The sequence below is a fragment of the Microtus pennsylvanicus genome, chromosome 13 (genome assembly GCF_037038515.1).
Source record: "Microtus pennsylvanicus isolate mMicPen1 chromosome 13, mMicPen1.hap1, whole genome shotgun sequence".
Classification (NCBI taxonomy): Eukaryota; Metazoa; Chordata; class Mammalia; order Rodentia; family Cricetidae; genus Microtus; species Microtus pennsylvanicus.
This window is the reverse complement of record NC_134591.1, coordinates 72,804,355-72,860,471: the sequence shown is the minus strand read 5'-3', so window position 1 is coordinate 72,860,471 and position 56,117 is coordinate 72,804,355. Positions and strand designations below refer to the sequence as shown.

Genomic DNA, 56,117 nt, shown 5'->3' with positions numbered 1-56,117 from the left:
GTGCTCCTTCCTGTCACACCCCATTGATAATCTCCCCTTTAAAGGACAAGGATTAATAGCTAGGCTTAATTCCTATTGGCTCCTAACTCTCCCTATCCTTTGGCTAGTGCCCAGCCCATGTTTATGGACCCTCAATCCCACCACTGTGGATGGCAAGTGAGCTATATTTCCCATCAGACTAGCCCAAATAGCAGCAAATTGTCACCCGCTGCCTGGATCTTGTCTCTAAGCCCTTTTCCTTCTGCCCTGCAACCTCAGCTGTCATGTCCTAGTAGAAGATTGTGTCCCCTTGCCTGCTGGAACTTCTGAGGAGGGAAGAGAGCTGAGCCTGGCAGGGAGGGGGGAGGGGAGCAGAGCCTATGAGCTGGCAGGCAGAGGGCGTGTGTTCCTTGGCCAGCATACTTCCTGGGTTTTCATTGCAGGAAGTTTGGCACCTGCCTATCGGTGCCACTGATACCCAGGCTGGTGCAGGCGACTTTTAGCCAGGACAACCCCCCGACTGGGGAGCAGCAGCAGGAGGTGGAACAGAGGCCAGGGGTGCAGGACAGCCGGTGAGTGGCAGCAGTTTAACGGGGCCCCATACTACAATCAGGCCCCAAGTTAGTGCCTCATTGTCCCACTGGATGGAACAGTGGGGTAGCCGGGTAGACTGGGGAATAGGGTGGAAGTACAGAGAACAGGCTGGATCCATTCTGACTTTCAAGAGTTCTGAGGTTCTGCAGCTAGAAGTGCCTGAACCCCCTGCATGGCACCATGGCTGTGTCTGACTCCTTTTCCAGCAGAGGCTGTAAGAGCCTTCACACCTGTCGCAGAGGCCCCGTTGCCAGGTTGGGAACATACCCAAGGGGCCCTTGGGCACAGATAGCCTTAGTGTAGTACCAGGCTCCATCCTTGGCTCTTATCTGGGGACGGTGGCAGCAATCCAGCCTCTGGGACTAGCAGATTCATGCGCCTGAGGGGCACCCTCTTGTCTGGCTTGAATCCAGCCTTGCCCCTTGCCCCTTGCCTGTTGCACAACCCTTGATCCTCTCCAGCTTCAGGGTCTGGTCTGCAGGGTGGGATCTTTCAGTCCTGGAGAAGAATCTGGAAGGGTTAAAATAAAAAAGGTTTGAAAGGGCCACAAGGGACACCTCTAGAAACGGCAGCTACTGTAGTGACTGTCTTTGTTACTCCACACTGGCTGCAAGAGCCAAATGGAAAACACTGGTGACAACGTGGGGGGGAGTTGTTAAAGGGGAACGTGGGGGGGGGGCTTAGTGGGGAAGAGGAGGAGGATGGAGCTGAGCACCCAGTACCTCACTCTGACCTCTTGGTGTCATGGTCCCTTCAGCATCAATCCCAGGACCACTTTGAGGAGTGGTTGGCTGTGGGCTGCGGAAGGGGACCCAATCCTGCCTGGCTACCCCCAGGTGACTCTGGGTCCAGCTCTTCCCTGCTCCCTTCCCCATTGTGGCTTTAATCAAAAGAACAATCTGCTTGCCTGGGAATCAGACCCAGATTCCTGTCCCCAGCAATGTCCCGAGGTCTCCTGGGACCTGCACAGCCCAGCCCCAACCCAGGCCCCAGGCCTCAGGGCTCTGCTTCTTCAGGGGCCTGTAACAGGGCCAGGAAGCCAACAGGTGACTTGATTGTCTCCCCCTGGTCTCCTCCTGGGGCCTCCTCCCGCTGTAGGACCCACTTGTAGACGGATTAACAGGTCCAGGCAGGCAGTGACAGCCCAGGATAGCAGACCCAGGTGACTTGCCTCACTGGGGTCTCTGGGGACCCCTATCCCAGGCATTCCTTGAAAAAGCCCCATGACCCCAGCCTGTGTTAGCCCCTGATTCTCTTAGCATGGTCGCTTTAACTCCTGGCCAAGTAGCAGAGGTAGGCAATGGGAACCCTCTTTCAGGGATTAAAGAACCTGAGGTTTAGGGAGATAGAGTAACGGCCCCAGGTCCTGCGTCTAGCCTCACTCAGGACCCTGAAGGACCTCAGAGCCAATCTGGGTGTAAGTACCCCTCCTCACCAGATGGGGCAGGTGGGGCCCGCTCATCCAGGTGACCTAGGGGGAAGGTGGCTAAGGAACCCCCGGGTGCACGGTGGGGGTGGGCAACGGAGGAGGAGGAGCCACAGGAAGTGGGGAGAGGAGTGGCGGGAACAAAAGGAGGGGGCGCGGCCGCAGGTAGGGCGAGCCCGCGCCCCCTCCCCGAGCGTCACCTTTTATGGTAAGGCGCGCGGGGCGGCGGGGCGGAGGGAGGCCGGGGCGGGAGCGAGGGGCGGAGGCGCATCGCCGGCGGAGGCCGGGGCGTGGGGCGCGCAGCAGGTAAGCGGGCGCGGCGTGGGGGGTCCCAGCCGTGCGCCCCGGGTAGGGTCACCCGCAGGTGGCCGCACGGGCAAATCTCGGCCACCGCGGTGGACCCCGCCTGGCGCTGCTGGGGGGCTCGAAGCGGGTACTATCCCTGTGTTCTCTTGTTCCCGTGTGTCCCAGGATCTGAACCTTTGGGAACCCCGGGAGGTTGAGTGCTGCGGGCGGGGACGGTGCGGTTGTGTCTTGTCCCTGCTCTGAAGTGGGACGGGGCGAGCAGGGCGGAAGCTCCTGCACAAAGAGGACAGCGTTCCGCACATGGATTGAATTATAATTGCCGCAGTGACCCGGCCAGCTGCTCCGCTCCGCTGCTGTTCCAGGGCGCGGGAGGTTCCCAAGCTCCCATGGCCCTGGAGCCCTGTTGTCAGCTCTAGTCAGGAGAGGGGAAGAAGGGTCTGGGGTCTCCTCGCCCGGCCTGGCAAGGTGTGGGAATGGGTGATCCTCAAGGTGTGTGCAGCTACTCCCCCCTCTCTAGCCCAAACCTGAGGTCCCAGAGGAGAGGCTGGGCAGCGCCCAGATTCCTGCTCTCAACAATGGAGACCACTGTCCTCCAGCCCCAGGGCTCCGCCTGTCCTCTGGGACTGAATGACCAGCTGGTGTCCTCGCCGTCACCCTCCAGGGCAAATGTCTGTTCACTGGATGACTAAAAAACCAGGCCCAGAGAGGTTGGGTGACTGTATCAAGGTCACCCAGTGCGAGCCACGGTGGGGGAGAACCCAGCTCTGTGCCTCTTCCTTCTCTGGAGTGGGAAAGAGGATGAGAGAGCCCCCAACCGTTTTGAGACTGCAAGGTGTCTTGTGGAAGTGAGCGGGAACGTACACTTTTTCCCTCATCCAGCAAAGTTTAATTCTGGCCCCAAACTCAGATTGCTTTGTGGAGCTGTGTGAAAGAGCGATGCTAAGTGACTCCGTGGTGGCTTTAGAACGAGGGGACTGTTCCAAGCAGCCAGCACATCCCCACGCAGGGATTGTAGCCTACCTAAAGCCGACCCTGGCTGGCTGGCTGACTGGCCGGCTCTCAACCTCCTTCCTTCCTCTTGACAGGAAATGACTTTCCTTCCCTTTGTTCCCACTTTCTCCGCTTACCCAACTGGATCTGAGTGTCTGATTTGCCCTCCGGGGGAGGAAGGATGGGGGTGGAGGGTCGGCTGGGAAGTTGTCATACAGCGCCTTCCCCCACTCCAGGGTGAACTCAGGGCCAGTGGGACCAGAGGGAAGCGCCAGCAGGCTCTCCTGACAGGGCTTTGAAAAATCCCCAGTCCGAGATCCCCAGGGCTGCTTGACAACGATAGGGGCGGGTATGGCTGCCCAGCTGTGAACATCTGGCCTCCATGCTGGATGCTTCAGAAAAAGCGGGCGGAATGGAGTGTGTGTGTGTGGGGGGGGGGTCAGAGAGGGAGAGGTAGGGGGGTTCCTGAAGAGTCACACAGCCTGCCCCAGGGGACCCGCCTAGAATGTGTTGACCGCAAGAAGCTGGTCTGGATTGGGTCATTTGGGGGAAGGGGAGTGGCTTGGGGTGTGGGAGGAGGCTTGTATGGTCCAGGGAAGAAAAAGTCCAGGGATGCCCATGGACTTCCAGGTTGCGCCGTTCTCCGATAGGCTTGAGGGCCAGGGAAACGCACTTAAATTCTGGGTGGGACCCTGTGATAGAGCCTCCCTACCACCGAGGTTTGAGGTCTGAGCTCTTGGATTTATAAATGCCACTGTTAGGGTTTCTCTTCCGATTCTGAAGACCGCTAAAAAGGAAATTCTATTCATGGGGCCAGGGTTGAGACAGGGTCTCAATATGAACTCATGGAAATCCTCCTGCCTCAGCCTCCTGAGTGCTGAGATTACAGGTTTGTATTATATCATTACAGGCTTCAAAGTATTTTCAAAGGATCTTTCTATGTAGCCCTGGCTATCTTGGAACTCACTATGTAGACCAGGCTGGCCTCATATTCACAGAGATCCACCTGTCTCTACCTCTTGAGTGCTGGGATTAAAAGTGTGTGCTATCCTACCTGGTGCCCCCAGAAATATTTTAGGGGCATTTTTCTCAGTCTCCCGTGAGAGAGTCCATGGGTACTGATGTACCTTGAGAATCATAGGGAGGCCGGGCGGTGGTGGCGCATGCCTTTAATCCCAGCACTTGGGAGGCAGAGGCAGGTGGATCTCTGTGAGTATGAGGCCAGCCTGGCCTACAAGAGCTAGTTCCAGGACAGGTAGGACTGTTACACAGAGAAACTCTGTTTGGAAAACAAAATGGGAGAAAAAAGAAAGGAAGGAAGGAAGAAAGGAAGGAAGGAAGAAAGAAAAGAGAATCAGGGAAACCTGTGAGGGACTGTGTGGGATCCACGTCTGCCCTCAGGGTCTCTTGGGGCTGTCACCCCTCCCGCACACTGTCCAGCTCCATTGCTTGAGACTAACTACATTCCTCTCCAAGCGCCTGTGACCGGGCTTCGGTCCTATCATGGTGGCCCACACAGAAAGAAGAAGGGAGATAAAGGACACGTTTTTAGCCATGGAAACTATGGTTGGGTGCCAGGGAGGACTTCTGTGGCCAGTTCACCCGCAGTGACCCACCTAGACCTCGGCCCCAGAGTCTGCTGTCTTCAGGGACTGCCTGGCTCTCACAAGATGAAGGGGCCTCACCTGCCGGGGTCTCTGCTTCCACACCCGCTCTGTGAACTTCTTTCCGGCTCTTGATACAGACAGCTGAAGGCAGGCGAGGTTACCTGAGGGGATCAGACACTTGGATAATGAGACAGCTGTCCTCCTCACCCCAGGGAAGCCACCAATCACCCCAGGGTGGGAGTCAGGGAGGCTTTCATGGAAGAGGAGGTGAAGTTTGACCTGGGTCTCAAAGAGCTGAAATTAACTCTGTGGAAACTGGAAAGGGAAAAGCTGATTGGGTCCTCCAACAGAGAAAGATAGTCTTGGGGGAGAAAAGACTAAGGTGCTTAAAAATAACTTGAGAGGCCAGGTGCAGCGGTACATGCCTTTAATCTCAGGGAGGCAGAGGTAGGTAGATCTCTGAGTTTGAGGCCAGCCTGGTCTACAAAGAGAGTTCCAGGACAGCCAGGCCTACACAGAGAAACCCTATCTTGAAAAAACAAAAATAGCCAGGCATGGTGGTGCACACCTTTAATCCCAGCACTTGGGAGTCAGAGGCAGAAGAATCTGTGAGTTCAAGACCAGCCTGGTCTACAGAGCGAGTTCCGGGACAGCCAGGGCTACACAGAGAAACCCTGCCTTGAACAACTTTTAAAGAGAAGAGAGCCAGGCGGTGGTGGTGCACACCTTTAATCCCAGCACTCGGGAGGCAGAGGTGGGGGATCTCTGTGAGTTTGAGGCCAGCTTGGTCTACAAGAGCTAGTTCCAGGACAGGTTCCAAAAGCTACAGAGAAACCCTGTCTCGAATCCCCCCCCCCCCCACACACACACACAAAAAAAAAGAGAGAGAAGAGAGAGAATCAGATTTATGCTTAGGGAAGATTAGGGACAAGAGAGAGGGGGGGGGGAGAGGAGAGAGAGAGAACGAGAACGTGCTGGTTTGGGTCTGGGTGGAGAGGGCAGAAGAGACCCGAGTGATCAAGTGTGTGGCTCTGGACTGAAATGCCAGCTCTGGTGCTGTGTGACCCTGGACAAGGGACTTGACGTCTCTGAGTCTTTGTTTTCTCACCCATTGGTGAGATTGGGTGATAACAGGGTTGCTGGGGGCTCAAGGCAGCATGGGAACAGAGTGGGGCCTGTCTTTTGTTCACCGGTCGCTCTTCTGTTTCTGTTTCCTTCCAGTGGAGCTGGCCTGAACCTTGGACCTTGTCTTCAACAGAATCGGTATCTCAGGTGAGGGAGAGGCTGGCTGTTGGCAGGTATCAGAGCCTGTGTCTGTCAGCTGCCTGGGTTGGGCTCTGGAGAAGGTGGCCAGGGAAGGTGATCTCTGAGTTGCTGCTGGGCTGTCCATAGGCCACTGGGAGGGGCCTTCAGGGTTTGTAGGCCCCGTGATCTGGCCTCCTGGTGGCCACCTGGCATCTCTGAAGGTTGTCCCCTGCCCCTCCCACCTTCCTCCCTTCCTCCCTTCTCACTGCACGACCCAGACTGGCCTAGAACTCACCATTCTCCTGCCTCAGCCCTGTCTCCAGTGGAGTTGGGTGTGCTGGTGGGTACAGTACATAGAGAAAGGAGCCTCTGGGCCTGTGGGATACCCTGTCAACCTCAACCCCTGTGCCTCCAGCCCCGGCAGGAGGTGCTCGCTGATCATGGCCTCCAAACCCGAGAAGAGAGTGGCTTCTTCTGTTTTTATCACCCTGGCACCCCCACGCCGTGACGTGGCTGTGACTGAGGAAGTGGGCCAGGCAGCTTGTGAAGCCCGACATGCCCGGCCCTGGGAGACCCTCGCTCCCACGAAGACCCCTGGGACTGGCTTGAGCAGGAACCCCAACACCTGGACACCCTCTGGCAGGACCACTGCCTCGCTCCCCGCAGCCCCACCCCAGCTCTCCAATGGAGGTAAGAGTGGCCCGAAGGGGACCAGGACAGAGACAGGACCAAGGCAGGGAGGAAAGAACAGGCTCGGTTTACTCATTCATTCAGGTGTCTACTGTGTACCGGGCCTACTATGGAACCCACCTGCCTACACATGAGTCCTGGCTCCTCTCAGCTCTGTGATGTTGCAGGTCACTTAACCTCTCTGTGCCTCAATGTCAAAAACTTGGAAGTATAGTTGTGAGGATTAAGAGCATTAATGCAGGATCAGCAAAACGGCTCAACAGGTAAACATGCTCACTGGACAAACCTAAGGACCCGAGTTCAATCCCCAGAACCTATGCAAAGGTGGAAACATAGATCAATTCCTGCAGGTTGTCCTCTGACCTCCACATGTACACACACACACAAACATGATACACACAAGCACACTAAGTAAAGTAACAATTGAAAAATACATATTGAGCCAGGCGGTGGTGGCACAAGTCTTTAATCCCAGCATTTGGAAGGCAGAGGCAGAAGGATCTCTGAGTTTGAGGCCAGCCTGGTCTACAAAGCGAGTTCCAGGACAGCTGGGGCTACACAGAGAAACCCTGTCTAGAAAAACCGGAAAGAAAGAAAGGAAGGAAAGAAGAGAGAACAAAGCGTATCAAATGTCAAAAGAGCAAGCCTTACAACGGAGCCCGGTGCCACCCAGAAGGGCTAGCTCTTTCTGTGGCTGCTCTGAGGAGGGTTCTCTGAGGCCGCTGCCAGACGGGGGAAGTGGAAATAGTTATGGAGGCCCTGTGACAAATGAGCTTGGAGGGTTTGAAAGATGTTCCCATTCTGTTCTTGGACATCACGGCTTACCTGCTGTGTGATTTCTTTCTTTCTGTGTGGTGGAGCACATGCGTGTGAGTGTGCGTGCGTGCGTGCGTGCGTGTGTGTGTGTGTGTGTGTGTGTAGACATCAGTGGACAGCTTGTGGGTGGTGGTCTCTCCTTTCAGTCCCAGCATGGGTCCTGGACATTGAACTCAGATCATCAGGCTTGGTAGTAAGTGTCTTTCCCCACTGGGTCATTTCACTAGCCCTATGATTCACTTTTAATTGTGTGTGTGTGTGTCTGTGTGTCTGCGAGTGTCTATGTGTGATATATGGAGGAGAGAGGACAACCAAGCAAGTTGAAGAGAAGAAGAAAGAGAGCTTCCACCCCATGGGTCCTTGGGATTGAACTCAAGCTATCAGCCTTGGCGTTAAGTACCTTTCTCGGCTGAACTACTCACGCCTCTCCCCACCATGTACTGCTCTTATAGAGGATCCGAGTTCTTGCTGATCTCCCTCAGCTCATCGTCCCAGAAGTGAGACATAGATAGGTAGGAGAGAAGCCAGCCTTCGATGCCTCTGAGAGAGCTGGATTCTGACTTGCAAGCTTGCATAGAATTTGGTTCCCAAACTCCCATAGCTGGTCAGTCACACCAGTGTCTCCTCTGGGCTTTTTCCAACACAGTTGGGCCTCACCTCAGAGGTGGAATTGAGGTTTTAATTTGCCTTTTTCTTCTTTTCTGGGTACTTAGTACACTTTGTAGTGAATCTTTTTATTCGTTCATTCATTCATTCATTTACTTTGGTTTTTTGGGACGGGGTTTCTCTGTGTAACAGCCCTGGCTCTCCTGGAACTCACTCTGTAGACCCACCAGCCCCAGATTTATCTCATTTATATGTTTGTGTGCATCTGCATGTGGGTTGTATCTGTGTGTGGGTTTGTGCACGTGCAAGTGCAGTACTTTCAGAGGCCCGAAGAGGGCGCAGGATCCCCTGGAGCTACAGGTTGCTGTGAGCAGCCTGATATAGTGCTGGGTCTTGAACTGGGATCCTTTATGAGAGCAGTACATGGTGCCGGGTGGTGGTGGTGTATGCCTTTAATCCCAGCACTCGGGAGGCAGAGGTAGGCAGAGCTTTGTGAGTTCAAGGCCAGCCTGGTCTGCAAGAGCTAGTTCCAGGACAGGCTCCAAAGCTACATAGAAACCCTGTCTCAAAAAAAAAAAAAAAGAGCAGTACATGGCTTAATTGCTGAGCTACCTCTCTAGCCCCCCTTTTTAAAATCAATTTTAAATTACATTTTTTTATTGTATGTGTGCCATGGCATTTGTATGTGAGCTCGGAGAACAACTGTACGAGTGTGTTCTCTTTTTCTGCCTTGTAGGCCCTGAGAATGGAACTCGGGTCCTCAGACTGGGCAGCAGGCACCTTTGCCCCCTGAGCAGTGGCCGTGTCCCACAAAACACACTCCCATTGTCCCATGGTAATGGTTCGTGTTTGTGGGATGCTTAGCGTGTGTTACAGCCTGAAGGCAGCATGTCATCGTCAGGTTAGAGTAACCAGCATGTCCACTGCCTCGAATGCTTATTTCTTGGTGGTGGGAACGCTCAGAATCCTGTTAGCTATTTTGAAATCCATGACTGTCGCCAAGTGCAGCGGGAGCTCTTCTCCTTCTGGGTATGGTGGCATAGGCCTGAAATCCCAGCTCTCAGGTGGCTGAGGAAGGATTGGGAGCTAGAAGCTGGGTGCCCTAATGAGAACTAGTCAGAAAAGGGGGAGAAGAGAGGAGAGCCGAGCTTTCCTTCCACGCAGCTGCACCCGAACCTGCTAATGCTCTTGTGTCTGTTTGATGAATGCCTACAGGACACTTGTTCTGGTCCGGGAGGTGAGACTCCCGGCCCACGACAGTGATCCAATCTGGCCTTCACGCTTCCGCCATTCTGCTGCTTCCTCGGGGCCCATCTAGAACACACATCTATTCGTAAGGTCCTTTCAGCCCTAGAGAGAGTGGGCTGGGCTGGGAAATCTGACCCCAGGGAAGTGACTGTGAGAATTAGCTGAGGATGGGCCTGGTGCTAGAACCCGGGTCTTCAGGCTCTGAGAAGTCTAGAGCTTTCGGTACTTGTCCTTCTGTGGTCAGCGTCTTTTCCCTGCCTTTACTTATATGTGTGTGCCTCAGGTCAGAGGGCAACCTGGAGGAGTCTCTTCTCGCCCATCCTTTGGGTCCTAAGGATCAAATTAAGGTCAGGTTGTCAGGGGTAGCAAGTTCCTTTACCCACTAAGTCCCCACGATGGTGCATCCTCCCCCCCCCCCCCTTTAAAGATTTTATTTATTATGTACACAGTGTTCTGCTTGCATGTTTGCCTGCAGGCCAGAAGAGGGCACCAGATCTCATTACAGATGGTTGTGAGCCACCATGTGGTTTCTGGGAATTGAACTCAGGACCTCTGGAAAAACAGCCAGTGCTCTTAAAACCTCTGAGTCATCTCTCCAGCCCCCTCCTTTTGTTTTTGTTTAAAGCATGTTCTTTTGTTCTGTTTTGCTTTATTTTGTATTTATTTAGCCCCTCCTCTCCAGATCCAGTTTTAATCGGTCATCAAGGTTTAATCTAGTCCTTCCTTTCCTGATCTTTCTGCCTCCTCCACCCAAATACTGGGGTTATAGGCAAGAGCCATGTAGCCCAAACTGATTTCTCCTGCCTCAGCTTCCAAGAGTAGTATCGGCATGCTTAGCTTTCTTCTTTTTTTCTTTACCCCCACCCCTCACCGTCACCCAACAACAAGGTTTCTCTGTGCAGTCCTGGCTGTCCTGTAACGCATTCTGTAGACCAGGCTGGCCTCAAACTCATGGAGATCCTCCTGCCTCTGCCTCCCAAGTGCTAGGATTAAAGGTATGTATGCATCACCACCTGGCATTGCTCACTTTCCAGAGGAACAATTTAAGACTCAAAGAGTTGACGCTCATGCCGAAAGCCCCATAGCAAGACAGAGACTGTAGTCCAGGGAGGAGCGAGGCCTGGAGCCAGAACCCAGCCTCTTCACACTGCCCCTTGGCCTTCTGGGTGAGGAGCCCTGTGCCCTGCGGGAATCAGGGCAACCCTTCTCTTCTTCCACTGTAGGGTGCCCTCCCCCGCCTCCTCCCCTGAATGATGAGGACTTAGACCTCTTCCCGCCTCCCCCACCGCCCCCTTCGGCCTACCTGCCTCTCCCAGAAGAGGAGCCTCCTGCCCTGGCCGGAACATCGCTCATTTCTGACTTGGAGCAACTACACCTGCCCCCGCCCCCACCTCCGCCTCTAACACAGGTACTGCAAGTGTCCCCAAGCCTTGGCTCCTGGCCGTGGGAGGGGACCTGGCCTTTCCAGCATTATCAAGGTGGGCATGATTTGGTCCCTTCTGTTTGAAGGCAGTTGGTTCACCCCAAAGCTGGTAGAAACTGGGATTTCCAAGGTCCCTGGACGTGTCCCTTGCCCCCTTAGTTCTTTACTTACCCACTCTGCCCCAAGACTACGGGTTCCAACCCAAATTTCCACACCACACACACAGCCGATTAATCCTCTGCCCTTCGTAGAGAGGGTTGTCAACAGGATGGTGTCCGGGGCCAAGGACTCTGTCACCTCCAGCTCAGCGTTGGTGGGTGGGACGCGTCATTCCCAGGAAGTTTTCAGAAACAGGAGTCAAACTGGGCCTGATGGTTGTGGGACCATGATCCCAGACACTAAGGAGGTTAATCACAAGGCCTAGCCTGGACTACAAAGTGAGTTCAAGGCCAGCCTGGGCAACTTTTGAGACCCTATCTCAAACTAAAAGGTTAAAAAAATAAAATGTTGGGGATATAGTTAGAAGTGAGGGAGTGTTTACCTAGCTAGCAGGAGAGAGTCACTTTGGAAGAGGGAGCCCCAGGTAGGGAGCAGGGAAGTCCTAGCTCTTGCTGCCATAGCAACCTTCCTGCTAAGCTATAGAGGCAGGACACTTGCATCTCCAGCCTCAGTTTCCTCATCTATACAATGTAACCAATTGTTCTTGGAGTCACCCAGACAAAAAGCCAAGCTGGGAGGTTCTGGTGGGGTCCCTACCAGCTGACCTCTCTTCTGTCTCCTCATTCTGTGTCCCCACAGCCTCTTCCAAAGGAATCTTCTGTCCGGCCTCGGCCCAGTGACCTCAGACCCTCGAAAGAGGAGCTACCCCCTCCTCCAGAAGAGCCTGTCACCTTTCCAGAGAGAGAGGCCTCCACAGGTACAGCCATAGGCTCTAGGTCTCCTGGGGGCCAGAATGGGCTTCTCATGGGAAATGGGGGAGCAGGCTTCCTGCTTGCATGACAGAGACTGTCCATGAAGCGTGGAACCACTGAGTGTCTGGGGCTGCCATGTGCTTGCTTCTGGTTTGTCGTTGGTTTTGAGATAGGAGCTCATGTAGTCCAGGCTAGCCTTGAATTTGATAAGTAGCCGAGGATGCCCTTCTCATGTTCCACCTGCCTTACCTCTTGAGGGGCTAGGGTTACAGTGTGCCACTGTGCAGGTAGAAGCCAATGCTTCACCCCTAAAGATCACAGTCTGTACTGCCCCAGATACATCCCTAACCTTTGCTTGTGTTGAGGCAAGGTCTCTTTCCAGCCAAATCTGGCCTTGGGTTTGAGATCCTCCTGTCTCACTTGGCCCTTTAAAAATTCTTTTTCTCGCCGGGCTATGGTGGCGCACGCCTTTAATCCCAGCACTCGGGAGGCAGAGGCAGGCGGATCTCTGTGAGTTCGAGACCAGCCTGGTCTACAGAGCTAGTTCCAGGACAGGCTCCAAAGCCACAGAGAAACCCTGTCTCGAAAAACCAAAAAAAAAAAAATTCTTTTTCTCGTGCTCGCTTCGGCAGCACATATACTAAAATTGGAACAATACAGAGAAGATTAGCATGGCCCCTGTGCAAGGATGACACGCAAATTCGTGAAGTGTTCCATATTTTAAAAAAAATTCTTTTTCTCTCTGTGTTTTTGAGATGAGACTTCACTCTATAGCTGGTCCTAGTTGGCTTGGAACTCACTGTGAAGTCAGGTTGGCTTCAAAGTGGTGGCAGTCCTCCTGCCTCAGCCTCAGTGCTAGGATTACAGAGCTACTGTGCTCAGCTTTCTTTTTTTTTTTAAATTCTTTTTTCATTGTGGGGAATGGGTAGCACAGCTTGTCTCCAAGACTGATGACTTCACCTCGATCCCTGGGGCTCACGTGGTGAAACAGACTCTCAGAGGCTGTTCCCTGTGATCTCCACACAAGACATACACACAACCAATCAATGAAAATTAAGGGGTTTTTTTTAGTCATTTTTTTTCATTTGTTTATTTCATGCCTATGTGTATGATGCAGGAGGATTAGAAGTTTAAGATTGGGCCTGGAGAGATGGCTCAGCAGTTAAGAGCACTGGCTGCTCTTCTAAATTACTGAGGTTCAATTCCCAGCACCCACATGGCAACTCATGACTGTTATTCCAGTTCTAGGGGATCCGATTCCCTCTTCTGACACCAGATATGCATGTCATACACAGATATACACGCAGGCAAATACATATACATATAAAGTAATAAAACATTTTAGAAATAAAAAGAAGGTTAAGGTCATCCTCAGCTACATAGTAAGTTGGGGGCTACCCTGAGCTACGGGAGACATTGTCTGAAAAAACAAAAACAAAAAAATTCCCACAAAGTCAACCAGGCATGGTGGTATACACCTTTAATCCCAGCACTTATGAAGCCAAGATGGGAGGATGTCTGAGGTTGAGGCCAGCTGTGTCTACATAGCAAGTTCCACGCCAGGTGGGGGTGCACAGTGAGACTTTGTTCCTCCATTACCTCCCACCCCCCAAACACACGCGTGTGCGCACACACACACACCTACACCCACAAGTCTCTAATTTTGCCTGTTGAGCTTTGGGCCTGGGGATCCCGTCTGCTGCAGCTCTCATTGCTGGGTTTCCCGGTGTGTCTCTGAGCAGGTTTCCCATCAGGCTGTGTAGCAGCTCCTCGCCCTTTTTTTTTAAGGGCTGAACCTAGGTGTGGTGGGTTACACAGCTGCCTCCTGATGGATTTGTAGGTGGTTTCTTGCCCTAACTGCGCCAAGCTGACTCACCTAACTGGCTCACCTCACTATGTGCAGGGTTTTCTGGGGTAAATTCCTAGAAGAGGAAGTACCCTATAAAAAAGTACTTTTTTTCCCTGAGTCTTGCGTTTTGTTTTTTTTTTTTTTTTTTTTTTGTCAAATCACCTGCCTTAGTCATCCAGCCTACGTGCGCCCCCAGCAGGGCTGAGTTGTTTTCTAGCCGCCTCTCCCGCACTGTGCGCTGTGTTTGAGCTGTGACTGGCTTTCTCAGATCGTGCCCCAGGCACTGAAGACACAGCTTCATCTAAGGCCGCCGCGTCCTCTTTCCTGGGTCACACAGCGAGACACAGGGGCAAATGTTTTTCTCAGTTTGTCAATTATCTTGTGACTTATGGTAGATTTTGTCACAAATTAAATTTTTTTTTAAGGTATAGCCCAGGCTAGCCGGGAATTCTGTCCACTTTTGTCAGCCTTCAGAGTGCTGGATTACAGGTGCAAACCCAACACCCAACATAAGAATCTCTTAGTACTTTATTTCCTTAAGATTTATTTTAGCCAGGCCAGCACTCAAGAGGCAGAGGTAGGATCTTTGAGTTTGAGAGCACCCTCAATTTGTTATTTGTTGTTGTTTTTTTATTATTATTTATTTATTATGTATACAATATTCTGTCTGTGTGTATGCCTGCAGACCAGAAGAGGGCACCAGACCTCATTACAGATGGTTCTGAGCCACCATGTGGTTGCTGGGAATTGAACTCAGGACCTTTGGAAGAGCAGGCAATGCTCTTAACTGCTGAGCCATCTCTCCAGCCCTATTTGTTGTTGTTGTTGGCTTTACAAGACAGGTTTTCTCTGTGTAGCCCTGGCTTTTTGTTATTATTGTTTTGGGCTTTACAAGACAGGCTTTCTCTGAGTAGCCCTGTCTTTCCTTGAACTTGCTCTGTTGACCAGGCTGGTCTCGAACACATAGATTTCCCTGCCCCTGCCTCCCAAGTGCTGGAATGTGCACCATGAAGCCCAGCGATTTTTATTATTTCTAATTACATGTATGAGTGTGTTTCTGGGAGTGGGTTTGTGCTCATGAGTGCATTACCCTCGGAGTCCAGGAGGGGGCAGTGGATCCCTGGAGTTACAGGCAGTTGTGAGCTGACTGATGGGGGTGAGAGGTCTGAACGCAGGTCCTATGTAAGGTAGTGTGTGTTCTTAATCGACGAGACATCTCATCTCCTCCCTCAGAATTCTTGTGACTTCCGTTTTTACATATAGACCTTGGATCGGGATCATCTGGGTGTTGGTGTCGTCACCAAGACCCCCTCCACTCTCTAGGAGATGAGAAGCTATATGCCACGGAGGCTTTGTCTGTTTTTTGTCTTGCCGTGTAGCCCAGGCTGGGCTGGTATTAAAGTTGTGCAGATCTCTGTAAGTTTGAGGCCAGCCTAGTCTACATAGTTCCAGGACAACCAGGGCTACATAGTGAGACCCTGTCCTGAAGACGGCAACGACAAAAATGTGTGCGTCATGGGGCCCAACATAATACTGTGTCAAGCGCTGTTCACCGTCCTTCCTGGTGCTCATCGTGACTTTCCATATGTATCAGTTGAGGAGGACTTCGAGGCTGGGCCCTGGGCACACTGGGCATCGTATTCTGGGCGGTGATTAGGTACTGCCCTAGCTGGTGACTGCCTGTGTTTCCCCTCCCTCAGATGTCTGCGGCTTCTGTCACAAGCCTGTGTCCCCTCGAGAACTGGCCGTCGAGGCCATGAAGAGGCAGTACCATGCCCAGTGCTTCACCTGCCGCACCTGCCGCCGCCAGCTCGCTGGGCAGAAATTCTATCAGAAGGACGGGCGCCCTCTGTGCGAGCCCTGCTACGAGGTACGCCCCTGCATGCAGCCCCCAGGTCAGGTTCCACACGCGGACCTCGGCCGCCGATATTTCTTTCCTTTCGGAATTCCTAAGAGAATGGGCGCTGTGGACCCAGCTGAGAGTCAGAATGGAGAAAACGGACGGGAGCGGGACTCGGTTCCTGCGGCTGCTATGATCCTTGTGTCCGCTTCCCAGCAACGAAAAAAAGGTTTATTTGGTTGAGAGATTCCAGCTCGTAGCAAGATGACCTTGCCAATTTGAGCCTGTGGTGAGGCAGTGCACCCTGGCAGGAGACTCTAGCAGTGTGAGCGGACTCCCCGCATGGCCAGCGAACTAAGAGGAATGGACTCAGCCACATCCCCAGGAACACAGACTTCTTTAGGCCCCGCCTCCTAAGACCCCAACAGCTCCCAACAGCGCCCCCTGGAGCTCAGGCCTGGTAGATTGATGCAGCGCTTTTAATATGCAAGTGAACACACTTCTTATAGTTATCAGGGTCATTAGATCCAAATGAGGATGCCTCCTGTCTCGCTCTGTAGGCTCTGGGGGAGGAGGCATTTCCTTGCCTTTTCCGGGTTCTTTTCGGCGTTTTGTCTGTTTGTTTTTTCAAGACAGGGTGTCTCTGTGTAATAGCCCAACTGTCCTGGAACTCTCAAGTCCCAGACCAGGCTGGACTCAAACTCACAGAGATCCACCTGCCTCTGCCTCCCAAAAGCTGGGATTAAAGGCTTGCACCACCATACCTGGCCTCTTTTGGGGGGTTTTGAGACTACAACATAGGGTGATCTTGCACTCCTGACCCTCCTTCCTCCACTTCTGAATAATAAGCCAGCTATGGTGGTGTTCACATGTTCCCAACATTCAGGAACCTGAGGCAGGAGGATGAAGAGTTCAAAGAGCCTGAGCTACAAAGCGAGACCATGTCTCAAAATAATAATAATAATAAGCAAAGAATTTAGATATCAATAATCAATAGTTGTGTTGATCACTTAAGAATTTGTTAACTCATTCCTCCCCCACACCCCGAAAAAAAAGAGAGAGCTGGGCATGGTGTTGCACGCCTTTAATCCCAGTACTTGGGAGGCAGAGGTCGGTGGGTTTCTGTGAGTTTAAGGCCAGCCTGGTGTACAAAGAGAGTTCCGGGACAGCCAGAGCTACAGAGTGAAACCCTGTCTCAGAAAAAACAAACAAACAAACAAAAAAAATTTGTTAAGAAGGCCTGAGTATGAAGCAAACACCTGAGATCTAAATACTTGGGTGGAGGCAGGAGGTTCAAGAGTTCCAGGTTGCCGAGCGGTGGTGGCACATGCCTGTAATCCCAGCACTTGGGAGGCAGAGGCAGGCGGATCTCTGTGAGTTCGAGGCCAGCCTGGTCTACCAAGGGAGTTCCAGGACAGGCTCCAAAGCTACAGAGAAACCCTATCTCGAAAAACCAAAAAAAAAAAAAAAAAAAAAAAGAGTTCCAGATCATCCTTAGCTATATAGTGATTTTTTAGTTCAACCTGGTGACATGACATCCTGTCTCAAAAGTAACCAAGAAAAGGGGGTGAGAGCCTTTTGAAAAATTGTTAAGGGAGTTCTCAGACTGAGCGTGTGGTTCGGTGGCAGTGTGCTTACCCGGTACTCACAAGGCCCCAGATTCAATCCCTGGTACTGAAAGAAGGAAGGGAAAGAGGGTGGGAGAGATGAAGACAAGGAGGGGGCTAGAGACCCCTCCTGTCTCAAGGTAGGTGTGGGGAGGGCTAGAGACCCCTCCTGTCTCAGGGTAGGTGTGTGGGGGGCTAGAGACCCCTCCTGTCTCAGGGTAGGTGTGGGGGGGGGCTAGAGACCCCTCCTGTCTCTGGGTAGGCGTGTTTGAAGGGGCTAGAGATCCCTCCTGTCTCAGGGTAGGTGTGGGGGGGGGGGCTAGAGACCCCTCCTGTCTCGGGATAGGCGTGTTTGAGGGGGCTAGAGACCCCTCCTGTCTCAGGGTAGGTGTGTGGGGGTTAGAGACCCCTCCTGTCTCTGGGTAGGCGTGTTTGAAGGGGCTAGAGATCCCTCCTGTCTCTGGGTAGGCGTGTTTGTGGGTTGGCTCAGACAGTGGCTCTCTGACCCAGGACACTCTGGAGAAGTGCGGCAAGTGTGGAGAGGTGGTCCGAGACTGCGTAATCCGCGCCATGGGCAAGGCCTTCCACCCACCCTGCTTCACCTGTGTTACCTGTGCCCGGTGCATCGGGGATGAGAGCTTCGCGTTGGACAACCAGAACCAGGTGTACTGCGTGACTGACTTCTACAGGTAGGAGAGGAGATTGGGGCTGGGGCAGTGGGGAAGACCAGGCAGGACTGGGGGTCAGGCCAGTACTTGTACAGCTTTCGTGCCGAGAGACGCCATCTTCCTGTTAGGTTCCCCATACGGTCCGTGGGGCATCTGCTGGAAGCCTGAGTCCCTGCGCTCCTCAGGTTCATCGTCTGAGGTACTCCATGCAATCCTCACACTTTCTATGGCCAGGGAGCCCAGTGAAAGAGTCCATTTTAGCGGAAATAGAAACTGAGGCACACGGTAACCAAGGTGCAATGAGGCTTCCATTTAAGGACTTGAGTTGGGAGTTGGAGGTGTGACTCAGTTGGCAGAGTCCCTGCCTCGCCTGCATAAAGCCCAGAGGGTTGGATTCCTAGCACCACGTAACACACCATGGTGACACACACCTGGAATCCCAGCACTCCAGACCTAGAAGCAAGACGGTCAGAAACTTAAGGTCATCCTTGGCTATCCTAGCAACTTCAAGGCTAGCCTGGCCTATATGACACCCTGTCTCAAGAAAATGAAAAGGAAGCCGGGTGGTGGTGGTGCACGCCTTTAATCCCAGCACTCGGGAGGCAGAGGTAGGCGGATCTCTGTGAGTTCGAGACCAGCCTGGTCTACAAGAGCTAGTTCCAGGACAGGCTCCAAAACCACAAAGAAACCCTGTCTCGAAAAACCAAAAAAAAAAGAAAGAAAGAAAAAAAGAAAATGAAAAGGATTTGACTTGGGATCCTAGGCTATGTCCCCTCCCCTGGGAACTGGAGCAGGGGACTGGGGATACAGAAGTAAAGGAGATTTGCGCTTTGTCCCCCTATTTGAAAGGAAGAGATGGGGCATGGTGGTTCATGCCTGTGAAGACGGAGGCAGGAGGATTGGTGCTGCCTGTCTGAGGTCAGCCTGGAGTGTAGAGTAAGGCCCTGTCTCAAAAGATAAGCAAACAGTAGCACACAGAAGGCAGAGGCAGGCAGATCTCTGTGAATTCCAGGCCAGCCTAGTCTACATGGCAAGTTCCAGACCAGCCAGGGCTACCCAGTGAGACCCTGTCTCAAAAACTAAGTAAACAGCCTGGTGGTAGTGGCGCACGCCTTTAGTCCCAGCACTGGGGAGGCAGAGACAGGCGGATCTCTGTGAGTTCGAGACCAGCCTGGTCTACAAGAGTTAGTTCCAGGTCAGGCACCAAAGCGACACAGAAAAACCCTGTCTTGAAAAACCAAAATAAATAAATAAATAAATAAACAAACAAAAATAGACAAATAAGGCTGAGGAGTGACTCGGTGGATTAAAGGAGTTTGCTGTCGAGCCTGATGACCTGAGTTCAATCCCTGGGACCCACAAGTAGGAGAGAACTGATTCCTGCTTTTTGTCCTTGGACCTCCAAATACGACTGAATAAGTATGCTAAAAAAAAATTTTTTTTTTTATTTTCGAGACAGGGTTTCTCTGTAGTTTTTGGTGCCTGTCCTGGAACTAGCTCTTGTAGACCAGGCTGGCCTCGAACTCGCAGAGATCCACCTGCCTCTGCCTCCCCGGTGCTGGGATTAAAGGCGTGCGCCACCACCACCCGGCTTGCTAAAAAATTTTAAATGAAGCAAAGTACAAGACAATGGATGTCCGGGTCCACCAACACCCTCCTCAGCCCTGATACTTCCCATCAATCACTGGCCTCAGCTACTTATACTCTAGGAAGCTGGAGTCATTGCACTGGTCCCTCCTCCTGCCTCTGCCAGGAAGGGCGGACATCTGTGACTGTCCCTGCAGATTCTGTCACCTAGCAACCCCGGGTGGGAGGTGGAGGCTCTGGGAGGTGAACGGCAGCCACCCCGCCACCCCGTTTCTGCCAGCTGATGTTGTTGTCAGTGTGAGTAGCTGACATTCCTGGCATGTGCTTCCCCCTCCCTCTAGGAAATTTGCCCCCGTGTGCAGCGTCTGTGAGAATCCCATCATCCCTAGCGACGGGAAGGACGCCTACAAAATTGAGTGCATGGGTAGGAACTTCCACGAAAACTGTTACCGTTGTGAGGTGAGTGGAGCTGAGGTGCTGTAAAGTGCTGTGGCCAGGGGCACCCTTCCCTTGCTCACTGCCCTCAGCAGAGGCCAGGAAAGGTGGATAAGAACCTGCGAGGTTCTATCAGAGTTCAGTGTGCGCTCACATCACTTCCTGTGGCTAGACTGTGTTAGCTCACGGTGGTGACAAATGATAGCCCGAAGCCAATCACTGCGTCCTGGTCCCGCCTTTACTTTCTTTTCTGAGGGTTGGCACAGCGCGTGGGCACACATAGCTCAGGTTTGTGTCGTTAGAAGCCCCAAGAGAATGAGAGTGGACCCCGTTGTGGGAGGGGCATCCCGTCCCAAGAAGGTTTCTGCTTGGCCTGGCATGGGTCATTGTCTGTTGCTATGATAAATGCCATCATCAAAAGCAAACTGGTTGAGAAAAAGATTTATTGTACGGGTTACAATCCATCGTTAAGGGAAATCAAGGCAGGAGCCTGGAGTAGAAACTACGGAGGAATGCTGCTTACTGGCCCGAACCCCCTCCCCCTCCCCGCATCTGTTCAGATAGATTTCTTAAACAGCCCAGGACCCCCCGCCTCAGGAAGGTACTGCCTGCAGTGAGCTGGGCTTCCCCACATCCGCTAGCAATCAAGAGAATGCCCCCAGAGACATGCCACAGGCCAGTCTGCTCTGGGAAGTCCCCCGACTGGGACTCTCGCTGATAACTGCACCATGTCAGATAGACAGCTGACGCTAACATACCTTCTGAGCCTATCGCAGCCTGGGAGCTGATGAGCTAGGATCGACAGCCCCTAGAACCAGAAGACGGAACCCATGGAACAGGTCCGTCTGTCCAGTCCTGTCCTGTCTCCCTACTTCACCCCACCCTGACAGGGTCTCACTGTGTAGCCTTGGCTACCCCAGAACTCACTACGAAGACCAGGCTGACCTCAAACTCATGGAGATCCCCCTGCCTCTGCCTCTCCGGTGCTAAGAGTAAAGTGTGCACCATCACACGTGGCCTCATGGAACAGGGTTTGACTACCATAGACAGAGAGAAAGGGCACTTTGTAGGTGCCAGGGGGGAAAAAAGGTTAAAAAATGGGGTTTAGGGGCTGGAGAGATAGCTCAATGGTTAAGAGCATTGCCTGCTCTTCCAAAGGTCCTGAGTTCAATTCCCAGCAACCACATGGTGGCTCACAACCATCTGTAATGAGGTCTGGTGCCCTCTTCTGGTCTGCAGACATACACACAGACAGAATATTGTATACATAACAAATAAATAAATATTTAAAAAAATGGGTTTTAGGAGCCAGTGAGATGACCTAGTGGGTAAAGGTGCATGCCACCAAGCCTGGAGACCTAACCTCGATCCCTGGGAGCCACATAGTGGAACGAAAGGACCGACTTCTGCACGCTGTCCTCTTTCTTACCCACACGCCCCGAGGCGACACAAGCATGCCCACACATATGTGCACAGTGAATAAATTAAAATATAAATAGCAATTTAAACGGCACTTAGAGGGGAAAGGCTGTGATAGAGTCTAACCAGGACTAACCAGGGGGTACTATAAGGAAAATAATTCTCTTTTTTATTTTATTTTATTTATTATGTATGTATACGGTGTTATGCCTGCATGTACACCTGCAGGCCAGAAGAGGGCACCAGATCTCATAGATGGTTGTGAGCCATCATGTGGTTGCTGGGACTTGAACTCAGGACCTCTGGAAGAGCAGTCAGTGCTCTTAACCTCTGAGCCATCTCTCCAGCCCAGAAAATAATTCTTGTAGCAGGAAGTAGTGGCCCATGACTGTAATCCCAGCCCAGGGGAGGCTAAGGCAGGTGAACCTGAGTTTGAGGTCAGCCTGGAACACGCAGTGAGATCCTTGCTGCGAGAGAGAAGGGTAGAAAGTACTTTTGTAGAGGAGAGGGTATTTAGCCTATTACATGAGATCCCCACCATAGGCTTGCCAGTTGCATAGAGGGGAAAGGAAATCCAGAAGGAGAGAAAACCTTAAAGGCATGAGGGCCTGAGTTCAGATCCCCATAGCCCTTCTGAAAGGCCAGGCACAGTCTGTGATCTCAGCGAGGCTGAGCTGGGAAGAGGGGCTCGGGAGCACTGGTCGCTGGCCCAGCCTCCTTGACGAAGTTCCAGGCGGTCCTCGGGAACAGCAGGTTATCCTCTGACTGTGTGCACACACACATGCACAAGGAAGGAGGAGAGGGGAGGGAGGAGGTTGGGGGTGACCCACTGCTGCAGGTGAAACTCTGAAGATTAGAGGGAGTGGAGGTTTCTAGGTGGTCTGGGATGCAGCGTGCCTGGGAGGGGGAGGGTAAGAGATGGAGCCAAGAAAGGGAGGGGCTGGGCTTCCATGAGGAGCTGCATAGAAACTTCTGCTGCAGCCCCAGCAGGAAATGCCAGGCAATGGTCAGGTGATCAGAAGGGTCCGCTGCTACTGCTTTATTTTTTGTTTTCTTTTTTAGGTTTATTTATTTAGTTAATGTGTATGAGTGGTTTGCCTGCATGTGTATGTTTGTACCGTGTGTGTTGGTGCCTGTGGAGACCTGACGAGGGCCTCTGATCCCCTGGCCCTGGAGTTGTGGATGGTTGTGAGCCACCATGTGGGGCTGGGAATCAAACCTGGGTCCTCTGTGAAAGCAGCGAGCCTGCGAAACTCCTGAACCAGCCCTCCAGCCCAAGACCTCTTTGGTTTTGTTTTTTGTTTGTTTGTTTTTTTTTTTTTGGTTTTTTTTTTTTTTTAGTTTTTCAAGATGCAATTTCTCTCTGTAGCCCTGGCTGTCCTGGAACTAGCTCTTGTAGACCAGGCTGGCCTCAAACTCAGGACTCCACCTGCCTCTGCTTCCCAGGTGCTGGGATTTAAGGCGTGCACCACCACTCCTGGTGAAGTTCTTTTTTTTTTTTTTTTTTTTTTGGTTTTTCGAGACAGGGTTTCTCTGTGGTTTTGGAGCCTGTCCTGGATCTAGCTCTTGTAGACCAAGCTGGTCTCGAACTCAGAGATCCACCTGCCTCTGCCTCCCAAGTGCTGGGTCCTGGTGAAGTTCTTAATCTTGGGGCTACACTCTTTCCTTCTGCCTGGACCCTGCAGGCGCTGAACTTGGTCCAGCAATGAGGCTCCAAGCTGCCCACCCCCTCACTCCACTGCCTTCCCTGTAGCTCTGAGCTTTCTGCCCTCTGGCGATGATGATGACATCACCTTCCTGGAGCACCCCAGAGCAGGATCTCTCAATCATTTGATGGTCATTTCGTTTATTCCCTTGTGTTTATTTGAGAAGATAATGGAGAGCCTAGAGGATTTGGGGAGAGAAGTTGATTGCTTCCTATGTAATCTGACTTTGTCAGTTAGAGTTCAAGGTCTGGCCAGCTGATGAGGAAGCTCCAGAGCTGTTATTAGTCCCGGAGCCCTGATGAAATCCACCAGTACCAGGCGCTCCTAAAGCTTGACTGAGCAAATAACCCCCACTTCCTGTCCACGGTCACTCTGACTAAAGCTGCCTAGTGAGTCAGGACTCTAAAGTGACATTCCAATAGGTGAGGCCCAGCCAGGCTTGGTGGCTCAAGCGGGGGCTGAATTAAACTTTTTTTTTTTTTGAGACATGGTTTCTCTGTAGCTTTGGAGCCTGTCCTGGAACTAGCTCTGTAGACCAGGCTGGCCTCAAACTCACAGAGATCCTCCTGCCTCTGCCTCCTGAGTGCTGGGATTAAAGGTGTGCGCCACCACCGCCTGGCTTAAACCCTATCTTTTTTCTTTCTTCCTTCCTTCCTTCCTTCCTTCCTTCCTTCCTTCCTTCCTTCCTTCCTTCCTTCCTTCTCTCTCTTTCTCTCTCTCCCTCTTTCGACAGGGTTTCTCTGTTTTGTCCTGGCTGTCCTCAGACTCACTCTGTAGATCAGGTTAGCCTCACACTCACAGAGATCCCCCTGCTTCTGCCTCCTGAGTGATGAGATGAGCCACCACCCCTAGGCTAAACTGTATCTTAAACTGACCCCTAAAAACAAATAAAAAATCTCACAGATGTAAAACTCACACCATAGCAGTCTAGCACAGAACTGGTTCTAATTCTCCCAGGAAAGAAGTGCGGCTCCACATAGTGCCCTTGGTATCCTTCCGCCTTGGTATCCTTCCGCCTTGGTATCCTTCCGCCTTACCGCTGACGCTGTGTTCTGGGACTTTTATTGCTGTTGATGGAAGGGTGACCATATTTTATAAGAGGAAAGTGCTTTTTAATTATAAAAGACTGTCATGTACATTGCCTTATTAAATCCTAATGACAATCTTGGAAGATGACTTACTGTCCCCATTTCAGCTGAGGAAACTGAAGCTGGGCATAGTGGCCTACAGCTGTCATTCCCAGTACCGGAAGCTGAGGTGGGAAGATCAGGCCACCGTGGGTTACACTCAGTTTTCCAGGACAGCCTGGGCTACATGGAGAGAGCCTGTCTCAAAACGAACAAAGCCGTGACTGGAGAGATGGCTCAGGGTTAACCCAGAGGTCCTGAGTTCAATTCCCAACACCCACATGGCAGCTCACAACTGTCTGTACCTCCAGTTCCAGGAGATATGACACCCTCACACAGACATACATGCAGGCAAAACATATGCACATAAAATAAAAATAGATAAATTATAAATTATTAAAAACAAAAAACAAAGCCAAGCTGGGTGTAGGGTCAGGGAGTTCGAAGTCACCCTTGGCTGCATGGCTTGAAACTAGCTTCAGCTTTAAAATCCTGACTCAAGCCGGCTGTGGTGGTGCATGGCTTTAATCCCTGCACTCTGGAGGCAGAGGCAGGCGGATCCCTGTGAGTTCGAGGCCAGTCTGGTCTACAGAGTGTGTTCCAGGACAGCCAGGGCTACACAGAGAAACCCTGTCTCAAAAAAAAAAAGAGAGAGAAAAAGAAAAACTCTTGTCTCAAAATGCAGAAACATAAGAGCCGAGTGTCCCCTGGACATGGTCCCACCTGTGCTCTGTCTCCCCAGGACTGCAGTGTCCTCCTCTCTGTGGAGCCCACCGACCAAGGCTGCTACCCGCTGAATGACCACCTCTTCTGCAAGCCTTGCCACATCAAGCGGAGTGCTGCTGGGTGCCGCTGAGAAGCCCTGTGGCCGGCCCGGCCCTGACTTGGTTTCCCTGCCTAACTTCCCTGCATCCGTTCCTTTCGAGCCTCGCTGGGCACCAGTGCACTGCTCAGCCCACGGTGTCTAGACACAAGGGCCCGAAACACGGGGTCTTGGCCTCCTAGTACACAGCACCCCCCAGACTTTCACCTCCTCCTCTGCTGACCAGAAGGCCCCTCACTACAAGACTGGGACCCTGGCCGCTCTCTGGTGCTGGCCCTGATCTATTTGTGGGGACGAGTCTCAGGATGGTGCCCTCGTCTCTGACCATGATGCTTAGCTCACTAGCAGAAAGTGCTGACACCAGCTTAGTGTATTGAACCGAGGTGTTTGTTTGAAGTGTGCCTGCCCAGTTACTGTAGAAAGTGTATTTTCAAAATTAAGAAATTTGCCAGGCGATGGTGGCGCATGCCTTTAATCCCAGCACTCGGGAGGCAGAGGCAGGCGGATCTCTGTGAGTTTGATCGAGACCAGCCTGGTCTACAGATCTAGTTCCAGGACAGGCTCCAAAGCCACAGAGAAACCCTGTCTCGAAAAACAAAAAAAAGAAAATAAGAAATTTATGCTGGGGCTGGACGCAAAGGCAGGAGGATCTCTGTGAGTTCAAGGCCAGCCTGGTCTACCAGGTTAGTTTCAGGGCAGCCAAAGCTACCCAACAAAACCCTGTCTCTAAAAACCAAAAAGAAAAAAAGAGTGTAGCTTGGTGGCTGAGAGTACCTGCTGCTCTTGTGAAGGACCAGGGTTCACTTCCCAGCATCTCCATGGAGCCTCCGAAGTGCTTGATTTGTAACTACAATTCCAGGAGATATGGTGCCCTCTACTGGCCTCTTCAGGCACTTGCATGCATGTGGTGCACATACACTCAAGCATGAACACATACACACACACACACCTTTATAATCAGCTGTGGTGGCACATGCCTTTAATCCCAGTACTTGGGAAGCAAAGGCAGGCGATCTCTGCATTTGAAGGCAGCCAAGGCTACACAGAGAAATGCTGTTGTTTTTTTTTTTAATTAGCTGGGTTTGGCAGTTCACATCTATGATCCTAGTGCTTGGGAGAACTACGCGAAGCTTGAGGCCTGCCAGGTCTTCATAGAATTCCAGAGCAATCTTGGCTTCATTCAGAGACCGCGTCGAAAAGAAAAGAAAAAAGAAACATAAATGTCTAGGAACTTGACATATTGGCCACCCCTCCTCCCTGCCTGTGGCACACGTGCTGAAGTAGGGGTCAAGGAGCAGGAGGGTGGCCCGTAGCCCCCACTAGCTTACTGGCGCTCCTGGGTGCTTTAGTGAGTGGTCTGTGGGCATGGATTAAGTGCCTTCGATTTGCTAGGTAACAAGGGTGAGGCTAGCCTCCTCCCTCCAGCCCTCCAGCCTTCACTGGGGCTGAGCCTGCACAGGCTCTTTCTCTGTCTTTCCAGGATGAGCCCAGGGAAGGGCACACCCTTTGTCTCCCATTTGTACCTCCCAGCACCCACTTCAGGCCCTGCAGCCGGGCTACCCATAACCACATGAGAGCGCTCTTCCTTTCAGAGAAATCCACGTTAGGCCTGGTAAGATGACTCAGCCGGTAAAGGTGTACGCCACCAAGCCTGAGTTCTGTCCCTGGGACACTCGGGAAGGAGAGAACCGTTTCCCATAGGCTGTCCTCTGGTTTACACACGCATGTCGCGGGATCACATTTGCACACATGTATACACAAGTAATAGAAAATATAAAACAGAAAAAGGAAAAGAAATCACTTTTGGGCTTTGTAACGTCTAAGCTGCATATAGAACGAATTAAACATGATTTCCTTCCTTGCATCTTGTTTTTGTTTGTTTGTTTGTTTGTTTGTTTTGGCGGGGGAAGAGTTGTTTTCCTTTTGGGTTTCATTTGTGTGAAATAGCATCTTATGTGTCCCAGGCTAGCCTTGAATTACCTATATAGTCCAGGATTGCCTTGGCTTTGAATTCCCCTGTTTCCACCTATATTCTGGGATGATGTTTCTAGGGCTCGAACCCAGAGGTACTGAGACCCTGTCCTGTATATATAGGTGACTAGGGATGTAGTGCAGTGAATTGAATACATAAATCATGTTTTTGAGACCCTGGCTTCCATCCCCAGCACCCAAACAAAAAATATCTGAATGAAAGCAGATATCGAGAAACAGAGAAGCTGATAAAGTGTTGACGTGCTTCTGGACTCCTTTGGACTTGAATCCCCCTGCTTGTGGGTCTTGGGATGCTGGCTGGCTTGTAGTTTGCAGCTGCGGACCCTGGGCTCTATCAAGGCAGATGTGGCGCACGGCCACTAGGGGGCAGCATGGACCAATGAATGAACTGGCAGTGGTACCCGGGCGCCGAGGTTCTTCAGTGTCTCAGCAGCTTCTCACTGCGTGGGGCCGGCAGAAAGCTCCTCGGGCACATCAAGTACCCGGGTTTGCAGAACGGCAGAGACAAAGAACACCGCTAAAGAGTGACGTAGCCACGAAACTTTTCCACCTGTACCAGGATGCTTTCTCTCGGAAGAAGACCTACAGCTGAAGATTAAGCCCCTCACAGCCGAAACTCTCACCTTCTAGGGAGGGAGCACCAGAAAAACCCAGAATGAGACCTAAGAACATGAACTCCGAACACAACACTAGCAGGAGTAGCTTGGGAGCCTTGAACTTTTCCATAGTCCTGTTCCGTGGTCCCTCTCACTGGAGGCCACACCCAGGTACTTGGAGTATGACCTCACTAGCATGCTCCTGCCCCTCCAGTAAGGCCTGCAGCTTCCTACCCAGCTAGAATAACCATCGGAAGGGCTCAGCTAATGGCAAGTCTAAGCAGCCAGAAATCCCGGAAGTTGAGGCAGAAGGCTCTAAACTTCGAGGTCATCCTTCCTTCCTTCTTTCCTTTCCTCTCCTCTCCTCCCCTCTCCTCCTCACCTCCCCCCTCCTATGGAAGAGCAGCCCGTGCTCTTAACCACTGGGCCATCTCCCCACACCATTCAAGGCTGAGGATGTAGTAAATATCAGGTCTGCCTGACATACTTTGTTCTTTTTTTTGTTTTGTTTTGTTTTTCAAGACAGGGTTTCTCTGTGGTTTTGGAGCCTGTCCTGGAACTAGCTCTTGTAGACCAGGCTGGTCTCGAACTCACAGAGATCCGCCTGCCTCTGCCTCCCAAGTGCCTGACATACTTTGAAAAGGTGTAAGAGGAATGGTGTTTGTGGCACATACCTGTAATTCCAGAAATCAGAGGGCATAGGAAGGTGTACAAGGCCAACCTGGGATGTGCAGAGAGAACATGTCCCCAAAACAAACAATGAAAAGGGCCTGTTAGTTCCAACATCAGAATAAGACCACTACCACAATTTGAGCCAAATTTGAAGCAAACTTGATTTTTTTATTAGGGTGCGCCCAAAGGCTGGCCAGGGACTATCTCCTAAAGAAAGCAGCCCCAGGCCGGGCGGTGGTGGCGCACGCCTTTAATCCCAGCACTTGGGAGGCAGAGGCAGGTGGATCTCTGTGAGTTTGAGACCATCCTGGTCTACAAGCACTAATTCCAGGACAGGATCCAAAGCTACAAAGAAATCCTGCCTTAAAAAACAAAACAAAACAAATTTAAAAAAGAGGTGTTAATCTAAGCTACGTGATAGGGCAGCCATAGAAACAAAATGCTAATGAACTTCTCCCTCAGTTTACCTTTGGATATAAAAGCTGTTATTTGAATGTACCCTGACACTCTCTTCTGATATTGCTGTGTGAACTGTGTCTCAATTATTCCTGTGCCTACACGCTGCTCCAGAAAGATAATTTATGTTGGGGTTGGACCCTGACATAGTGGCGCCTGCAACGTGGGACTGACCGCTGAACCCCGATAAATGCTGGAGAAGTGACCAGATGTACAGAGGAGAAAGTAAGGAACCCGTGAGAGAAAACTGCACCATGGGTGGATACATGAGTAATAAGCGCTCAAGAACAGAATTATAGAAGCATAGGATAAGAGCTGGAGAGATGGCTCAGAGGTTAAGAGCACTGGCTGCTCTTCCAGAGGTCCTGAGTTCAATTCCCAGCAACCACATGGTGGCTCACAGCCGTCTGTAATGAGATCTGGCGCCCTCTTCTAGCGTGTGGGCATACATGGAGGCAGAATGTTGTATACACAAGAAATAAATAAATAAATCTTTATAAAAAAAAAGAAGCATAGGATAAAGCAGGACAGTAATATTGGGAGTAAAATTTGTAAATATAGAAATATGGGGCAAGTAAAAAGCCATCAAATGGCTGTACAGTTGATTGGAGACATTGATTGGAGATATTTTAAAGGGCAGAGGAGAAAGAGCACAGCAGCATCAGATACAGGAATTTTTAGAATTTATAGAGGGGATATGCCCTCGGTTTTCTGAGCACAGTACTTTAGGAAAGAAGTAGGGATAAGGATTCAACAACATTATTGTAATTATGGACCAGAAAGCATCCCTGTAGACACGCTTATTTTCAGGATGCTAATACAGGAAAGGTTGGACTTAAATCTTGACCAGCAGGAGGTACTTCCCTCTGCACCACCAGAGGAGTTGTTAGATGCTTCTATAGAACCGAGTAGTTACAATCAGTCAGAGACTAATGGTTTAGATTATGAGGGGGAGTCTTCATCTAGCAACCAGCCATGCTGAGAGACAGGGACAGAATAAGGAGGTTCAGAAGGAGCTAAAAAGCTTGAGGATGGTAATCCTGCTATCACACAGACTAGAAACTCTGCAGATCCAGAACTCTTGTCTAAAGAGCAATTCTCTTCCTACCGTAATAGCTGGTTTAGATGCGCCTATGGTACAGAGCACTCCGAGAGTGAAGCAGACACATAGCAATAGTAATGAATCTCCTTAACAAGCTTGTATCAGAGAAGCCACCAGCAGAGGGGAAGAGATGCAAGGATTTCAATTGTTTCCCGTAATAGAGCAAAGAGATGCGCAAAGAAATTTGCTTAGGATACATACTCCTATATCATTTAAGTTACTCAAAGAATTAAAAACTGCTTGCACTCAGTATGGTCCTACAGCGCCATTTACCCAGACGCTGTTAGAAAATATAGTGGTGGAAACTCTGCCGCCAGCAGATTGGAAGCAGATAGCCAAGGCTTGCCTGTCAGGAGGAGATTATCTGTTGTGGAAAACTGAGTTTGCAGAACAATGTCAGACCATAGCTGAGAGAAACAGAGCTCAGCAGACTCCTGTTTGGTATGAGATGCTGCAGGTGCGGGACCTTATATGGGAGCAGATCGGCGGTTAGAATCTGATGTGGCAGCATATGTCCAAATTAATGCAGCGACCAAGAAGGCCTAGAGTAGACTTCCATCATCAAAAGAACAGGAGAGGAGTTATCTAGTATAAGACAGGGACCAGATGAATTATTTCAGGACTTTGTTTCCAGACCAACATATTCCAGGCATTTTTGTTTTTGTTTTTGTTTTTCAAGACAGGGTTTCTCTGTGGCTTTGGAGCCTGTTCTGGAACTAGCTCTTGTAGACCAGGCTGGTCTTGAACTCACAGAGATCCGCCTGCCTCTGCCTCCCGAGTGCTGGGATTAAAGGCATGCGCCACCATCGCCCGGCCATTCCAGGCATTTAATAGGTTGATTGGTGACACAGAAGCAGGGCAGGTAATAATTAAACAGCTAGCCTTTGAGAACAACAATGTTATATGTAAGGTGGCTCTAAGACCTTTTAAAAAGCAGGGTAACATTGCAGATTATATCTGATTTTGCTCGGATATCGGCCAATCATATACACAGGGAATGGCCATAGCTGCTGCCTTGCAGGGAAAGACAACTAATGATGTCTTACCCCAACAGAGCAACCTAGGCCCAGGAAGAATGCAAACTACAGGAATTCCTGGAGGCTGTTTTGGATGCAGTCTTATGGGGCATCAGGTCAGACAATGTCCTGATAGGAGAGTAAGCCCGAGGACAAGAAGAGAACCAGGATTACGCAGGAGAGGAAAACATTGGACTAGTGAGTACAGATCAAAAAGAGATGATCTAGGAAATCCCCTTTTGGGAAACATGCTGGGGATAGCCTCAGGCCCAGAGACAAAATTATGGGGCAATCCAGCAATCTGTTCCCCCACATGGAAATCAATATAGGACCTTTTCTGAGCAACCCCAGGATCTGCAGGGCTTGACTTTTGGTTTCAGCTCTTCTGTATACACGGTTCGGACACCTGAAGAGAGGATGCAAGCTCTCCCCATGGGGGTTTATGGGCCTTTACCAAAAGCCACTGTAGGATTATTGTTAGGGAGAAGTAAGTAGCACAACTATGCAAGGAATTGTTGTTGCTCCTGGAGCCGTTGATGCTGATTTTGAGGGAGAGATCAAGGTGATGACTCACTCACCAAGTGGAGTTTCTGTAGTAAAAGCAGGTCAGAGGCTTGCACAGTTAATTTTACTTCCTGCCGTGCAAACCAAAAGTCAAAGCAAGAAAGAAAGAAAAGACGGAAAAGGACGGATTTGGTTCATCTGACTCATATTGGCTACAAGACGTAGGTTCTCAGAAACCAGAACTAACTTGTTTATAAATGGAAAAAGATTTTCTGGTCTTCTGGATACTGGCACGGATATTTTGATTATAGCCACCCATCAATGGCCTTCTAAGTGGCCCAAAACAGAGAGTATTACACAAATACAAGGAATTGGTCAGACTAGAAATCCTGAACAGGGTAGTAATGAACTGCATTGAGAAGATGAAGAAGGCCATGAGGAAACTTTCCAGCCATATATTATTCCTTATTTACCCATAAATCTATGGGGCTGAGATATTATGACCAGAATGGGAGTATATTTATATTCCCCTAGCACAACCGTTACTAATCAAATGTTTCAACAAGAATTATTACCTAATCAAGGTCTCAGCAAGGATAATAAGGGAAAGATCGATCTTGTCATACCAGATGATAGACCTCCTAGGGCAGGATTAGGGTATTTTTAGGAGTGGTCACTGAAAAACCTGTACTCCATGCAGACACAATAGTATGGAAAAGCGATGAACCTGTAAGGGTAAATCAGTGGCCTCTAACACAAGAAAAATTACAAGTTGCCCAGCAGTTAGTGCAGGAACAGCTGGATAATGGTCACATTTCACATCTCCAATTGTTGGTATTAAAAAGAAATCAGGAGAGTGGAGATTGATTCAGGATTTAAGGGAGGTCAATGCAACCATGCAGCCAATGCGGGCGTTACAGCCAGTGTCAGGAGCCAATTTCCTCCTAAAATCATTGCAGGAACCATCACCCTGGGGAGTCTGCAGAGAACCCCACACCCCTAATAGTGTTAGGAATCGTTCTATTGACAGAGCCTACCCCACACCCAAATTGGCTGTTAATGAGAGCTATCTGTTAGTGGAACCCGCCGCACATTCCAAACTATCTAGGGAGCTAGGTGTGTCAACTTCTTGGCCTACAGTGACCTGACCAAAGATAACCTCCTGGCTACGTGACCAACTCGGACCATGTGACCAACGTGAACCACGCGGCAAGAGCCCAGGCCCCTGTGCCCATCCCCCAACTCTTTACTCTATATAAGTTGTCCCCCATCTCTAATAAACGGAGGCTCTGACGAACTTCCAATGGCCTTCTTCCTGTCTCCTAGCCCATATCTTACAGGTAGTGCCTCTCTGGGACCCTGGAATAACTGATTGCAGGGTGGGTTACAACCCCTAGACTGAGTAGCCCACCCAAAGGCAGTATCAACAAGCCAGGGCTGCCGTCTCCTACAGCAATACCAAGGGCACCCATAAAATCATTTAAGACTTAAAAGATTGTTTTTATACCATCCCTTTGGTGCCAAAGATTTACTTTTAATATTCTTGTAGACCAGGCTGGCTTTGAACTCCCAGAGATCCGCCTGCCTCTGCCTCCCGAGTGCTGGTTAAAGGCGTGCGCCACCACCGCCCGGCTATGCTACAATTTTAGGTGGTTAGTAAAGGACTAAAAAGTTTATTTTTAGTAAAATTATGAACAGGTAACAAAATTGTTTAAATCAGTGTGCTGCTTTTTATATCCCAACATGCATAGAGGATACCAGGTAACTAGGCAACCTACATAAACAGTCAAGGGGAAGCTAATGATCCCTGAATCTGATAGCACATACACCAGGCACTATAATTTCTACAGGCCTAGGTCTGGAGTTAGACTTACTGCTCTAAGCGAAGAAGAGACCCAGACCTCTAAATTATCAATCAGTCCCAGTCTATGCTGTTATCAGCCATTCTGATCGTGGGTGTTGTGCGTCTTTCTCTGGGTTGCAGTTAATTATCCCTTCTGCTGTCATTGAGAGTAAAACACAAGGCCGTAAATTTCCTGAACAAAAATCACCAGGAAATTGAGGTGAAAGTGAGTGTAAAGTGTTAAAAAGAATCTTTTGAGTGAGGTAAAACCAGAGCAGCAGCTTGGGCAGGAAGTGATTCTACGTCTTCCATGTCCTTAGTTATCTGTGACTATCTTAAATAGGACGCTCTACTCCTGGACCCTAGGCACTGATAAAGATAATTGCCGGAAGGCAGGTCTGTGTTTACCTAGAAGAGAGGAATGAAGGCCTGGCAGTGGGAAACACTTCACGAAACAGTTCTGAACGGTGGGAACTAATTCTCAAATATGTAACATAATATGAAGTCAGCCACAGTGAAAAATCTACAGAAAAGGACAGTCACTTTATTCACAATCAATAACACCAAAAAGCTTTGCCTTTTGGTTTAGCCTTTGTCAGATTCCTTGATTCTGACAAGTGGCTCGTGGAAAGATGGCTGGGCACCCGGGCGGTGGTGGCGCATGCCTTTAATCCCAGCACTCCTGAGGCAGAGGCAGGCGGATCTCTGTGAGTTCGAGACCAGCCTGGTCTACAGAGCTAGTTCCATGACAGGCTCCAAAGCCACAGAGAAACCCTGTCTCGAAAAACAAAAACAAACAACAACAACAAAAAAAGATGGCTGGGCAATTACTGTATAATGTTGTTGCTCGTAACAACTCAGGCATGCTTATTTAAAAGTTTTCCCTAAGTCGTTCTATCAGTGTGCCTGCAGGACAGAAGAGGGCGCCAGATCTCATTACAGATGGTTGTGAGCCACCATGTGGTTGCTGGGAATTGAACTCAGGAACTTTGGTAGAGTAGGTGGTGCTCTTAACCACTGAACCATCTCTCTAGCAAGCAATGCTCTTAACTGCTGAGCCATCTCTCCAAGCCCCCAAGAGAAGGGATTTTTAAGGGAAGAAACCACAGCCCAGTAATCCAACGGGGTAGGGAGGATGTCATACAAAATTCCAAAAATACCAATGATAATCACAAGGGGGCAACTCCCTATTTCTCAAGATTATTCTCAAGATTACAATCTAACTTTATCTTCAGCTAGTTCCTGATTTCTGATTCTTCCTACCCTGCTTAAATTTTTGGCTCTATTTTTTTCCTGCTAGAGGGGTCTGGATTTATCCAGGTCTTTCACCAGTACCATTCCCTTAAGCCCCTGAGCAAGCAGAACCCAGGATTTGGTCCTGTAATTGGTACTTGTGAGGGGGTAATTTAAGACTAAGCCAGAGGCTTGAGTTTCAGATCCTAAGGCGATACCTGGTTCCAAGAAACACCACAAACTGAGACCTTCCAAGGGGAAATGACCTAACATTCCAAAGGAAATTCCTAACGTTCAAACCTTTGTAAATAGGATCACTTGCTGTTCTTTAGCCCAGCACACACCCATCCCTTTTCACCAAGACACCTCTAGACAAATGTCAGCCAATTAGGTGCCCTGAACCTTAAAAATCCCTCACCCCAACCTCTACTATGATAAAAACCCCACCCCAACTGAGCTCGAGACTCCGATTGTGCCAATCAGAGTTCAAGTTCAAACTTGAATAAATTTTCTTTGCTTTTACATGCATGACTCAGTTTTGTTGGTTTTGGGGGGTCTCTGCAATCTGGGGCATCACAGTGCATGACTATTATCCTAGCACTTTGGAGATGGAAGCAGGAGGATTGGAAGTTCAAGCTAATTGTAGAGATTTTGAGGCCAGCCTGGAATACATGAGAACATATTTCCAAATGTTCTCAAATATTTGTTTTGTTCACCAAAACAAATAAATAAGTGGACAAAACCCTGAAGGTTGGGTTTTTTTTTTATCTCATTTTATCTTCAATTTATTTTTCTTTTCTTTTATCTGTAAGGGTGTTTCACCCGCCTGCAAGTCTGTGTACCTGGTGCTTTGAGAGACCAAGAAAGGGTACCAGATCCCCTGGAAATGAAGCTACAGACATTGTGAGCCATCAAGTGTGTACTGGGAATTAAACCTGGGTCGTCAGGAAGAGCAGCCTCTTGACTACTCAGCCATCTCTCTAGCTCCTCATTTTATTTTTTTTAATAACTATTATCTTGTTTCTTCTTGTTTTAATTCTTAGGGCTGGATAGATGATTCAGCAGTTAAGAACTAGAGGTAAGTTCATTGTGGAGAAATGTGAGCCCTGTTTCCATGTTGACCAAAGGTCAGAGAGTTGGAACTTTCCTCTAGTTCCTACAAGGTTATCATGCTTCTACCCCAAACAAAGGGCCCACGTAGACGCACGTCAGAGATTCCTACTCTCACAAGGTTCTTGTCAAAGGTGTGGCTAAAAGCCAGGCCTTGTACTCCTGGAATAGAGAAGTAGATAGTTCCTACCTCAAACAAGAGTCTTAGGGTCCAACTAAGTTACAGTTCCCATTATAGAGATAACTTGGGATTCCACCCAGGGAGTGGTTTGCCTAGAGAACATTTTGGTCTAGGGTGTTAAAAATGTGACTTGTTTTGTTCTAGCTACCGAATGATTAACTATGAATGTTGCCCCTGACCTTCAGTTGGTATGTTCATTTCCTTGTTCGACATTGATGCAGTCTTTTGTCTTTCTCCTACCTTCGGGGGTCGGGGTATTTTAAGCAATTGAAAATTAAACAGGGATGAATTTTCAGTACCCAAAGGAATTCCTTCCCAATACTATCCTACATATTATTTTCATTTGGGTCTTCATATTCTTTATTATATTTCTAACCCCCATGCCCTTAACCTGCCGAGAGGTATTTTTGTCGACGCTGGTCCCCGACAGGCCTTAAAATTTCATCTTGGAGTACCTTCCTTCTTCAACCCACCTTACACAGTGCACCCCGACATTTTATTCCTAGCACCCATAAAGCATCTACCACTCCAGTGCCACAGGATCTGACACCTTCTGGCCTCTGAGGGCTGCTGCGCGCGCGCACACACACACACACACACACACACACACACACACACACACACACACGGTATATATGAACTTACACACAGGTACCCGTGGTAGCCCTAGCTTGCCTTCGGTGGCTCAACGCCAGCAGCCACAGCAGCCGCAGCCTCCAAATGTGACGCTCATGCCTGTTAGAAACGTTTTCTTTTTTTTAAAAAATATTTATTTATTATGTATACAATATTCTGTGTGTATGCCTGCAGGCCAGAAGAGGGCACCAGACCCCATTACAGATGGTTGTGAGCCACCATGTGGTTGCTGGGAATTGAACTCAGGACCTCTGGAAGAGCAGGCGATGCTCTAAACTTCTGAGCCATCTTTTTTTTTTTTTTTTTTTTTTTTTTGGTTTTTTTCGAGACAGGGTTTCTCTGTGGCTTTGGAGCCTGTCCTGGAACTAGCTCTTGTAGACCAGGCTGGTCTCGAACTCACAGAGATCCGCCTGCCTCCGCCTCCCGAGTGCTGGGATTAAAGGCGTGCGCCACCACCGCCCGGCCAGAAACGTTTTCTAACATGAGCTCTCTGTCGATGCAAAAATATCAATCAAGCCGAATCAAAACAAGCCAAATTAAAAGATATCCAGGTTTAATAGGACTCCTGCGCTCTAGGGTGGCCCCAGGGGAACCTGGAAGCTGCCAAAGCAACCACTGGGAGGAAAGAGGGAAGGCCAAGAAGGAACTTTCTGGGGAGCAGTTTAAATAGACTGGGGGAGTAGTTCTGACCTCCTCTGGGGAGGGGTCAAGGTTGGCGGGCTGCCTTGACCCTCCTGGGGTGGGGTGGGGTCAAGGTGCAAGGGGCACAGGGGCGGAGCCTGCAAAGACGGAGGCCCAGGATTTACAATGCCCTTTAAAAGGTCCCCCATATCAGAAACCAGTGTCTGTCTCCTGGTCTGTCTGTCTCTTTCCCCTTCTTCCTCCCTCAGAGGTAGCCTCTGTATACCACCCCACAATACATTTCTCTCTTTGGGGCTGGAGAGATGGCTCAGTGGTTAAGAGCTCTGGCTGCTCTTTCCAAGGATCTGGGTTCAATTCCCAGCACCCCACATGGTAACTCCCATCTGTCACAGACATACATGCAGGCACCCAATGAGCATAAAATAAATTATATATATATATACACTCTCTCGTGAGACCTGTTGCATAGTGTGATCTTTGCTGCAAACCTTGGCCCTCGCCTACTGCACACATACACATGAAAATAAACACACTGGCTGTCCTAGAACTCACTGAGATCCACCTGCCTCTGCCTCTCAAGTGCTAGCATTAAAGGTGTGTGCCACTGCTGCCAGGGTTCCTTTTAAGATTTGAGGGGGGACAAAGGAAAGATAACTGACACATTCCCTGAATTCCTGTTTGGGGTGAGGCTGGAAGGCCAGGAGAAAGGCAGCCATGTTCCCCTGGGTTAGTGGTAGACTTAGGGTCTGGCAGGTTCTTAGTCAGGTGACAGACAGCTGAGGATGCATCAAGTCTTGCTAAGAGGAGACACCACCATTTTGGGGGCACAACCCACACTTTGGAAGGCATTGAATCATGGCCTCCTGAAGGTGACTAGCTAGGCCTGTCATTTGCACACGCAGCAAAGGTTCCACGTGACTCCAGTGGAGGATTCAGCCACTGTGGACTCCCACCACGGGGTCCTCCCGTGTCTCCACCCCATCTATTTTGTTTATTTTTCAACAGGGTTTAAGGTAACCCAGGCTGGCCTCCAATTCCAGCTGTGCAGACCAGGATGACCTTGAACCCCGATTCTCCTTCCCCTCACAGGTGCTGGGATTTCAGGTCTGAGTATTGTGGTCTGGCTTTCTCATCCCCTTCGAAAGGCAGGCCAGTGCTGGGCAGAGCGGTCAGTCGCACGGGGTAGAAACAAGAGGAACTGTGTGCTGTGCACTTGCTCCACTGTTATCCTGAAGAGCAAGGCAGGAAAAAGGGGTGAGCATAGAGTATTGGGGGCACAGCCAGGCAAGGTGCATAGCAGAGCGTGTACAGGACACAATCTGGGGAGTGGGACAGTCAGACAATCCCAACAGATCTAAAAGGTGAAGGTGGAAGCAAGAAGGAGCATCCACAAGCCGGGCATGGCAGCATATTGTCCCAGCACTTGGAATGCGGGGGCAGGAGGATTGCTGCTGAGGCTAACCTAGTCTACATAGTGTGTTTCAGTCTAGCCTGAGCTATATAGCGAGCTCCTTTCTTGACAGGAAAAAAAAAAGCCTGTAGAGGTAAGAAACCCCTAGGATACGGAGCCCAGCTCCCAGGAGACGGACTTCAAAGTGGGTGAGAGTCCCTCAGTGACTGGTAGTAGCCACACCCCAGGTGCCCCGACTTCCACTTCCTGCCTAACCTTCGCACAGTCTATGACCACTTACAGACAGCATCGGGCTGGAGGAGGGAAGGTAGAGGAATGGGGCTGCACAGGTGAAATTAGAGTCGGCGTGAGGGCCAGGGCCGGACAGTCCTGTCCTGGGAAGCAGGACAAGCAGCCTCCACGCGTCACAGTTGATTTGCCCCGGGTGAGCCTGTCACTGTATCCAAGGTTCACACTTCCTCCTATGTGCTCTGTTTGATCCTCACTCTCAGGAGGGAGGTGCAACCTCCTTGATTCCCGGGGGAGAGGGGCGTGGCTTGCGTGGGAGGGACATCAGCTGGCTTCCTTTTCTTGCTCTGCCCTTTGGGCACCGACTGGGAGGCCACGTCTGCATTTCCCTCTCAGCACCCTCCCCGCTCCCCCCCCCCCCCCCCGCACCCTCCATCCGAGGCTGGTAAGTTTCCACTGTGGCTCTTCCACAGTCTGAGTCAGGCTTGACCCGCCACCCGGGCGCAGGCTGCATGTAGTGAGCTTCCTTCTCCTGGGCCTAAGCAATGCCAAATCCCCTGCTCTGACTAGATCCTTCCCTTACCCCCGGGCTGATCAGAAAACATGGTTCATTAAGCACCACAACAAAAATTGGTTGCAGGGCTCCCCAGAGAACTCCCTGGAAATAACCACCAGGTGGCAACCACGGATAAAGGACCTAGCAGGTGCCAGGCACTAACATGGCGGGGACAGCCCTAGGACAGAGAATTATGTCCTTATGTTGTAGAGAGACTAACACGGAGTGCAAATGAGCGCACTACCCACGAAGACCGCGTGTGACCGTGAGCTCCCAGGAGGCCAGGTGGGGAAATGGGCAGAGGCCAGATTTTCTCAGGTGAGATAGCCTGGAGGGTATGAAACAACCAAAAAGGAATGAGGTGCGGTTGTGGGGGAGGGGTGGACTGCTATAAGGAAGGGAAGATGCTGGGCTGAGGTCAGTCTGTGGAAGGTATGGAGGAAGGGCAGTCTCTGGTCACAGGTCATGGATGTGAGCCCCCTCTCCGGCCGGTTGACTTGTTTGTTTTACTCAATTGTCAGTGTACAGGACCAGCCCTTAGTAAATATTTGTTCAGCAAAGGCATAATCAATTGGGAATTTGAAGAGAAGTAACTTAAGAATTTTAACCGAGAGTCATGTGGAAATCTGTTACGACCTATTGACCTAGAAATTCTAAAAATCTCTTTTTCTAGACCAGATCTGTAAGCATGCTACAGGGGGCTGGGGAGATGGCTCAGCAGCTAAAAGCACTGGCTACTCTTCCAGAGGACCTAGGTTCAATTTTCGGCACCCACATGACAGCTCACACCTGTCTGTAACTCCAGTCTCGGTGACCAGATGCTCTCCTAGACCTGTGTGCAGACAAAACACCCATAAACATAAAAATATAAATTTTAAAAAGTTTTAGAAAAGCCAGATGTGGTGGTGCACACCTTTAACCACAGCATTCCAGGAGACAGATGCAAGAGGAATACCCCAAGTTCAAGGCCAGTTTTAGGGTTTCAGACCAGCCAGGATTACACGTCTAGACCCTGCTCCCCACCTCCACTCCCCCAGACAGGGTTTCTCTATGTAACAGACTAGCCATCCTGGAACTAGCACTGTAGACCAGGCTGACTTTTGAACTCACAGAGATCCGCCTGCCTCTGCCTCGAGTGCTGGTATTAAAGGCATGTGCCACCACTGCCCAGCATAGACCCTGTTTTGAAAGGGAGAGGGAGCCATGTACGGGGCAGCTGTAATTGTGAAGTAATACCCCACATGAGAACCTGCCCTTTCTGCCTGGGCACTCCTCAGCTGACTGACAAAGCCTTTTCTCACAGTTAGCTATTGCAGAGAGGGCCACTGCAGACATTCACATACTGGCTCTGTGTGAGGACAAGTGCTTTCCTGCCTCCTAAGTATACAAGTGAATTGTTGGGCCCTGTGGTACTGCTTTCTTCATTTTTTCATTACCTGAATCCCTTAGAACAGACACAATACTTTTTATTTTTTTTTTATAAAAATTTATTATGTGTACAATATTCTGTCTTCATGTAGGCCTGCAGGTCAGAAGAGGGCACCAGACCTCATTACAGATGGTTGTGAGCCACCATGTGGTTGCTGGGAATTGAACTCAGGACCTTTGGAAGAGCAGGCAATGCTCTTAACCACTGAGCCATCTCTCCAGTCCCACAATACTTTTTTTTTAATTTTTTTTTTTCGAGACAGGGTTTTTCCTTAGCTTTTGGTTCCTGTCCTGGCACTAGCTCTTTCTAGACCAGGCTGGCCTCGAACTCACAGAGATCCGACTGCCTCTGCCTCCCAAGTGCTGGGATTATTATTTTTTTTTTGTTTGTTTGTTTGTTTTGTTTTTCGAGACAGGGTTTCTCTGTGGTTTTGGAGCCTGTCCTGGAACTAGCTCTTGTAGACCAGGCTGGTCTTGAACTCACAGAGATCCGCCTGCCTCTTGCCTCCCAAGTGCTGGGATTAAAGGCGTGCTCCACCAACGCCGGGCCCCACAATACTTTTTATAAACCTAAAGATGGGTGGTTTTTAATCCCACACCTTTAATCCCTGCACTCCGGAAGCAGAGGAGGGTGGGTCTCTGAACTCAAGGCCAGCCTGGTCTACGGATTAAGTTCCAGGACAGCCAGGGCTACACACAGCTATCTCAAAAAAATTTAAAAAAAAGTGAATAACAAACAAAAACAGCAACAACAAACAAGCAAACAAAAAACCCCTATAATTTATTTATTGATGTAGCGCTGATGAGGGACAATTCAGAACCTCTTTCACGCTAAGCAAGTCTACTACTGAGCCACACCCTCAGACCCCTCCCCGTTATGAGCCGTACGTGTCTATACATACACACACACACGCACGTCTGTCATATATAAATCTATCTGTGTATGATACATGCAGATAAGCATGCTATGGCATACATCTGAAGGTTAGAGGGCAGTTTTATGATGTCAATTCCCATGGATAAAATTCAGGGTATCAGGCATATGTGGCAAGTCCTTGTACCCATGAGTCATTGGGACAGCCCTATTGTTGTTTTTGCAGCTCTGGGCTGGCCTGGAATTCACTATGTACAACTGACTGGCCTCGAACTTGTGGTGACCCTCCTCAACTACCTCCCACTAAGTGTGAGACCTGCTCAGTTGGGTAAGATTTACGATGAACCTACCTGACAGCTACCTACCCAGCCCTCCCTGCTCTTTTTTTTTGGTATGTTGTCCTCTGACCAGCACAGGGACACAATGGGACACCCTTCCCCCATCACACACCTGTATGCACACACAAAAAAATCTTTTTTTGTTTTCTTTTTTTTTTAAATATTTATTTATTATGTATGCAATGTTCTGTCTGTGTGCCTGCAGGCCAGAAGAGGGCACCAGACCCCATTACAGATGGTTGTGAGCCACCATGTGGTTGCTGGGAATTGAACTCAGGACCTTTGGAAGAGCAGGCAATGCTCTTAACCACTGAGCCATCTCTCCAGCCCCCTTTTTTTTTTTGTTTTCTGAGACAGGTTTTCTCTGTAGTTTTGGAACCTGTCCTGGAACTCGCTCTTGTAGGCCAGGCTGGCCTCAAACTTGCAGAGATTCACCTGTCTCTGCCTCCACATGCCGGGATTAAAGGCATGCGCCACCACAATCAATTTTAAAAAAGCCAGAGGGGCTGGAAATATGGCCGACTGGTTAAGAATACTTGTTGCTCTGGTTGAGGACCTGGGTTCGACTCCCAGCACCCACATAATGAATCACGGCCATCAATAACAACAGTTCCAGGGGGTCTGCTGTCCGCTTCTGAGCAAGGCACACCTGTGCAGAAGTACATGTATGCAAAACACTCAAACACGTCTGGGAGAGCAAAGGCCAAGATCTGCCCTCTGGGCCTTCTGGGGAAATAAGGCCAAAGTCCCAAGTTCTGTGTTTTACAGCCCTGCTGAACTAAGGGTGTCTTCCTTTCCACCACCACGTATGAAGGCAGCTACTTGGCAGGGTGGGAGAGCCTTCTGGGAAGAAGGAGTTAATAAGCACAATTACAGGTTCACAGGAAAACACCTCTAAATTAGGGTCCGTGGACCCTGGAATGCTTCCACTCAACAATGAGGGCTGCTGAGAAGCCAAGGACAATGGCACTGGGTTTTGATCCTACTTCATGTTCTGGCTTTGTGGGAGCCTAGCCAGTTTGGATGCTCACCTTCCTAGACCAGGATGGAGGGGGGAGGACTTTGGACTTTCCACAGGGCAGGGAACCCTGACTGCTCTTCAGACTGGAGAGGAGTGGGGGGAGGGGGAGAGGAGTGAGAGAAGGGGGAGGGAAATGGGAGGCTGGGAGGAGGCGGAAATTTTTTTTCTTTTAAATAAAAAAAAAATGAAAAAAAAAAGACTGAATAACTGGGCTGGGCGGTGGTGGTGCACTCCTTCAATCCCAGCACTTGGGAGGCTGAGGTCGGCGGATCTCGGTGAGTTCAACTTCAGCCTGGTCTACAGGAGTGATTTCCAGGACACCTTGGGCTGGGACACAGAGAAACCCTTCCTCAAGAAACAAAACACAAACAAAACCAACAACAACAAAAATTAATACCAGTAAGCTGGGTGTGGTTCCAGCTCTCAGGAGGCGGAGGCAGGTGGATTTCTGTGAGTTCCAGACCAGGTTGGTCTGCACAGTCGAGATCCAGGCTACTTAGTGAGACATTATCTCAAAAAAAAAAAAAAAAAAAAAAAAAAAAAACTAGAAAAACCAGAAAGCAGAGTGTGCTGCGAGTTCTTAACCTCTGAGCCACTTCTTCAACCTGAATGAGGGAAAATTTTTAAGAATCTTCCCGCACCAGAGGCTATGCCTGAGGCCAGAGTTAAGCCCCAGCCCTACTTACTCTGATAATGGACTGAGGAAGTGGGTGGTGAATTGGTGAGGACCTGACCTAGCCTAGCCAGTTCCAGGCTTCCCTTTTCAGCCTGGGGCTCAGAGCACTCTGAGGAATCTTCACCTAACCTACTTGTTGAGCCTGATTCTTCCCCCCAGGGCCAAACTCAGCCTTTTGGTTAGAGTGAACTCTAAGGTGTGAACAGCATCTTAAAGGGGACAGCTCTTCAGGGCAGTGGTTCTCAACCTTCCTAATGCTGCGACCCTTTAATGGTGACCCCCAACCACAAAATTATTTTCGTAGTACTTCATAATTGTAATTTTGCTACTGTTATAAGTCGTAATGTAAATATGTTTTCCAGTGGTCTTTAGGTGACCCCTGTGAAAGGGTCGTTCAACCCCAAGAGGTCGGGACTCACAGGTTGAGTACCACTGCCCTAAGCATAAGCACTGCTTCCTCCCTCCCTTTTTCTTTTTTTTCTCCTCCTGGTCCTCTTTCTCATCCTTTTTTTCTTCATAGACAGGGTCCCTTATAGTCCAGCTCAGACTCTACGAGACCCAGGATAACCTTGCTCCCCCCTCCTCTCCCCACCTCCGCCACCTACCGTGCTACCTAATCCGGCTTCCACCACCTTTTCAAAGGAAGGGAAGGAAAGAAATTGAGGCTTTGTCATTCACTTGTTCTAAAGAACAGCAGGAAGAGCTCTAAACCACAATGGGTGGATTACAGCCGCAGCAGCCAGAGCTGGCCAGAAACATTCCTCCCCATTTTTAACCAAAAGCCGTTCCCTGCGGGCTCATTGTTAGGCTCTCTACGTTCATTCAGCCGAGGGCTGGGGGTGTGGAGGGGAAACAGAGTGAATTCCATTGCTCTGTATTTAGCATCATTGAACCAGATTTCTTTTTTAAAAAGAGTTTTCGTTTTTTCCATTTTGTTTTTCCCAGCTGGGTGGTGGCGGCACACGCCTTTAGTTCCGTCACTCCAGAGGCAGAGGCAGGTGAATCTCTGAGTTCCAGGACAGGCTGGTCTACAAAATGAGTCACAGGATGGGGTGGGGGGTGGGGCACACAACAGAGAAACCCAAAAAGGTTTTATTTTTTAATTAATCCTTTCATTTCTAATTATGTGTGGAGGAGCGTGCACCACGTGAGCACAGGTGGTCTTGGAGGCCAGAAAGGGTATCCGGTCCCCCAGAGTAATGGAAAGCGTGCCTGACTTGGGTGCTGGGTGCCAAGCAAAGTCCTCTGCAAGCTTTTAACTCCTGAGCCGTCCCTCCAGCCCCGAGCCAGCCGAATTTAGGTACACTGAAGGCCTCCAAGAAACCAAAGCAAAAATTCTCAGAGACAGGGAAGGACCAGGTCACTAGGGGAAAGGTCTAGGCTAGGTATTCATTTAGGTCCCAGGCCCCTTCCTCTTCTAAAGGGGTAGATAGGAACTTTCTAGATGTAACTTTGTAGTCAGGGCGAGAAACGCAAAACCTCCGCGTGTGTAGGAGAGAGCTAAAAAGAGGAGCCAAGGAGAAAGACCTTCTTCGGGGCCCTGGAAAGATGCCTCACGGGGAAAAGCTGCTAGGGCGTTTGGATCCCCATGTGACAGGCCAAGACGGCAGGCCAAGAGGTTCCTGGAGGAGGGTTATTAAATTCAGGGGCCTCATCCCAGCCCCTGGCACCCATCTTTGGAATGGGATCACTTTAGGTTTAACTAAAACTTGATGGTGAACCCCGTGGAAAACTGTCCAGCTTCATTCTAGAGCCCAAGGTCAAGATGCCCCAACTAACTTCTCATAGCTGCTGTTAAACTTCCCGAGGTGTGAAGTGTCCCCTGCAGCTGCCAAACAAGATGCCAGGATGTGGCTTTTGCCTTTAAATACCTCTTACCCATCTGGCAGTGGTGGCTCACACCTTTAATCCCAGCACTTGGAAGGTAAAGGCAGGCGGATCTCTGTGAGTTCGAGGCCAGCCTGGTCTGCATAGTGAGTTTCCAAAGCTACACAGAGAAACCCTGTCTCAAAAAACAAAACAAAAACCAAAAAATACACTTGGGGCCATGCTTGGGTCCCCAGTGCCTGAGTGTTGTGCCAACTGGCTGGAATAAAGATTTTCAATTGTCTATAAACTGTGTCTTGTTGCTCACCTCTGATAATACCACTGTAACACCCAGCACCCATGTGACTGGACATGGCAGCCTACCCATAATTCCAGACTGGGGGGGATTGGGGGTGGGAGACAGAGACAGGGAATTCCCCCAAAGAAAGCTTGCTACCTGAACCAGATGGGTTACCAGCAGGGTGAAAAGTTTTGTCTTTGGGGGTTTTGTTTGTTTTGGTTTTTCAAGACAGGATTTCTCTGTGTAGCCTTGGCTATCCTGGAACTTGCTCTGTAGACCAAGCTGGACTTGAACTCACAGATCCTCCTGCCTCTGCCTCCTCAGTGTTGGGATTAAAGTCGTGTGCCACCACTGCCCAGCAGGGTGAACCATCTTAACCAAAGCTGGGGAATGTAGATATAAAGAAAAACCAGATTTTAAAAACTTTCTATTTGATTTATCTATCTCTATTTTTAAAAAGGTTTATTTTTTTTTAAATATGGAACACTTCACGAATTTGCACATCCTCCTTGCACAGGGGCCATGCTAATCTTCTCTGTATCGTTCCAGTTTTAGTATATGTGCTGCCAAAGCGAGCACAAAAGGCTTAATTTTTGAGGGAAGAGAAATGGCTCCAATTAAGAGCCCTGGCTGCTCTTGCAGAGGGTCTGGGTTTGACTCCCAGCACCCACATGACAGCTCACAGCCATCTATAAGTTCAGTTCAGAGGATCCAGTGAACTCTTCCGGCCTCCACGGGCACCAGGCACATACTTGGTACACAGACATACATGCAGGCAAAATACCCAAATACATCAAATCAATCAACCTTCCAAGTATTTGTGTATATGCGTACGTGAGTGAAAGCCATATGTGTGTGGGTGGCCACAGTGGTCAGAGTGGGTGTTGTGTCTTCTGAGGTCAAGGTACAGGCACTGTGGACCATTTAATGTGGGTGCTGAAAACATAATTTCGGTTCCCCAGAAGAACAGCAAGTGTTCTTCACCACGGAACCATCTTTCCAGCCCCTAAAGGCATTTTAAAATTGCATTCATGTTATTTATTTATTTGTGGGGGGGGGATGTGGACACATTCCAATTTCTGCAATATGCTATCTCCCTCCACCTTGTGGGCGGTGGAGATTGAATTCAGACCCCGATCTTGGCAGCATTTATCTTTCTTTCTGAGCCATCTTGCCAAGCCTACGAGATATTTTTAAATATAGATGCTAAGCCAGAGGCATTTGAGGAGAAAGTAAGACACGCCTGAGAACATGAGCTTGGGCTCCTCTAAGACAGTCTCATTTTTATTTAAGATGTTTTTAATTACCTTCATGTTGCGCAGAGAGGTGGGCACTGTGGAAGTCTGTCTCTGTTAGGTCTCAGAAACCAGGGACCAATGGCTAACTGGGGTGACTGGTATGTCTCAAAGCAGATGCTGGCCAGCTCTCCCAGCACCACGCAGTCCCTGTGGCCCCTCCCAGCATTCCTCGCTGCACCCCAACTCTAAACCTTTCCCTCCCAGGTGCTGCCCCCTCTCCTGATCCCCATCTAGCATCCGTGTTGACATCACGTGGCCTCTTGGCTCCTCTCTTGCTCTCTCCTCTCCTGGTCTGGTTTAGTCTGCTGGCCATGTTCAGCCTGGACTCTTTCCTCGGTTTCCTTCCTTATATCTACAATAAAAACCTCTCCATATTTTAGAGAAGTCGGTCCTCTTCCTTTTATTTCATTTTTCTTTTTCTTTCTTTCTTTTTTTTTCTTTCTGAGACAGGGTTTCTCTGTAGCTTTGGAGCTTGTCCTGGAACTAGCTCTTGTAGACCAGGCTGGCCTTGAACTCACAGAGACCCACCAGCCTCTGTTTCCCAAGTGCTGGGATTAAAGACGTGCGCCACCACCGCCCAGTTTATTTAATTTTTAAATTGCTCTCTACTTCCATTATGTGGGTCCTGAGGCTTGAACTCAGGTCCTAGGGCTGAAGCAGAGGCAGGTGGATCTCGGTGAGTTTGAGGCCAGCCTGGTGTACAGACTGAGTTCCAGGGCTATGTAGAGTCTGTAATAATAATAATAATAATATAATAATAATCATCATCATCATCCAAACAACAACAAAAAGAACAGGGCTGGAGAGATGCTCGAGGGTTAGGAGCACTGGCTGCTCTTTGCAGAGGACCCAAGTACTGTTGTGGGATATTAGTTTACACTGTGTTGCTGTAATTGATTTAATATAAAAAAGTGAATGGCCAATAGCTAGGCAGGAGAGGTAGGTAGAACTTCCAGGCAGAGACCTCAGGAGAGGAACCTAGGTGTGCTGATTTTGCCAGTAAGATGCCGAGCAAGTAGGATAAACAAGAGGAGTTGGGCATGGTGGTCCATTCGCGTGATCCCAGCCTTTTTGAGGTAAGAGGATTGCTTTAAGTGTGAGGTTAGCTGGGAATAGGACTGGGCTACACAGTGAATTCCAGGTCACCCTTCTCAAAAAACAAAGCAAAACAGTACGTGAGCAAAAGTTTCTTGTGTTACAATGACAACAACCCCTGGGGTCCTTTCTTGGAACCTTTGTCCTTCCCTATTGTCTAACTAGGTCTTCTACCCGCAGCTGCATGTGCAACCTCCGGGGGGCAGCACTGGCCAGCATGATTCCAAAGTCCACCCTGACCGCCAACAAAAAAAGAGTATGTTGTCCTGTCCTGAGAGGAAAGAAAAAGGGAAGAAAAGACCAGAAACGGCTGGAACTGCTCGGGATGACGACATAGACACCCGCTATAGTATAAATGTAAAGGGTTGTCTTTTCTCTTCTCTCTCTTTCCCTCCCTCCCTCCCTCTCTCTTTTTTGACTAGAGAATTCAAGCACAAAAGACATTTAGCCAGACTAAATAAAGAGACCGACTCAGCGGCAAAAGCCAGCCCGGCCTTTCAGAGGCGCCCCTAGTCACTTTTGTTTGCAGACTCCTCGGAGCAAGGGGCTGGGGCCATTACTTCTCACAGGCTCAGAGCCAAGTGTTTAAGTAGGCAAATGGAGCTGGGCTCCTGACCCAGGTTTGTCCTTCATCGGAGGCTGCCCAATCCTAAAACGGAGGTAGCAGGGCAAGCAACTCCGTGTCAATGAGGTGTTTGAGGAGCGTAATTACCGTTTGCTAGGCGCCGAGTCCTTCAGATGAGAGAGCGCCCGGTGCACAGCAAGGTGAACTGGTGCTGCTTGGAGGACAGGCATATTTTGTGGGTGCTGCTTGGAGGGCAGGCGTATTTTTTGTGGGTGTCACTGCAGCTGTTATTTGCTGAGGCACTGGGGGAAACAAAGTAGGTTAAGATCACGTGGCACCGCCTTACAACGCGACCCAGAACTGGGCCACAGGAAACAAGGACAGGCAGACTCCCATAGTGGGGGGAGAGAAATTTCACAGTAAACGGCAGAGATCCCCAGAGGCTAAATGGTTGACTTCACCATAGCACACTCGCCTAGAAAAATCTGCTGGGGCCAATTTAGAAGCGCACACGCGGGGCTCCTGGCTTTACCGGAACGGGACCCATCTCCTTACTCAGCAAACCTCTTTCCTCAGCCTGCCATTGGCTTCTGCAATTTTCTGAGAACCGAGCGTTTGTTTTTAATTAATCCTAAAAGGCCTGGTGCTGGGTAACAGCAGGTAGTCTAATTAAGCATCCCCACGTTGCCACACTTAGGAACACATATGGGAACCCCAAAGAGTTCCTAATGTCGCCTTCCTAAATTTAATCCTAAACTGTTCCATAGAATCCTCTTATGTGACTTTGGCTAATTATGTAACATCTTAGTCTCTAGCCGTGAAAGTGAGCGATGGGGAGATGATGCCCTCAGGTGATTCTCTACCCCTCGCAGGATAGATCAGGACCCAAGTATGGCTCGTCCGAAGACTAAAGCAGAGGAGGAAGCAACCTGCAGACCTCAGCAATAAGGGCTGCTGACGGATAAGGGAAGGCACTGACTTCTTTGTGTGTGTGAGTGCGTATGCGCGCGCGTGTGCACACATAGGCACTTACAGAGGTCAGAAGAGGATGTCAAGGGGTCTTGCTCTTGCTGTATCAGATTTACCTTACTCCTCTTCCTTCCTTCCTTCCTTCCTTCCTTCCTTCCTTCCTTCCTTCCTTCCTTCCTCTTTCTTTCCCTCCTTTCCTCCCTCCCTCCCTCCCTTCCTTTCTTTTTCTTTTTTCTTTTTTTGGCTTTTTTTTTTTTTTTTTTTTGGTTTTTTGGTTTTTCGAGACAGGGTTTCTCTGTGGTTTTGGAGCCTGTCCTGGAACTAGCTCTTGTAGACCAGGCTGGTCTCGAACTCACAGAGATCTTCCTGCCTCTGCCTCCCGAGTGCTGGGATTAAAGGCGTGCACCACCACCGCCCGGCCTTTTTTTGGCTTTTCAAGACAGGCTTTCTCTGTATAGCCCTGGCTGTCCTAGAACTCAACTGGTAGACCAGACTGGCCTCAAACTCACAGAGACCAGGACTAGAGAGAGAAACCCTGACTCAGAAAACCCAAAAAGAAGAAAAGAAGTAGAAGAGGAGGAGGAGGGTTGGGGTGTAGTTCAATTGCCAAACACGCACAACATCCTGGGTCCCATTCCGAGGGCCATATAAACTGGCCATAGGACTCTAAAGGTAGAAAGAGAACTCTGAACTTCAAGGTCATCCTAGGTTACACATGGAGTTCAGAGCCAGCTTGGGCTACATGGGACCTTGTCTTAAAAAACAGGTAATATAATTGTAGGGTCCGAGGAAACGCTGAAGCAAAACCCCAGACTCAAATGGTATGTAAGGGTTAAGAGTATTGATTATATCAGCATGCAGTGGGGTCGTTCACCTGTACAGAATGGTCATGACTCCAGAGGAATGTGCAGGCTCCTTTTAAGTACAGCTATATAATTGGTTAAGCAAGCAGCAATTACATTAGTTTATTTCTGTTATTCTTTTGGTCCCTGCCCTAGCCATGCCCACTCCTTTTTAACCTCTGCCCTCCGCAGGCCATTGCTCTCTCCCTGTGTTCTCCCCCTGGTGTACACACGGGGCTCTGCCTCTCTCCTCCTCTCTTTTCCTTCTTCTCTTTCTCCTCTCTCTCTCTCTCTCTCTCTCTCTCTCTCTCTCTCTCTCTCTCCCCCCTCCCTCCCTCCCCCTTTTTAATAAACATTTATGGCTATTTCCTGTGTTTATATGTCTGACCCGCCGCCACCACCGCCGACTGTAGCCGCTTGCTCGGGTGCACCGGCGCCTGGCACTGCTGGGACCCGCCAGAGTTTGCTGCGGGGCGGGGGACCCCAGGGATATTTTTTTAAGAATAAGAATTTCTTTTTTCTTTCTTTCTTTTTTTTTTTAAAGATTTATTTATTATGTATACAACATTGCTTCCATGTATGCTCGCATGCCAGAAGAGGGCACCAGATCTCCTTATAGATGGTTGTGAACTACCATATGGTTGCTGGGAATTGAACTCAGGACCTTTGGAAGAGCAGTCAGTGTTCTTAACCTCTGAGCCATCTCTCCAGCCCCCTATTTCTTTTTTCTTTATTTTTCTTTTCTTTTTTTGGCTTTTTGAGACAGGGTTTCTCTGTAGCTTTGGAGCCTACCCTGGAACCAGCTCTTATAGACCAGGCTGGTCTCGAACTCAGAGATCTGCCTGCCTCTGCCTCCCCAGTGCTGGGATTAAAGGTGTGCACCATCACGACCTGGTGCTGTGTCTACTTTTAATGAAATTATTATCATCATGTGTGAGCGTAGATGTCAGAGCCAACGTTCAGGAGTGGGACCCAGGATCAAACTTAGGCTGCACCTTTGGTGTTTGAGAAAGTGTGTCAGGCCGGGCGGTGGTGGCACACAACTTTAATCCCAGCACTTGGGAGGCAGAGGCAGGCGGATCTCTGTGAGTTCGAGACCAGCCTGGTCTACAAGAGCTAGTTCCAGGACAGGCTCCAAAACCACAGGGAAACCCTGTCTCAAAAAAACAAAAAAAACAAAAACAAAAAAAAAAAGAGAAGGTATGTCAGCACACTCAGCTTTCCTACCTGGGTCTAGGGATGGAGTAGGGATGGAGTAGGGATGGAGTAGGGATGGAGTAGGCCTCTGTGCCTGAAAGCTGAGAGTTTTCCTGCCTGAGGCTTCTCCTCAGCTAGAGCCAAACTATTTTAAATATTGCACTTTGTCTTCTAGGTACAAACAAATTGACAGATCTTTACAGATTAATATATCCCTCTAATCTAAAAAAAGAAAAAAATTCATATATAGACTATAAAGAAACCCGGTGGACAGTCTCCTCATGCTCTGTAACATTTTCACATAAACAGTTAAATATTAAACAGCATTTCAGTCATGACAAAAGTATTTTTACACGTATTGCATCATTTGTCTAAATTTAAAAAAAAAAACAGACTCCTGTTTCTTTTTTTTAAAATATTTATTTATTTATTTTGTATACGATATTCTGTCTGTGCATATGCCTGCAGGGCAGAAGAGGGCATCAGACCCTGTAACCGCCCAGTGGGTCAGTTAGTCTAGGGTTGTAACCCGCCTGGCAGGTCAGTTATTCCAGGGTTCCGAAGAGGCGCTATCTGAAAAAGACATGGGCAAGAGAGAGGAACGAGGCCAAGCAAGATGTTGTCAGAGCCTCCGTTTATTAGCATAATAGCATAATTAGCTTATATAGCCCTTGGATGAGGAATTTGGCTTGGGATGGGGGCAGGGGGCAGGGGCATGGGATCTTGCTGGGGCAGCAATGGTCATGAGTCAGTCACAAGTTGACACATCTAGTGTTCTCTATGCAAGCAGAATCGTTCCTTTTGTGATTCCAACCACACACAGTTCTCTAGATAGTTGGAATGTGGGGCAGGTTCCGCTAACAGATAGGTCTCAAGATAGTTGGGTGTGGGGTGGGCTCCGCCAACAAACAGTTCTCAATACAGTTGGGGTGTGGGGCTCTCTGCAAACATCCCCAGGACAATGGTCCCTGCCATACTTTCTGGGGGAAATGGCTCCTGACAGTTGTGAGCCACCATGTGATTTCTGGGAATTGAACTCAAGACCTTTGGAAGAGCAGGCAGTGCTCTTAACCTCTGAGCCATCTCTCCAGCCCCTAGACTCCTGTTTCCTAATTGATAATTTCAATACATAGAGTATAATGTCATTTTTGTGGAGACAGGTCTTATGTAGCTCAAATTGGCCTGAAACTTACTGTGGAGTCAAAGGTGGTTTTGAATTCTTGATCCTCCTGCTTCAGTCTCTGTCTTAAGGTTTATATTGCTGCAATGAAATACCATGAACAAAAGACAAGTGTGGGTAGACTTTTCTTTCCTACTAGCCAATTCCCAAATAACCGACACAGAGACTCACTATTAGTTATAAATGCTCAGCCATTAGCTCAGGCTTATGACTAACTAGCTCTTACAACTTAAATTAATCCATTTCTATTAATCTACATTCTGCCATATGGCATTCCTTCTCTTTCACCTTGCACCTCCTGTTTCCTCCCCATGTCTCGCTGATGACTCCTCTCTGACTCCACCACTCTTTCTTTCCCCAAAATTCTGTTTATTAACAATAAGAGTAATACATATTTACAGTGTACAAAGACTGTTCCACAGCAGGTAAGTTGGGGGAGGAAAGGATTTATTCACCTTACATTTCCACATTCACAGTCCATAATTGAAGGAAGTCAGGATAGGATCTCAAACAGGGCAGGAACCTGGAGTCAGGGGTTGATGCAGAGGTCATGAAGGGGTACTGCTTGGCTTGCTCAGCCTGCTTTCTTGGTTTTTTTTTTTTTGTTTTTGTTTTTCGAGACAGGGTTTCTCTGTGGCTTTGGAGCCTGTCCTAGAACTAGCTCTGTAGACCAGGCTGGTCTCGAACTCACAGAGATCTGCCTGCCTCTGCCTCCCGAGTGCTGGGATTAAAGGCGTGTGCCACCATCGCCGGGCCCTATCACCCTGCTTTCTTATAGAACCTAGGGCCATCAAAGCCCAGGGATGTCTCCATCCACAATGGACTTGGCCTGTCCCCATCAATCACTAATTAAAAATATGACCTGCAGGCTCGTGTACAGTCCAATCTTATAGAGGGATTTTCTTTTTCCTCTCTCTCTCTCTCTCTCTGTGTGTATGTGTGTTTCTTTTTGTTTTTTTTTTTTCAAGACAGGGTTTCTCTGTGTAGTCTTGGCTGTCCTGAAACTCTTTTTGTAGACTAGGTTGGCCTTGAACTCACAGAGATCTGCCTGCCTTTGCCTCCACTGTCCAGCTTGGAGGCACTTTCTTATATGAGGTTCTCTCAAGCTAACTTAAAACACTAGCTTGCAGTTTCTCATACACTGGATCACAGATGTGCACTGACGTACTCAGCTGTGTTGTTCATTGTTGGTACAGCGGCTGCACCTGAATTGCTCCTGTTTCAGCTACTGACTGCGGCTCTGCAATCACTGCCGCGCTGTTCTGGCTGAGCCCTCCTCTGCAGCCACATGTAGTTTTAACTAAGTCTCTATTGTTCAGTTTACCAATAGAGACTCGGGAGTCAGATGCTGGAGAAGGCTGAGAAGCAACCAGCTGACATTCCTCCTTAGCTGGCAACCCAGCAAGAGAAAGTATTTTCCACTGTCCCAGATCAAAAAGGACTACCACAGTCAAAGTCCCTCCTTACTACTTCCTGTGCATTTTGCCTGAATGTATATATGTGTGATGTGGGAGTGATTTCTTTCTAATCTGTTGCTTTCATTGGTTAATTAATAAAGAAACTGCCTAGGCCCATTTGATAGGCCAACCCTTAGGTGGGTGGAGTAAACAGAACAGAATGCTGGGAGAAAGAAAGCTGAGTTAGTGAGTCGCCATGATTCTCACTCCCGACACAGCCGCAGGTTAAGATCTTTCCTGGTAGGCGCACCTCGTGGTGCTACATAGATTATTAGAAATGGGTTAAGAGGCTGAAACTAATGGGCCAGGCAGTGTTTAAAAGAATACAGTTTCCGTATAATTATTTCGGGTAAAGCTAGCCGTGCAGGCGGCTGGGTGCCGGGAAAGTAGCCCGCTGCTCCTAACACAACAGTGGCACCCAACGTGCTAATGAACTCCACGTAAAACCTGAGAGGGAGTAAAAAGGAGAGAGAGAGAATTTAAGACAGCTTTTTGCTGTTTGTGGGTGGCTTGCCGCAGAGAGAAATTGTCCTGACTCAGCAGCAGGAAAAAACTGGCTGTTTTAAAATGCCGGCTTTCTGGGCTGTGCCGCCATTGCAATCTCTGTCTGGCTCCTGCGGGAGACAGAGCTTTTGAATGGAGCATTTGGAGTAAAGCGCTATGGCTTGCTTGATGGCAATGTGGACTGCTGTGTACCTGGAACTGTGTATGGCTCAGGGACACCAAATGGCTCTGAGGCAGGAGCTGCTTGGCTCAGCTCTGCCATGCTGAACTGTGCTGGTCTCAGGCAGGAACTACCGTAATTACCATAAAATCAGCACAGTTAAGATTTAGACTGGGCAGGACACAGGCGGTACCGTATTACTTGTACATGGTGCAACTTAAGTTTTTAAGAACTGCTTAACATTTTAAGAAATGCTCCTGAATAGTAAAAAAAAAAAATACAGATTCACAATGGAACAGATTCAGACACTGTTGGATGAATGTACGTAGGCTTGGGAGAGAGAAGAAAAAGAATATAAAGAATAAAGTTAATGTCTTAAAAAAAGGGTAAAGTCTTTAAAGAGACAGTACAGATAGTTAAGAGATTAAAAGAAATAAAGAAAAATAAGCCACATAAAAATGGAAAATTCACAGAGAGTCTGGATTATGTACATTGTGTTTTCTTTAAAATTTTTGACTATGAAGGAGCTAAGAACAGAGAGACATTTCCTTATATGGGCTGCCAAGTGGAACCAGAACAGATATCATGAGGGTATGACTTCAGAATTTGGGTCTAAGGATATGATGCTTTGGAGAGGGTCTTCTTTTGTTTTCACAGAGGATGAGACTCTATGGATTTCTTCTATCCCAATATGGTATGATAGACCACGCCCTCCTGAAAGGTTGCTGTGAACACCCTCAAAAAATTGCTTCGCTCAACTGCCAACTGAGATGAAACTAGCACACAGGTTATACCATGAAAGACCTGATTAACAATGCCCCCATTCAGCAGGAAGCAGTTTGGAGAGAAAAAAACTGTGCCCATATTCCCAAATATTGTTTATAAATGTTCTTTTACATTGAAAGGATGATATGATATAGATATGAATAATTTACATTGGTATGGATTTTAAGGTCAATTTTGTTATATGTATATGTATTTCTGATATTGATTAAGGTATTGTGATTGTGTAGTTCATTTTAAAATTATAATGTATAATTAGAAAATATAGGTTGTTAATGGATAATCATCAATAATAGTAAAGCTTGTAGTCATGTTAGTTAGATTTTCTAGATATATAGAGATGTATTTCAGTTAGATAGACATTCTTCATATCTCTCAAAGACTACAGAATATGGCATTTAAAATATCTTAATAACTTAGGGTTTTTCATGACAATAAGACACGTCTGCTCCTGGCAGTACCAATCTACTTCAAAAGGAAGATGGGCATCAAAGAGGCTCGTTATGGAGTTGGTTAGCCATTTGGGCAAGAAACTGCTCTTGC

General features: G+C 49.2%; 1 protein-coding gene and 2 non-coding genes across 7 annotated transcripts; 2 read left to right on the top strand and 1 right to left on the bottom strand.

Moving 5' to 3' along the window:
* Positions 1 to 425: 425 nt before the first annotated feature.
* On the top strand, positions 426 to 26,766 carry Fblim1 (filamin binding LIM protein 1). Of its 5 annotated transcripts, none has more exons than XM_075945888.1 (9): positions 426 to 551; positions 6,124 to 6,174; positions 6,572 to 6,837; positions 10,731 to 10,915; positions 11,729 to 11,846; positions 15,391 to 15,560; positions 17,648 to 17,826; positions 19,734 to 19,851; positions 24,822 to 26,766. In XM_075945888.1, the coding sequence occupies exons 3-9, from the start codon at positions 6,588 to 6,590 to the stop codon at positions 24,933 to 24,935; spliced, it is 1,134 nt and encodes a 377-aa protein (XP_075802003.1). In that variant the 5' UTR covers positions 426 to 551; positions 6,124 to 6,174; positions 6,572 to 6,587; the 3' UTR covers positions 24,936 to 26,766. The 5 variants fall into 5 exon arrangements, with proteins under 5 accessions (XP_075802003.1, XP_075801999.1, XP_075802000.1 ...); XM_075945884.1 differs by having other exon boundaries at positions 6,563 to 6,837; XM_075945885.1 differs by lacking the exon at positions 426 to 551 and adding an exon at positions 2,254 to 2,305 and having other exon boundaries at positions 6,563 to 6,837.
* On the top strand, positions 12,458 to 12,564 carry LOC142834549 (U6 spliceosomal RNA). Its single transcript, XR_012907632.1, has one exon. It is a non-coding gene; the product is annotated as a U6 spliceosomal RNA (small nuclear RNA).
* Positions 26,767 to 45,996: 19,230 nt separating the features above from the next.
* On the bottom strand, positions 45,997 to 46,103 carry LOC142834555 (U6 spliceosomal RNA). Its single transcript, XR_012907638.1, has one exon. It is a non-coding gene; the product is annotated as a U6 spliceosomal RNA (small nuclear RNA).
* Between the last annotated feature and the right edge of the window lie 10,014 nt (positions 46,104 to 56,117).

What these genes read in the sequence shown, in the direction of transcription:
- Fblim1 (XM_075945888.1), top strand. Translation starts at nt 6,588, where the DNA reads ATGGCCTCCAAACCCGAGAAGAGAGTGGCTTCTTCTGTTTTTATCACC. An exon ending in ACCCCAGCTCTCCAATGGAG is followed by an intron (nt 6,838 to 10,730) that starts GTAAGAGTGGCC and finishes CTTCCACTGTAG; the next exon opens with GGTGCCCTCCCCCGCCTCCT. An exon ending in TGCGTGACTGACTTCTACAG is followed by an intron (nt 17,827 to 19,733) that starts GTAGGAGAGGAG and finishes CCCTCCCTCTAG; the next exon opens with GAAATTTGCCCCCGTGTGCA.